Source organism: Ranitomeya variabilis, chromosome 6 (genome assembly GCF_051348905.1).
Source record: "Ranitomeya variabilis isolate aRanVar5 chromosome 6, aRanVar5.hap1, whole genome shotgun sequence".
Classification (NCBI taxonomy): Eukaryota; Metazoa; Chordata; class Amphibia; order Anura; family Dendrobatidae; genus Ranitomeya; species Ranitomeya variabilis.
The window spans coordinates 468,595,356-468,661,059 of NC_135237.1; the positions used below are offsets into that span (position 1 = coordinate 468,595,356).

At 43.2% G+C, this 65,704-nt stretch overlaps 1 protein-coding gene across 3 annotated transcripts; it reads right to left on the reverse strand.

The window, feature by feature from the left end:
* Nucleotides 1-11,463: 11,463 nt before the first annotated feature.
* Nucleotides 11,464-59,709, reverse strand: ARMC1 (armadillo repeat containing 1). Of its 3 annotated transcripts, none has more exons than XM_077270583.1 (8): nt 59,570-59,664; nt 58,787-58,923; nt 53,858-54,056; nt 45,453-45,544; nt 27,452-27,641; nt 19,550-19,666; nt 18,575-18,649; nt 11,464-14,386 (listed from the first exon to the last, which is right to left on the reverse strand). In XM_077270583.1, exons 3-8 carry the CDS (start codon nt 54,017-54,019, stop codon nt 14,195-14,197), a joined length of 828 nt encoding a protein of 275 aa, XP_077126698.1. In that variant the 5' UTR covers nt 54,020-54,056; nt 58,787-58,923; nt 59,570-59,664; the 3' UTR covers nt 11,464-14,194. The 3 variants fall into 3 exon arrangements, with proteins under 3 accessions (XP_077126698.1, XP_077126699.1, XP_077126697.1); XM_077270584.1 differs by lacking the exon at nt 59,570-59,664 and adding an exon at nt 59,292-59,563; XM_077270582.1 differs by lacking the exon at nt 58,787-58,923 and having other exon boundaries at nt 59,570-59,709.
* Nucleotides 59,710-65,704: the final 5,995 nt, after the last annotated feature.

Consider the following 65,704-nt stretch of genomic DNA (forward strand, 5'->3'; position numbering starts at 1 on the left):
AAGATGTATTGAAAAAATGAGTTGTTTTACTGCCATATAGAAAATACTTTTAAAAAGAAGGTACTTAGTGCATAAATTGTCCAATTCAAGCAGCCATGTGTGTGAACTTGTTTGTATATTATTTAGTCATAGCAGCTGCACCTCCTCATTCTGTTTGAAGGTGCTGGTCAGTTTTTCATAGTACATTGTTAGAGGTGGTGACTGCCTCCATATCTGGCTGAGGTCCTGCCATCAGCCTAGGACTGTTTTTAATTAGTGGTAGATCTTACATGTTCTTTACATTTTTAAGCTTATTAGGTTAGGGTCCCATCATAGCAAGGTACGCCTTGTCGCGGTAGGTGGGCTCACTTGAGTTGACCAATTTTTTGAGTATATTCTATCTTGCAGTAATGCCATCCTAACGTTTGCACCTTATTGTAATCAGGTGACATTTGGGATCCAAAAGAGCAGTTACGGTACTTTTTAGTGAGCTGAGCCAAATAATCCTCTACACCAAAAGAGCCGGACTGCCCATCACTAGTGTCATGTATGGGACCAGCGAGAACAATATAAGCGCCACAATCCGATGTGCAGGGAGACTTCTGGGGAAAAGTATTGAGTCTTTTATTTTCTTTAAGGGAGTCTGGAGCATTTCAGCAATACTTTATCTCTTTTATGAATACTGTTAAGTTATGCATTAAATTTGCTGACTGTTGCAAACTATAAAAGGCCTTGACAAAATTGTTTTCTATAAATCGTTTTAATTAGTTGAATATATAAATGATGCTGACAATTCTTAATTAATTAATTATTTATTGCTAATAGTAAAAAAAATATAAGAAGTCACATTGACTTTTCCCTTCTTTCACCCCATAATCAGTGTCAGAACACCAGCAGTTTAGTAATGTCAGTCAATCTTACTTCTATGCTGCCATCTAGTGGACAATTACATAACAGTCTCATTTCAGAGGAATGTTTTATTTCTTAGGCCGTTGTTTGCACAAATAAGTTTTAAGAAATCATAAGGTATAAGACATTAGGAACAAATAATTTACATATTATTAATGTTATATTTTACTTTCTTGAAACATAGTGACAAACATATCTTATATTCCACACGGTTCGTCAGTGAAAAGAAGCTAGGAGAGCGCATTCATACAGTTTAATTTTTAGTCAAGGTTTCAGGCTAGGGCTACACATGGACAACATATCTACAACCTAAGATATCTGTGCAACTTGTCAAAGATTTGCTGCGACTCTTAATAATTAGTTTCAAACAATTAAGGCTAACTCATAAACGTCTAGTGGACACAACGACCATACGAATTTACTTCCATGGATTGCATCTCAGAGCTATGAAAGTAGACGTAAGGTTTAGAGGACCCCCGTGGCAGATTCTGTTATTTCACCATGGAACATTGCGAATTCATCCCGTGTGACACATGTTGCAGTGTAACCCTAGCCTTACTCACATATTTTTATATAGAATATGAACAATGTAATTGAATATTATAAAAGTAGAAATTTTATTTAGCAATACCAATAGAAAAAAACATAGACAAGAACAAAACCATAATAACAGATGAATGCATATAACTGGAACAGTGGAGCATCATGTGATTCCTGGGGCTCAAATAAAATATATTAAAAAATGGAGCATAATATGGTTGGTACAAAGTAAATACATGTTTATGGTAAGTCCACAGTAAGACTTGGAGATCAAAATGTATAAAAGATGAATGGTAGGAGACATAATACGCAGATAATATCCATCAGAATCATTACGGAATCATCCTTTGTAGGGATAGCAAGCCCGGGGTAAGTAGATATTACAGATAAAGTACCATATGTAATAACAAGGTGTCCCGACGCGCGTTTCGCACAACATGCATCTTCAGGGGAGCTACTCGTATATGTTTGCCAGATGTATCACATTAGAAAAAAATAGCTAAAAGTTTCAATTTGCTTCCTGCAAATGACTGCATTGCGGCAACAGACATCCTCTTTGCGTTTCTGATTTCATATAGAGACTAGTGATGAGCGAATATACTTGTTACTCGAGATTTCCAGAGTCCTCCGAGTATTTTTTAGTGCTCGGAGATTTAGTTTTTCTTGCCGCAGCAGAATGATTTACATCTGATAGCCAGCATAAGTACATGTGGGGGTTGCCTTGTTGCTAGGGAATCCCACACGTACTTATGCTGGCTAACAGATGTAAATCATTCAGCTGCGGCGATGAAAACGAAATCTCCGAGCACTAAAAAGTACTCGGAGGTCACCCAAGCGTGCTCGGGAAATCTCGAGTAACGAGTGTATTCGCTCATCACTAATAGAGACAAACACAAGATAGGAAATTCAGCAGAAAAAATATGTGTCAGGTTAATCGGATTCCACAGTATGCAGGTATTCTCTCCACAATATAGCACTATAGTGATCATCGCCACATAACTTTGTCATACACATAAAGAAATAGGAATTCTTCTACTTCTTTGAAATAGGATTGCATTTTCTTTTACAGTTATATGTATCTCTCATGTGAATGTATCCACTTTTAGAAAGGACCTGAAAAACAGCTTCTAAAAGTAGTCATCATTTTCATTTGATATGTAATATGAATACTGTTTATTTACTTTAAAATTGGATGTCTCATGCTGATAACAATTCATATATCCTATGGGGGTAAATAGAAGTGAGAAGAGGTAGGGCTATCCTGCTTGTGGCCACTTACACAAATTGAATCGCAAGCCACTTTGTAAGAGAATCTTTGACTCAGGAAAACCTAAACTGTTCATACATTACATGGTCAGCCATTTATTTGAATGGCGAGGAAGAGTAACAGATTGCCAGACTGTTTTAAAAAAAATTTAATAAATTGATGTACAAGTGAAAATAAAAAACAACAACTATGTAAAATATCTTTCAGAATTCTGCTACTTTCTCCTGGATAGTGATAGGCGAACCCATGGATGTTCTGGTCCGGCCAATTATTTTAAAAAAGTAAGGTTTGTGTACAAGAACAGTACCCAAACCCAGACCCCATTCATCTGAATGGGGACTCGAACATCCATTGTTTGCCACAGTGTCATCTGTGTGACAGAGCAGTAAACACTGGCTTTGATCATGACAGCATGTGAGCCAGCCGCTGTAACTGGCGGTAAAAGCTTGTCACCAGTTGTGGGCATCAGCTGATGAGAATACTGAAAGTCTCTGAAAGCAGAGAGCAAGTGAGGCTGATTAGAGGATTCATCAGCCAGTGCCTGTGCAATAAATAAAATGACGTGGGGTCTTTTCTATTTTTGGTAACCAGTGCAGGCAAAACCGCCAACTGCGGGCTGCAACTCCCAGCTGTCTGTTTTGTCATGGCTAGTTATCAAGAATAGAGGAGTCCCACACTTTTCTAAATTAATAATTTTTGACAACCAGCCAAACTAAAGCAGGCAGCTGGAGGATGGTATTCTCAGACTGGGGTGGGGCTTATTTCCAATAAAGGACTTTATTCTGGCTGATTTTTTTTCCAATATAACTATGGGGTTAGTAGTGGGAGTGTGCTATTGACGCCTCTCCATTACTAATCCCCGGTCTTGATATCAGCATGAATAAAAAAGCTGATATCAACCCCAAAGCTATTACCCCACTTGCCACCGCACCAGGGTAAGTGGGAAGAGCCAGGTAAAGTGCTAGAATTGGCACATCCAATAGATGCACCTTTTTTGGGGCAACTGTTTTTAGGCTGGGGATGGCCAATATCCATGACTCCTTCCCAGTCTGAGAATACCAGCCCCCTGCTGTCTGCTTTAGCTTAGATAGTTGTCAAAATGTGGGGGACCCTGTTTTTTTTAATTATTAATTTTAAAAAATGGTGTGAAACCCCTCTAATCTTGATAGCCAGCCATGATAAAGCTGACAGCTGGGGGTTGCAGCCCACAACTGTCGGTTTTGCTTGCGCTGGTTATAAAAAAAAGAATCACTACATCATTTTATTTATTCATTGCAGAGGCGCCGGCTGATGAATGCTCTAAGGAGCCTTGCCCACCCTCACTGCTTTCAGCAACGGGTGTGCGCTGATGAGAGTAGAACTGTCATCAGCTGACACCGGTGACCGATGGTAAGCTTTTTGCCACTGGTCACAGCTGTTGGCTCACATGCTGTCATCTGGCAGCGTGGGAACTGCAGCTCTCTGACCCCAGTGGTAACAATCTTTCCACGGATCAGAGCCACCGCTGTTTCTCACGCTGTCACAGAGATGACAGCATGGGAAACAGCCGATGTTCGGGGTGCCGAACCTAATCAGTAACATGGACTTTCTGGAGAAGTCCGTGTTCAGGGTCTGTGCATGGACAATAGGTGTTTGGTATGGACCCCGAACTTTACTGTTCAGGTTCGCCCATCGCTACTCCTGGACTGATCATGTAGTTTCAAAATCTGCCTTCATTGAATACAGCATTTACAGATAATTGTGATATGAGATAATTGCTGCTCATAAAAGTCTATGGAAAAGGGAGGAGCTAGAGTCTGAAGGAGAAACAGGCAAAATTGGTTGAAATGACAGTTACCCTTTAAACTAGGTTAAATTGTTGACAAAGCTTTTTATTATGGTTACAAAAAATTATGGACCCGATTTATCACGTTCATGTCGGTCTAAGTGTGAGGACATGATAGAGTCAGGTAATCCTGATTCATGAAGAAGTGTAAGGACTCTTCAAGAATCTGGAGCGTCTGATGAATGGCGTGTGCTACCATGTGATACCACAGAAATTATACTCCAGTCAGAGACTGGAGTGAGATTTCTGGAGCACAGAACATCACAGCTTGTCATGAATTAGATGAGCTGTGGCCTCACGCCCCCCTCTATGCTCCATTACACCCCAGCTCTGCATGTTTTGGCAGAGCTGGGAGAAACTGGTGGGAAAACACCAAAAATCACAACATTTTACCCAACTTTGAGTTGCACCTAAATTTTGTAACTTTTAACAGCTTTTATGCCACAATTTGAAGCTTTGATGAATCGCGCCCTCTACTAGGAGGATCGAATGTGATTGATGAATAAATAATAACAGTATGCCACTTCATTCTGACAGCTTTCTACCTATATTTATACCTATACCTTAAACAGACACATTCATTTCAACAAACTGCATAAATCAATAAAACTTGATAAATAGAAATGTTTTTTATCCACTTATGAGCCACCTCTCCCCCATGCCTCCTGAACTCATCATTCTCTCTTTCAGCTAATATAACCATAATCAAGATAATAGACTGTTGGGTCACTGAGGCACTACAATACAGCTAGTTATAAAATCGACCAAAAACAAAAACTGCCCGAGTAAGTCCTAGTGTTCCATCATCACAAGATTCTGTGAAAGATTATCCCAATATTTCACATCTGGCATTGAAAAAAACATTAAAAAAAATTACATCCATGGCATTATGAAAACCTGGTCAAAATTTGAGATCACAACAATGTTGCAGAATCTTCTCAGAACCAGGCCAGAAGTCACTCATCCAGGAATGTCCTTGTTACACACTTGTTCCGGGTATCCTGACCTGTGCTTCCTTCCTCTGGGTCCGCTGCCCTCAGTTGTGCTGCATGTTGAGTTTTGCAAGTTGCCCGGCGTAGATCAATAACATCAACTCCCTAGAAACGTCTAAGGCCCATTGACACACACCAGTGTCTTGGGATTGGGACTCTAGATTTCTTTGTTGTGCTCTGCCTTCTGTGGTTCAACTTGCTCCCATCCCTGCTGGGTTCCATCTCATCCGTCCTGCTGCGAGTCCCGAGTGTGCCAAGTCTGCGCTTCCCATGTGCCTTCCTGCTTGGTGCATCAACGTCCGGTGTCTGTGTGCCCACCTGGACTTAAGGCTTAAGCCACATTTCCACCGCCAGTATTTGGTCAGTATTTTACATCAGTATTTGTAAGCCAAAACCAGGAGTGGGTAATAAATACAGAAGTGGTGCATATGTTTCTATTACACTTTTCCTGATTGTTCCACTCCTGGTTTAGCTTACAAATACTGATGTAAAATACTGCCCAAATAGATCTCTTGGTCAATAAATTTTACATAATTTCGACTCTGATTTCTGTTCCTTTGCCCCCTTTCAATCACTGTATATTGTTTGTTATTCATTCTTATATGATGTTAAAATATATGTTCATACGATTAAATAAACTGAATATGTGAACGTGGCCTTAGAGGATCCACCACACCAGGTAAATCTGACAGTCATGACCAGGGACGGACTGGCCATCTGGCAAATGCCAGAAGGGCCTGTCTGGTCGTTGGCCACCTTGTCTGCTACGTTAACAGAATCGGTGTTCTTAAGACAGCCATAGTGTTAGGAGTTGTGACAGAGGTATCAATAGATATATTGGTCTTGTAGTAATCTTCCTTTCCTCCATCAAGGGTAATATTAGTAACTAGATGGTGGCCCGATTCTAACGCATTGGGTATTCTAGAATATGCATGTCCACGTAGTATATTGCCCAGTGACGTAGTATACTGCCCAGTTACATAGTATATTCCACAGCCACGTAGTATATTGCCCAGCGACGTAGTATATTGCCCAGTTATGTAGTATATTGCACAGCCACGTAGTATATTGCCCAGTGACGTAGTATATAGCACAGCCCATGTAGTATATTGCACAGCCACGTAGTATATTGCCCAGTGACGTAGTATATTGCCCAGTTACGTAGTATACAGCACAGAGCCATGTAGTATATTGGCCAGTTACGTAGTATACAGCACAGAGCCACGTAGTATATTGCACAGCGATGTAGTATACAGCACAGAGCAGCGTAGTATATTGCCCAGTTACGTAGTATATTGCCCAGTGAGGAAGTATATTGCCCAGTGACGTAGTATATTGCCCAGCCCACGTAGTATATTGCCCAGTGACGTAGTATACAGCACAGAGCCACGTAGTATATTGCCCAGCCACGTATGTCACAGGTTAAAAAATAAACATATACTCACCTTCCGAGGGGCCCCTTGTAGTTCTGTCGCCTGTGTTCGGTTCAGGCGGCAGCTTCCGGTCCGAGGGTGTGATGACGTCGTGGTCACATGACCGTGACATCACGGCAGTTCCTTCTCGCGCAGGGCCTGCGATGACGTCACGGTCACATGACTGTGACGCCACAGGAGGTCCTTCTCGCGCAGGCCCTGTGATGACGTCGTGGTCACATGACTGTGACGTCATGGCAGGTCCTTCTCGCGCTGGCGCGCAGGGCCTGTGAGTACGTCGCGGTCACATGACCGTGACGTCATGGCAGGTCCTCGTCGCACACCAACCTTAGCACCGGAACCTGCAGCTTGCATGGACCGGTCACCGAAGCATCAGCAAGGCGGTATAAAAGGTGAGTATATAATGATTTGTTTGTATTTTTTTTTTTTTTTAACATTAGATGTTTTTACTATAGGCTGCATAGGCAGCCTCAATAGTGAAAACGTGGTCACACAGGGTTAATACCGGCGGTAACGGAGTGAGTTACCCGCGGCATAACGTGGTCCGTTACCGCTGGCATTAACCCTGTGTGAGCCGTGACTGCAGGGAGTATGAAGCGGGCGCCGGGCAGTGACTGCAGGGGAGTAGGGAGGGACTAATTGGACTGTGGCAGTCGCTGATTGGTCGCGGCAGCCATGACAGGCAGCTGGGGAGACCAATCAGCGAATGAATATCCGTGATGGAAGTTGCCGACAGAAAGATGGAAGTACCCCTTAGACAATTAATAATAATAATTTTTATTTATATAGCGCCAACATATTCCCGCAGCGCTTTACAACTTATAGAGGGGACTTATACAGACAATAGACATTACAGCATAACAGAAATCACAGTTCAAAATAGATACCAGGAGGAATGAGGGCCCTGCTCGCAAGCTTACAAACTTGAGGAAAAAGGGGAGACACGAGAGGTGGACAATTATATATATATATATATATATATATATATATATATATCCCATCTGGTGCTTGGGGACGGGGACAACATGGGCCTGTGTGGTTTCAAATGCCAGGGCTGAATTTCAGCCCCAGTCTGTACCTGGTCATGACTTGCTTGTTCTGGCAATCACAACTGTTCTTTGCATTGTGGGTTCTTCCCAATCCACTGAAATAGTCATCAGGCCTCTTTGAAGAGACTATGTTTTATCAGCAGGATTATCATCAGAGGACTAATAAACCTGCTGCCAGGTAGTCCTCCACATTCATGACCTCTATGACCGCCCCCACCACTGATTGGCAGCTTTCTGACTTTGCACTATGTCCACAGAAAGCTGCCAATCAGCGACGCGGGCGGGTTATACAGTGCTCAGCATTGAGAGAACTGCTAGATAAAGCAGTGATGTTATAAAAACTGCAGCAAGCAGCCCTGGAAGTGACACACTGCTGGAATCCAGATTCCTGCACCTAAATCATGCTGTTCTCAGATGGGATAGCAAAATATTAGTGACAGGTTCCCTTTAAAGATCCCCACCATGTATCCAGATGCTAAGAGCTCTTAAAGGGCCATCACTCCCGGGAATGCGTTGCATGGATCAATCGGGGAGATATGTACAGACACTTTCATGCTGATTAATCCCATACCTTGACGAAACTGGATCTCTTATGGAAAACCCAAAGAAAGAGAAGACACGTATAACTTTATTATTTTATTTTACACAACATATTTCAAAATGTAATTTACAGGCTGCTTCCATCATTATGTTCAGAGCAGCGATAGCAAACAATGCATTTTTGGTGACTGGAAAAGAAATCTGATTACAACGGTTATTACCACTATTTAGAAGATGCCCAAATTATAGCTGGAATATTAGAAGGCTGATGTGCTCCGCTGCGTGTATCCAGACAGCTTCACAAGACGCACTCCGGTCTGCTTGGTGAGGCGACACGCTTTAGAGAGATTTGCTGTAATTGATGTGGAAAGCTTTAGCCTTTAGTCTGTGCACATATATTTGCCTCTACAGCGTACAAACGTTCCCAACATTATCGTTACACGAGTCTGCAGCACTTTCTAAAGAAGCATCCTCAATAGATTACTCTACAGCGGTGAGAATGAGAAACATCAGCAATGTACCATAGCGTTCGGGTCAGTAAATCGCTGTACTCCCCCTCACTGATCGGCCATTGTCCCTGCAATCTATGTTATTATATAACGCAGACATCAAAACATGGCCCAGATGTCCCCTACATTTTGCTTTAAAAATTGGTCCTTTTACTTGAAAAATGTGATTAATAAAAAATACTGGATTGGGCGAACGTCAGTTTAGACCGAGTAGTCACTTAAAGAGAACCGGTCACCAGTTTTGTCATAACAATTAAAACTATCACTTTATCCAGCCCCAGTGCTGTATTCCATAAATGCTTATATAACCCCAACTACCCCTGTATAACCCCCAAAAATCCTTTTGAAGTTCTCTCGCATTGTATGGAAATCGGGTTGGTCCAGTCTGATGGGCATGACCTCTCCATCCCTTCCCCCGGCTGCTGCTCACCATCCTCCTGCTCTAATTGACCTGGAGGATGCCTTGTGTCATTGGTGAAATCTTATGTCTGCGCACTATGCTTTGCCATACTGTCGGTGCATGCTCACCTGTTTTTCCGCTATGCCCGCAGTAAGGCTAAGCAGCATGCACAGGCGCGAGCCGCCATTTCTGTGCACAGGCGCCCGGCAATGTAGATGATGGGAAGCCTCAACGTCAAGTGATGGAGGACAACGAGCAGCTGCTGGGGGGAGGGATGGAGAGGCCCAAAACCATGCCCACCGGACCGGACAAACTGGATGTCCATACAGCGCGAGAACTACAAAAGGTTTTTTTTTTTTTTGGGGGTGGGGGGTTATACAATGGAAGTCAGGGGGTTATATAAGCATTTATGGACTGCAGCACTGGGGCTAAATAAGGCAGTAGTTTCAGTTATGTAACACAACTGGCGACAGGTTCCCTTTAACAAACACTGCCCAACAGATATAGTCTTTATAAGAGTTTAACTTAGCAACAAGTCTGTCACCACTCTAACGGCAAAACTTGGCTATAAAGAGGAAATAAATCCAACACTCGCTACAAAAACCCTGTCCGCTAATTGTTATACCACATGACACCTACATCCAATCAGCAGTCGCCATTGAATTGCTCACTTCCTTCATAGAGAACCTTGGATGTACGGGGAGGTGCTACACTGCAGCCCATTAGCAGTGGCCGATTGGCTGCAGCGCTCACGTGGTATAACATCAGATGAGCATCAGATCTGGGACCAACATCGCTGGTACAGGAGGTCAGTATGGGATATTTTTATTTTACAAAGGAAACAGAATATAAAAAGGGGTTGTTGGAGTAGTGGACAATCCCTTTAAATAGTGAATGAAATAACACAGCAGTTCATATTAAAGCTTGATCAGGCTGACAACCAGGGAGGGTGAAATATTAGCAACCATCATTTCAGTGGCATTATTAATCAGAATTTTTGAGAAAAGTGGTTTTGGTTACAAGTGTTGGGGAGTCAAAAGTCTTTGAAGGATAAAAAAAAACAAAACTTAGCAGCAGTCATTTTAGGCTGATGTTAGGCTACTTTCACACTTGCGTCGGCACGGGTCCGTCGCAAAGCGTTGGCGCGGCGTACCGACGGACGTTGTGCCAATTCGGCACAACGTGGGCAGCGGATGCAGTTTTTCAGCACATCCGCTGCCCATTCTAAGTCCCGACGAGGAGGGGGCGAAGTTCCGGCCGCACAGAAGCGGTAGGAAAGAGTGGATCCGATGTACGAAAAAACGTTACATTGAACGTTTTTTTCGTGACGACGGTCCGCCCAAACATCACGCATCCAGCGCACGACGGACACGACGTATGGCCATACGTCACGATCTGTCGGCAATACAAGTCTATGGGAAAAAAGCGCATCCTGCAGGCACATTTGTAGGATGCCTTTTTTTCCCCAAAACGACGCATTGCGACAGATCTAAAATGATGCAAGTGTGAAAGTAGCCTTAGTTGGCATTAGTACTCAGATTTTTCTACACATACATTTTAGTGACTATTGTCTTAGCCAAAATTTGTAACGGAAATAACATAATTAATAGTAAAATTATTGGAAAAACAGCTGCCTGCCTTTCACGAAAGGTGATCCGACCTTCCTGCATCCTTCTCAACTTTACACATACACACATCTGGAGATCAAAGAACCTAAAATAATCAGTAAATGTAGAGAAAAACAGTATGGAGTGTTCTAGGCTGTAATAACTTGAATGTGGACATGCACTGCTACAAAGTCATTCAGCCAAAGGCATTGTGCATTGTATGTAGCATTCCCAGCACCTGCGGCGTGGGAAGTGCTCAGCCCAACAACTAGTATTTTTATTCAATTTGTATCTCAAAAGGTAAAAAAGCCATAAACTAATACTGAAATACAATCACAGCCTCCAAACGGGAAGAAGTTACACAGCAAGCAGACATATTGTCATTCTACACATAAAACACACTGAAACCCGGAGTCAGTTATGTGCTTTATTTCAGACTGCTGAAGACCTTTGTACTGTTCTGTGCAGACTGCTGTCGAAAAGAGATTCTGTGATTTTTATGAGAATATATACACTCCAAATATAATGCATATATTTACCAGACTACACAATATAAAATGCATACATTATTAACAGCTCTTAGACCTGATGGGCTCTCGTGTACTTTGAAATTATGCATGAAAATGGCTGTAATCATCTTTTTTTTTTTTTTTTTACAATAGGCATTTTAGGAGGCCAGCTTAAGAGTGAGAATTTATTAGTCGAAATGTATTCAGTCTCCGCACACCTGGCCTAACAGCTGCAACTTGTACTGAGCAAGGTGAGATCTCAGCAGCAAGAGGGAGGAGGGACACTGAGGATCTGTCAATCAGGCTTGATGAAGAGCGAGATTGCATTTTCTTAAAGTTAATACAGTCATTCTAACATGGCCGAGAGATCGACATGAAGAAGAACATTTTTGTTTAAATGTGTACATGCATGTAATGTAGTGAACGGCGGTAGTGGAGTATGTTAATATATATATATTTTATATTAATACACTCACTCTACATTACATTCACAGACACAATTAATGAAGAAAATTGTGAGTGGGAGTACATATTTAATGTATGCAGCTTGTACTGTGAAACCTAATGACGGGTCCTCTTTTAGTGGCTCTACCATTCTCCTTGTAGGTCTTTTTAGCAGTTAGTATTAGCCACGGAATGACCATTCTCAAGCTTCCTCTTAGAACTTTGTGTCGTTCCTCCGTTATATACATCTGCCTTTTTTGGATGGGGGTTATCCATAAACGCTGACATTCTCATCACTGATTGCAATGGTGGCATCCAATCGCTGTTCCTGATTTATTCCTACTGGGAATATGACAAATGAACACAGTGCAAAGTTTAAGAAAAGATGCTCCAATATTGTCATTTTATTGGGAATACATTTACTTATCTTACTGGGTAATTACCAAAACAGTCATGCTAGGAAAGCGTAACAGTGCCTCTTTCGAGAAAACCCAGGCAATATCATCATCTCCCAGAGACAGAAGATCACATTGGTGATGCAAAGGGTCATTAAGTTGGATTTTTAAAAATCAATGAGTAGTGCTCTACATCAAGCCTCTTCATTCTAGAAATCAATGGTGGTCTACTATCAAAGATTACACCGCACCAGGTCTCCATCACAGAATATTTTGCTTGGCCTTCTCTTTTCAGGTAGGTGCACACGCCAGCTTATAGACACTGGCGTACATGCATCATTTTTGAAGCATAGCCCCTTTTAGGAAGACGCCGGCGTCTGACGTCTGTGGTGTTCTCTGCCACCACCTTTTCTTAGAAAACATTTCATACAGAAAATAGCGCCAGCTGCTAAACAGAAGCCGTCTGAAGAATGGTCAGGTCTCTTCTTTTAGTCACTTTAGGGCGAAGGAAGCCTCAAGCTTTTAAAAGAAGTGTAACAAGATGGCGCAATGTTCATTCTTCTTAGCATTTCTATCACTTCTTCAGGAGGATTTCACCTGACAAAGCCGCCATTTGTAAAAAAAAAAAACAAAACTCTTGCTTTTCCCAAAACTCTTTTCTATAGTAATAACATTACGTCACAAAAGCATTAACGTTCTGATGATAGAATAACCGTATGACAAAACTTTCATAATCAAATTGTGCGACTCAACTCCTGGTCCATCGGAACAAGAAAAAAAAAAGAAGTGCATGATACAATCACATCGTTTCATCTGGACATCTTAAGCATACGTTTCACCCCTCCTTCTCAATACAAACATTTGCACATATAAAAACACCTCCATCAAAGACAGGGGCCAAAAATGGGGGTACTTCTTATTCAGGGTCTCTAAAAATGGCACCTTGGTGTATAGCAGGCAGCAGACCTTGAACTCAGGTGTTGTTTTTTTTTTTTCAATAGTGGTTGTTACTCCTAACATTAGACCTTAGGTTAATTCTCGGAGTTTGCACTAGATCATTGTGGATAAAACATTGCATATTCACGGCTCCTGTTGTATTCATTTGCTCTCAGTAGGACTGGATTATACTCCGAGAATATGTGAATTTTATTACATCTATAAGCTCGTTGCGGCCAATATCCCTAGCACGGTTGCCCGCTAATAGTTTGGGCCTGCGCAGAACTCAAAACTCTCATATACAAGGCATAAAGACTTTGAGATCTAGGAAGTTTTTGGTAGAAAAAAAAAAAAAACACAATGAGGTTGCGTCGCTGTGGACAGTAGCAGATGTCACAGAAACAAATCCTTCCATAAAATAAGGCAAGAGAAAGAAAACTTTTCTTAAAAAGGCGCTCACGCACTAATATCGAACCAGAATAAGAACGGACGGTCCTGAGTATCGAGGTGAAGAGACGCTTCCTGTGTATTACAACACACCGGTGACCTTAAGGCTGAAGATCAGAGTGCTCACTATCACAATTATTTGGCTTAGAACATGACAGTGTAATAGCAAAGGGTGGACCCATTTACAAAGTGAGGCAACACGCAATAAATGAAGCAACACGTCTTGGTGACCTTTGTCCGCCATGCTGCGTTACGAGCTCGGCTATCGTACAATGTAAAACACAGCGGAAGTTGCGAGAGCTATAACTTGGTTTTTTGTGTGTGTGTAGTATTTTATTGCAAATTGCACTTCACTGGGATGATTGAAAATATTTCTTTGAACTGTCTCGCAGTCTTTAGTCCCTAAGCCCATGTCACCAGTAAAAGGATCGTGATAAAAAGTTTGCTGCGGTGCTGAGCCAACTGCTCCCGCCATCTTGGTGTGCCCCAACACGAGACACCGCTTTATCCTGCTCCTTCATGGGGCTTTCATCTTCAGGAAGGTAATCGGGTAAATCGATGTTCTGCTCCACATCCACAGGAGTGTCTTGAAATGGCACCAGCAACTGTAAGGAACTTGGCAGCATTAATAATCTCATAACAATATTAAAAATCATCAAAGAAAAGCAGACACCTACTCATTAAGCCAATTAATGAACATATTACGCTACGTTCACATTTGCGTTGTGCGCCGCAGCGTCGGCGACAACGCAGGAACAACGCATGCACAACCCATGCACAACGCTGTGTTTTGCGACGCATGCGTTCTATTTTTGAACGCAAAAAAATGCATCATGCTGCGTCCTCTGCGCCATGCCGCTTGCGCCAAAAAGGAAGCATGCATCCCAAAACGCAACGCATGTCCATGCGCTCCCATGTTAAATATAGGGGCGCATGACGCATGCGGCGACGCTGCGGCGCACAACGCAAATGTGAACGTAGCTTTAAAGAGGATCCCCACCTAAAGACATGAATCAATAGCATGAGATGGGGCCGAGCTGCTTTTTTTCCTTTTCTAATGCCATTTCAGATTTCATCCTGGCAGTGTAGCTGCTCGGGGTACCTATCCCTACCAGTATAGATCAGATGACTTAGGTCTGCCACCCAAAGTATAATCGCGTATTAAATGAAAGAAGAAGTTAGGCAGAAACTAAAGGGTTATCCCCATTAGACATTTAAAGGTATATCCTGTGTATATGCTGTAAATGTCTGACAGATGCAGGTCCCACCTTCAGGGACCCACAGCCATGTGCAGAACAGAAATCACACAACCCGTCGGTGATGCTGCCGTTGTAAATGAGAGGTGGCCATGAATACTAGTCTCTCTCCATTTATTTCTCTGGGTGTTCCAAAAACAATAAGAAACATCATTTTTTTAGCTCTCACTGCAGTATTAGCCATAAATGGTTAGAAAAAAAAAAAATATTTTCAAAATACATTTCCAAGTTCTGATTAACAACCATGCATCTTTAATGTACGGCACATCAGTTACGGAAATGATATTTCATGTTTCAGGCTGTGCAGTTGGACTGGGAGACAGTTTTGGATGAATGCGAAATCATTAGAAATGCACCCACCACCTTTGACTCAAAATCTGTCCTTTCCTTTACCACCAAATGAACTATAGTGTTAGGACTTGCCCTCATATCTACCCAGCCTTGATTATTGCAGTATCCTCCGCTCCCGACCAACGCCCTCTCCAGACCATCCATCCTTAAAGGGAGTCCATCAACCCCAAAACACATTTTAAATAGGCTGATGGTGTGTTCTAGAGTTTGGTGTACCATCACTCCCCCTCACTGGCATATTGGGGCCCTTCCTCTGATTGACAGCACTCACATCCGGGAACCAGCATTGTCTGAATGCTGCCAGGCGTGTTCTCCGCCCTGTCTCCTTTCTTCTGACCCCGCTTGCTGCACCTCCAGGTGTATTAGTGTAGCGAGTGGCCCGCAATAGCCCCTCTGCCATCTATCTACAATTGCCCTACTGTCTCCTTCCCATTACACTGCAGACTAAGCTCGTAAAGGCAGAGCCCTCTCCTTTCTGTACCAGTCCAACACTGTTCGTTAATTCACTGTAATTTATATGTGTATTTTGTACGTAAACCCTCTTCACATGTACAGCATCATGGCGCTAATGAGTTGTTTTTTTTTTGTTTGTTTTTTTAAAGTCAATAATAAATACGTACTGACTAAGGCATAAAAAAAATTATACATTATATTCTGTAACCAACTAATTTTCATTTCAATCGTATATTTTATATTCTTCAATCCAATTGAATATTTACTTAAAAAATAAAAGAAAGAAGGAAGAACATGATAACCAGGGTGCTCTATGTTACCCACCTTTTTGCTGCTCCAATGCCCTTTATGGTTAAAATGTCTGACTCTGCTGCACATGCTCAGTAGTGGAGTCCTCCGCTAAAGACCACAGGCGGACGGTCACTACTGGCCATGCCTACAGTCAAATCAGCCTGAAAAAGCCTGATTGTATTTTACTACCATTTATGAAAGATGGAAAAATTAAGGCATTGGAAACTTCACTTACTGACCCAACAGCCCTGATTATCAAAACTTTTATTTTTTGTAACACACACACCGGGAAAAAAAAAAGCAGGTGCTGTGTCATGTCCGTTTTTTCCTTGTGCCATCAATAGTGAGGAATTATACGGAGCGTGGAAGAACGGATGCAAGTCTATTGGCTAATGCTTAGACCCACCACTATATCAACCCCTTACTTTTAAATGCACAGTGTTTAGCGCCACACTGAATTTTGTGTTTATGAAGCCTTTTTACGAACATGTGAGCCTTTGCTGGAAAAAAGGCGGAAGGGCTCCAGAGTCACTATTCTGACACGAAGGGCTCATGTACACATTAGTGTTTCGGGTAGGAGCACCATCTGTGTTGTTCACGTATAGCACTCGTACCCAATAGTCTATGGGGCTGTTCACGTCAGCGATTTTCTGTAGACTGAGTGGTCCGTTCATAATCGTAGAGACATGTCCGATATTAACCCAAGTGTGGGATGAAACTAAGCAATGCAAGTTTATGGGTCCGACAAAAAAACAAAAAAAACAAACTGCACTCGCATGCCATCCAAGCATTTTTCACAAACTGTTAAGGTACCTTCACACTGAACGATATCGCTAGCGATCTGTGACGTTGCAGCGTCCTGGCTAGCGATATCGTTGAGTTTGACACGCAGCAGCGATCAGGATCCTGCTGTGCCATCGTTGGTCGGAACAGAAAGTCCAGAACTTTATTTCATCGCTGGATCTCCCGCAGAAATCGCTGAGTCAGCGTGTGTGACGCCGATTCAGCGATGTCTTCACTGGTAACCAGGGTAAACATCGGGTTACTAAGCGCAGGGCCGCACTTAGTAACCCGATGTTTACCCTGGTTACCAGTGTAAATGTAAAAAAAACCAAACAGTACATACTCACATTCCGGTGTCTGTCCCCCGGCGCTGTGCTTTCCTGCACTGTCAGCGCCGGCCAGCCGTAAAGCAGATTACAGCGGTGACATCACCGCTGTGCTTTCCGGCCGGCGCTCACAGTCAGTGCAGGAAAGCACAGCGACGGGGGACAGACACCGGAATGTAAGTATGTAGTGTTTTTTTTTTTTACATTAGCACTGGTAACCAGGGTAAACATCGGGTTACTAAGTGCGGCCCTGCGCTTAGTAACCTAATGTTTACCCTGGTTACCCGGGGACCGGCATCGTTGGCCGCTGGAGAGCTGTCTGTGTGACAGCTCTCCAGCGACCACACAGCGACGCTGCAGCGTCGCTAAATGTGACAGTACTTTTAGATAAGCCAAGGTGGAGCAAATTTTTGTTACAAAAAAAAAAAAACTGGCAAAAATCAGACTCAACTCTGATTAAACTTGGATGACACATTCACGAAAAGCTGATAAAACTTTCCAGAAACTCACCCAGATTTTCTCATATGTGAAAAATAACCATGAATAAGGCCTAATGCATAGACCCACCACTATATTAACTTAACCCCTTTTAGACACGGCCTTTTTTCCTTCTTTTGCATTTTGTTTCTTCCAAGGACTATAACTTTTCACTTTTCCATCAACAGACATATGAAGGGCTTGTTTTTTGTGCAAAGAGGTGCAGTTTTGAATGGCACCATTCATTTTACTATTTAATAAACTGAAAAAGGGAAAAAAAAATTCCAGGTGGGGTGAAATTGTGATAAAACAACAACAAAAAAAACAATGCAATTCCGCAACTGATTTTTCAGGTTTGTATTCACGGTATTCATTGTATGGTGAATATGACTTACTAAAACTAAAGTTGATTAAATATTTATGTAAGTGGTGAAAAAAATGCAGAAATTCATACAAAAAAAAAAAAAATAATGTTTTGCTTGTGTTGTCATTTTGGAGCTGTGAGAGAACTTGATTTTTGCATCGCCGACATTTTTTTATTACCAATTTGGGGTTGATATGATCGTTTAATCGATTTTTCTATTTATTTTTTTTGCATATTCTAGAGTTTCAATTCTTAGTCTTATTTTTTTTTCTCACATAGCACAGCTGGACAAGATGAAGCTCCTAAGTCTTCATCAAAAACACAGACCCGAGATATGATGTTGTTGTAGAGTATGTTATATGTCAGGAATGGGTTAAAACTACATGTTGTGACAATAAAGTCATCTACAATTTTACCACCTGGTAAAAGCAAGAGTGAAAACTTGTTAAAACCTGAACCAGGCATAGAAGGCTCAGTGAGAATGTGACCAACCTCTTCTCCAGCTTCTCCCTTTACGACTTGTTGCGCTTTCATCACTTTGGTAGATGCTATTGCTGTCGCTAAAGCCTAAAATGAAAAAAATATATATTATTTAGTCACTACCAGTGGATAACACAGGCGCCATACATCTGTTCCCTTAGATCTCCAGTCTGTATACATGTGCACAGGGACATGAATGGATATCTATCAGTGAGCTGATAGGTAATATAATACATTTGCTCATTTGTAAGACAAGTTGCAGAATGACCGATCCCATTACATAATGTTCCATCAATTTCAAACATACAGGACATTTGTGGTGAAAGCTCGAGCACTTCTGACGGGCCTTCATGTTAGAGGCAAAGTGATTCCTTTTAGATCAAAGCATCTGAATAAAATGTCATCAAAGCTGGACCAGCGCTCAATACACATGGCAAAAGTGCCAATATGGCGCATCCTGAAACGGGTATTTCAAAGACAACTTGCCCTCTCTGAAGCCATGAGGGCATTACAGGTCATATTCGATTAGTAGCCAAGACCCCTTGCAGAAAGGACGTGTCCTGGGTCTATGGCGTGAGCCCCGATTGCTGGCTACAAGAATCAGGGATCCGGTGGAGCTATCCAACATGTATCGAGGTCCCCCCAACTGTTCTCTAAAGACAGATCAACGCAAAAAGCTTTTGACAGGTTCCGTTCATGATAGTGAATTTTATAGATGCTCCAGTCCATAAGGAAAGTGTTGTAGAAAGCGCCACCCATGCACACATGTGCGAAGCAACATTGATAGGGAGCGTAGCCATTGTCATCATCGGGGAAGAATAATTAGGATGTGCATATATCTAATCTGTAATTAAGAAAAGTGGACTTGATTCTATTGTGGGTCATCTTACGGCATTTGTTAAGGAATAGAGAAAACAGGTTTCTAAATGCCGTTGAGAAAAGTAGTCCAGTAGCCCAAGTCTGCCTCCATCCGGAATAACAGCTTACCTCTGCTTTCAAGTCAGACCGAATGCGGACAACGCATCTTTGTACCGCCATTTGAAATGTAAAGCTAATGACGCCTTTGATTTTCAGGAGGGCATCTTCACAAAGACTCCTACGAGACTGAGGAGAGAGAGAACATTTTTTTTAACCAACTGATATAAGGTACAAAAAAAAAATAAAAAATTAAATATATATTCATTTACACACACAAATATAGAGAAAATGAGTGGAGTAAAAGTGAACACAAAGAACTAAAAATGCACAAAGAAAGCATAATCTACGCCACAGGACCACATGATGCCATTTTGTCCAGCTACCACCATTTTCGGCATCTTACCTGTCACTGGATTTTTGACTCACAATGTAAGAGCAGCATAAAATATAGGCAGAGACCCGGATTTCAGCCAATTGTCACTTACTGGGCTTTTTGCTACGGTCTAGATAAAAATCACTGCTTGATCAGCTGCAGCTGATAGTCTAGTCTACTAGTCTTCTCAATCATGAGCTTGTTGTAACGCCCAATCACAGACTGGCAGATTTCTGTCTGCACTATGCATACACAGAAAGCTGCCAATCAGTGGAAGAGGAAGGATAACTAAAGCTCAAAAGTATGGAGGACTACACAGCAGACGCTCATCAGTGTGAGGACTAGCTGCAACTGATAAAACAGTTAATTAAAACTACAGTAAGCAGCCCAGTAAGTAATATATCGCTGGAATCAGGGTCTCTGATAAAACAGTATGCTGCTCTCAGATAAGGACATCAAAAACCAGTTGATAGCTCCTCTTAAAGGGAATCTGTCACCTCATTTTGCCGCTATAAACTGTGGCCACCGCCATGAGGGGCTTATCTACAGCATCATCTAGCTGCGACAGAAGCAAGGAAGAGGACGTCATTGTATGAAGATGGGAGGCGTCGGACCCGGATCGCCCCTGGGTGAGTATAATCTAACTTGTTTTTCTTATCTTTCAGGATACATCGGGGGTGGGGGGGGGGGCTTGGGGTTATCTACAGCATTACAGAATGCTGGAGATAAGCCCCTAAAGGTACCGTCACATTAAGCGACGCTGCAGCGATAGCGACAACGATGCTGTCACACAGACCGCTCTCCAGAGACCAACGATGCCGAGGTCCCCGGGTAACCAGGGTAAACATCGGGTTGCTAAGCGCAGGGCTGCGCTTAGTAACCCGATGTTTACCCTGGTTACCATCGTAAAAGTAAAAATAACAAACAGTACATGCTCACCTGCGCGTCCCCCGGCGTCCGCTTCCTGTACTGTGTGAGCGCCGGCCCTAACAGCAGAGCGGTGACGTCACCGCTGTGCTTTTACTTTCACTTTAGGGCCGGCGCTCAGTCAGAGCAGGAAGCGGACGGCAGGGGACGCGCAGGTGAGTATGTACTGTTTGGTTTTTTTTACTTTTACGCTGGTAACCAGGGTAAACATCGGGTTACTAAGCGCGGCCCTGCGCTTAGTAACCCGATGTTTACCCTAGTTACCAGTGTAAAACATCACTGGTATCGTTGCTTTTGGTGTCAAACCTGACGATAAACGCCGGTCTGACGACCAAATAAAGTTCTGAACTTTATTCAACGACCAGCGATATCACAGCAGGATCCTGATCGCTGCTGCGTGTCAAACTAAACGATATCGCTAGCCAGGACGCTGCAACGTCACAGATCGCTAGCGATATCGTTTAGTGTGACGGTACCTTAATGGCGGTGGTCGCAGTTTATAGGGTCAAAATGAGGTGACAGATTCCCTTTAAAGTTGGGACTCCTTCCCGCTTTGTATGTTTGGGATAATTTAATGAACTACAATAAAGATGGCAGCACTTATGCATGACCACCTCCACTCTTGTTCTCTGGCGTGCTAATGCGGAGCTTGGGACCCCCATTGTCCACACAACACACAACTTTTAGGTATATATGGCAAATACGCCATTAAGTGTCTTAAGAATACCTACATTGGTTTTATTGTGGCCCTTGAGAGAGGTACAACTTAAAAATGTGGCACTTAAATTGAAAAAGTTTATGCACCCCTGATCTAGATGGGCTCCTCTTGTAATAAATAAATGAATATTATTATAAATATACAACAAAGAAAATTCACACAAAGTGAATAATGTCCACTAAATAATATTAGCCAACCTATTTCAGAGTGAACAAAAACTAAAGCATTCTAGTATTTTAAAAGCAATTTATTATAAATTAGAATATAAAACGGAGAAAAACTGACAAAACTGTACAATATCATATATAAAAAAAATGAGCGTAGAATACAGATTCGATAATAATGTAAAAGATACCAGACACAATATACCCAAGAAGGGGAACAATCCCTCAAGTGAAACTATGCAGTCTACCTAGACTCAATAAAGTGCTTGTGCAAATCCGGTGAATAGTCTTTCAAGACGACTAAGTACATTAGGGGCTTTGTAAAATACCAGTACCGGTGTAGAGTACTGAGCTAGAGCTGAGCTAGAGCTAAAGATCTGTAGCGCACAGGGACTCCGACTCCAACGTACGTTTCGCCACCGTGGCTTATTCAAGGAGACTCCTTGAAAACGCCACGGTGGCGAAATGTACGTTGGAGTCGGAGTCCCTGTGAGCTACAGATCATCTCTACACCGGTACTGGTATTTTACTAAGCCCCTAATGTACTTAGTCGTCTAGAAAGACTATTCACCGGATTTGCACAAGCACTTTATTGAGTCTAGGTAGACTGCATAGTTTCACTTGAGGGATTGTTCCCCTTGGGTATATTGTGTCTGGTATCTTTTACATTATTATCGGATCTGTATTCTACGCTCATTTTTTTTTATATATGATATTGTACAGTTTTGTTGTCAGTTTTTCTCCGTTTTATATTCTAATTTATAATAAATTGCTTTTAAAATACTAGAATGCTTTAGTTTTTGTTCACTCTGAAATAGGTTGTCTAATATAATAAATATATTTTATTACATCAGGGAGATTCATTTGTTGTTATTCCTACACATGCTTACAGTAGATTGAGAAAGTATTCACCTACTTTGACTTTTTACCTATTTTGTTACATTACATTTTTTTTTTTTTTACATAAATATGGGTTCAAATAACTAAGAATTGGCATGTACATTTATGTGTTCACCCCTTTTGCTATGAAGCCCCTAAAAATTTCTGGTGCAAACAATTCCCTTCATGAGTCACAGACTTAGTGGCAGGAAGTCCCCTGTGTATAATCTGTGTCACTCGGTCTGTCAGTATATACACTTTACCTCCTCTGAAAGGCCACAGAGGCTGCAACACCTTTAACCAAGAGGCACCACTAACGAAACACCATGAAGACCACGGAGATCTCCAAACAAGTCAGGGACAAGATTGTTGAGAAGTACAAGTCAGGGTTGGGTTATAAAAAAAAAAAATAAAAAAAATAAAAAATATCCCAATCTCTGACGATCCCCCAGAGAACCATCAAATCCATCATCACCAAATGGAAAGAACATGGTACCACAACATACCTGCCAAGAGAGGGCCGCCCACCAAAACGCTCAGCCCCGGCAAGGAGGGCATTAATCAGAGAGCCAGCACAAAGACCAAAGGTAACCCTAAAGCAGCTGCAGAGTTTCCAAGCAGAGACTGGAGTATCTGTCCAAGTGACCACAATAAGCCATACACTCTATAGAGGTGGCATCTATGGAACAGTGGGTAGAAAAAAGCCTTTACTTTCACACCTAAAAATTGTATTACTCGTTTTGAGTTTGCCAAAAGACATGTGAGAGACTCCTCAAATGTAAGGGTACTGTCACACAGTGCCATTTTGATCGCTACGACCGTACGATCCGTGACGTTCTAGCGATATACATACGATATCACAGTGTCTGACACGCAGCAGCGATCAGGGATCCTGCTGAGAATCGTACGTCGTAGCAGATCGTATGGAACTTTCTTTCGTCGCTTGATCACCCGCTGACATCGCTGGATCGTTGTGTGTGACAGCGATCCAGTGATGTGTTCGCTTGTAACCAGGGTAAACATCGGGTAACTAAGCGCAGGGCCGCGCTTAGTAACCCGATGTTTACCGTGGTTACCAGCGTAAACATAAAAAAAACAAACAGTACATACTCACATTCCGGTGTCTGTCCTCCGGCGTCTCAGCTTCTCTGCACTGTGAGCGCCGGCAAGCCGGAAAGCGAGCACAGCGGTGACGTCACCGCTGTGCTTTCCGGCTATGGCGCTTACACAGTGGAGAGAAGCAGAACGCCGGGGGACAGACACCGGAATGTGAGTATGTACTGTTTGGTTTTTTTTACGTTTACGCTGGTAACCAGGGTAAACATCGGGTTACTAAGCGCGGCCCTGCGCTTAGTAACCCGATGTTTACCCTGGTTACCCGGGGACTTCGGCATCGCTCCAGCGCCGTGATTGCAACGTGTGATCGCAGTCTACGACGCTGGAGCGATAATCATACGATGCTACGACGTCACGAATCGTGCCGTCGTAGCGATGTAAATGGTACTGTGTGACGGTACCCTAAGGAGGAAGGTGCTGTGGTCAGATGAGACCAAAATTTAACTTTTTAGTCTCATTTACCAAGGTAAATGCTATGTCTGGATCCAAACCATCACAGCTCATCACCCCAAGAACACCATCCCCACAGTGAGATATGGTGGTGGTAGCATCATGCTGTGGGGACGGTTTTTGACAGCAAAGACAGGGAAAATGGTCCGAGTTGAGGGGAAATGGATGGTGCAAAATACAGGGATATTCTTGAGCAAAACAGGTTTCAGTCTGTCAGTGATTTGAGATTGGCATGGAGGTTCACCTTCCAACAAGACAAAGCATACTGCTACAGCAACACTCGAAGTGGTTTAAGGGGAAAAGCATAAAATGTTTTGGAGTGGCCTAGTCAAAGCCCAGTACTTAATCCAACTGAGAATCTTTGGTCAGACTTGAAGATTACTGTTCACCAGAGGAAACCACCTAACTCGAAAGAGCTGGAGCAGTTTTGCCTTGAGGACTGGGCAAAAGTTCCAGTGGCAAGATGTGGAAAGCTCAAAGAGACGTATCCAAAGTGACTTCCAACTGTAATTGCAGCAAAAGGAGGCTCTACAAAGTACTGACTTTAGGGGGTGAATAGTTATGCACATTAGAGTTTTCAGTTATCTCGTTCTATTTGTTGTTTGCTTCACAATAAAAAGAAAACCAAATGCTCACAGTTGTAGGCATGTCCTTTACATGAAGAAACTGTAAAAAAAAAAAAAAAAAGTCAAATTCCAGGTTGAGGAGTAGAAAAACACAAAATGCCAATGGGGTGGGGTCGGCAATACTTTCGTGAGCCACTGTATTTGAAGATTTCCACTCTAAACTAAAAACTGAGCACAAGGCCCGCCCAACATTTCTCACAGAACAGGGCTGTCATTTTCACAGGTTTTTAAACTACCGTATTTGACCCCACCGAGAAACAGACTCCTTAAAACTTTAGTGAGGTCTAGATTTAAAAAAAAAATAAAAAAAAATCGTGCTATTTAAATACAATACTCCAAGTCCCCTTCCTGATCTTTGGTATTGCAAAGAAGCGGAATACTTCACAACGTCCGATTTATAAAGCATAGTGCAGTATATAAAACTGGGCAGGATGAGGCTTGATTGAAATCACACAACTGGTCCTCTGGCCTGGCAGCCAAGCTGTTAAATCACATCAAGGATGCTTGGTTGGGCACAGAACAACCTTGACATGTGTTCTCCACTCGTGACTAAAAGGTACAATGCTTACATGTTAAAAAAAATAAGAAAATCGAAGTAGATAAAGTAAACTGTAAATCATAAGACATGGCTGGAAAGCCAAGAGTTGTTTGCTCCATATGATAAGGAAAGCATTTCCCCTTGGTTAGGCTGTGATTGACTGCAGTGCTCATTGCTAAGCAGTTAGTGTTTAGTTCCCTGTTTATCAGACACCTTGCATGCATGCTGACGGAACGCATCAAAGCAGATGTTGCAACCCTTCAGCAAATCGTAGATCACAAGCGCTATGCTCTGCACTCACTCCGGAGGAGCCAGACAGTCTTTTCAAACAAGCGGACGGACCTCATACTTGATGGATGGATACTACTTCTGGCAGACACGTGCCTAATGATTTCTTATAAAACAACAGCAGGAGGTCATTTGCATTCATGTTTTGTGCAAGCTTTTGTGATGTGCCTTCAATGTGGAACTAAGTGGGGCAAACAGGAAAGTGTAGAAGTAAGCCATTGTACCATCACAGATGTGGAAAATACAGATGAAATTACTTACCTGGGCCCCCTGCCTGTGATCATAAGACCACAATTGCATCAATACTTAACCTTTAGTTATGTCCATACGAAGTGGGTAAGACTACAACCATGCAATTCACATTGGCCGTGCCCACTGTACGACTGGGCACGGCTTCAGACACAGCAGCAATATAAGCCTTCAGGAGGCCCATAGCCAGCCTTCAGCACCGCATGATTGCACTACCGGTAAGGAGGATGAAGAGAACTGGGCGCCTGGAACAGAGAGTCACTTAAAGGCCACTGTCAATCTTAAACAACAGTGATTAGAGCTAGCTCCAGCTGCTGCCTTTACAGGGAGATGCTGGCTGTGTAACACAGCAGGCCCCAGGCCAGTATGGTACGAGCTAAGCTGCTGAGCATGTGCCATACCTGCACATAACAGACAAACATTTGGCACTCCAGATAGGGAAAGGGTGAGGTTTATTATGAAAAGCAATCGAGAATGGTAAATGTTTCGATCAGCAATAGACCTTCATCAGTACCCAGATTGCAATGTTGAAACTGATAGGACAGTATTGTGGAAAAATACGAAGTCACCACCATAATAATTATTTACCCAGCTAGGGTATACTCATATATATCCAAACTGGGACCAAAGAAATAGGACCATAGTGGACCAACTGCAGTACAATAGACCAAACCAGCAGAGAAAGAAAGCAGCAAATAGTCCAATTTGTATAAATGTGCAAAAAATCTTTATTAATAATAAAACCAGACAAAAACATGACAGAGGGGAACAATCCCCATGCAACCATCAGCGTGTACCTAAAAGGACAGGGGGCAGGTGCCTACAGAGTGTAAAAAACCACTTACTAACCACCGTAGATGTCTCAGAAAGAAGTAGGGAAATGCGACAGACTACCTGATGTAACTACACATAGTGGACATAAAGTCCAAGAAGGTAATTAGAAAGCCTGACACACAAGTAGTATATTATATACATACCGGTTAGTGTGAAGATATGCCCAATGTGGACTGGCACCTCACCCCTGTCCACCCCGACGCGCGTTTCGGCAGATGCCTTTGTCGCGTTATTTGTGCGGTTCCGAAGCGTTTTTTGTGCATTTTGTACCCCTGCGGTTTTTATTTATAATGGAATGCTGACGAATTTATAATGGAATGCTTATTTATAATGAAACGCTGCAGATTCACAAAAATGAAGTGACATGCTACTTCTTTTAAACCGCAGATTTTTTTTGTGCACAGCGTTTTTTTTTTTTCCTCATTGATTTACACTGTACTGTAAATCAATTGCGGATCTGCAGCGTTTCTGCACCTCAAAAAACGCTGCGGATCCGCAGAGAATCTGCAACGTGTGCACATACCCTAAGTCTTCCACCAGGTGAGTGCTTCAAGTTATGCACCCATCAAAGACTATTATATATTGTGTTTACGCACTTATGGTGCCGAGTTTTGTCTGTTCTTCTCTCCCAAACAGGGTTTTTTTGTTTATTCGTATAATGTTCTAGATAGGACATTCCAAAGATGGCTCATTGTTTAGCTTAATCGAAACCCCCGGCGCTTTAATTGAAAAGTTTCCATAAATGTGTCAATCATAACAGTTTCAGGGAGAAATCCTCAGCTAAATAAAGTCATCAAATGTGCACTTACCGTGTCGTCAAGGCCGTCAATATGCAGGACCACGGTTTTGGCACGTTTATTTGTTGCTCCGAGGAAGAACTGGGCCTTCCGCCGTCTGGAGTTCATCTCATTTGTACAGTCTCCATCCGCTGTGCCGGATGACTGTAGAAGATCATAGACTTCTCTAGCAAGTAGTTGTGTGTCCCCTGGTGTGGTGGTCCTGCATAAAGACAAAACTTTTCATATTACATAGTACATATATAGCTCATTGACTTTAAAGGGATTGGCCAGAAAATGAACCATTTAATAGCAGACTATATGCTGAAGGGCTCATGCTCATCTGCAAGGAAAATGTACGAGTGCCATCAAATGAAAAAAAAAAATAAAAAAAATGGATTGCACTCTGATCAATGTTAAGCTATGAGTCACAGCTCATCTGCGATTTTTTTTTTCTCAGCTGAAATTGGACTAAGAGAAAAAAAAAAAAAAAAAAATCGCAGCATACGGCAATTGTCCTCGTATCTCGGACGAGACTCGCCATTGCAAGTCAATGGGTGTGAGCAAAAAATAAATAAAGAAAACGGCACTCGGGCTATGCAAGTGCCGTCCAATATTTACACACCTATGTCCTTTGAAAAAAGCTGGCAATTCATCAGCCGAGTACAGTAAAATCACAGCCTGCCCCAACAAAATTGAGTAGATAGAATAAATAAATGACTCGAGCATAAGCCGGCTATCCATTGTCCCCTCATCCCAATCCTGGTCCCCCCCCCCCTCAACTCAGCATATGCACATGTATACACGGTAACCAGAAAAGAGAAGCTGGCGACTGGAGGCAGATGTTTATAGCCTGGGAAGGGGGTAATAACCATGGATCTTCCAAGGTTATTAATATCAGCTCACAGCTGCATACTTAGGCTTTCCTGGCTATTAAAACAGATGCCCCCCCCCACACACACACACACAAAAATGTAGTATCCTCCTATATTTAATTGCCAACAAAGGCTATGCAGACAGCTGGGAGCTGATATTACTAGCCTAGGAAGGGGCCATAGATATTAGCCCCCTCCAGACTAGAGACATCAGATTTCAGCTGCCCCAGAAATAGTGTATCCATTAGATGCGTTAAATTTGGCACTTAGCCTCGCTAATCCCTCTTGCCCTGGAGTAAGGGAGGTGATAGTTGGGGAGGAGGGTTGTTGTCACCTTTTGTATTGTCAGGTGTTGGTTAGGAAATCACTGTACGTGTTGCGGCTGTCGAACAGCCACAAGACATGCAGCCACAATGACTCAAACATAGGATTCGAGCACGCTGAAGATACTCTATTAGCACACGAGCGTGCTCGGATAACACCTTATCTGAGCATGCTCGCTTATCACTAGTTCGGAGGTAAGAAAAAGCCGCTCACACTACTTTCCACCCTGTCCATCTGATCTAATACTGGAGATACCATAGGTGCTGAGGTAAGAGACTGCTCACACTACTGTCCACCCTGTGTGATCCTTTAGTGGAGATAACAGAGGTGTCGAGGCAAGAAGAGGCTGCTTACACTACTGTCCATCTTGCCTTTCTGATCTAATACTGAAGATAGCACAAGTGTCGAAGTAAGAAAAGGCTGCTCACACTGCTGTCTACCCTGTCTATCTGATCTAATACGGGTGATACCAGAGGTGCTGAGGTAGGAAGAGGCTGCTCACACTTCTGTACATCTGGTCTATCTGATCTAATACTGGAGATACCAGAGGTGCTGAGGTAAGAAGAGTCTGCTCGCATTTCTGTACATCCTGTCTATCTGATCTACTACTGGAGATACCACAGGTGCTGAAGTAAGAAGATGCTGCTCACACTGCTGTCCACCCTGTCTATGTGATCTAATACTGGAGATACCAGAAGTGCTGAGGTAAGAAAAAGCTGCTCAAGCTGCTGTCCACCCTTTCTGTCTGATCTAATACTGGAGATACCAGAAGTGCTGAGGTAAGAAGAGGCTGTTCACACTGCTGTCCACCCTGGCTATCTGATCGAATACTGGAGATACCAGAGGTGCTGAGGTAGGATCAGATAGACAGGGTGGACAGCAGCATGAGCAGCCTCTTCCTACCTCAGCACCTCTGGTATCTTTACTATTAGAAGAGGCTGCTCACGCTGCTGTCCACCATGTCTGTCTGATCTGATACTGAAGATACCAGATGTGCTCAGGTAAAAGGCCTCTCACTTCTGTATTCACCGTCTTCCTGAATAACAGTACAAGCATCTCCAGATCACAGCACAAGAGCTTCCGGCTGAACATGGTCACAGGCCTCGGTTCTAACATTCTAGGACAAGTTTCTGACAGTGTAACAAGGCAGCGGCCACTTTAACTCTATAGTCGTTACCTCGCTAGACAAAAACTATTGTGATTTGCTAATTAAATGTATTCACCCTACAATCAAAGTAATATCAGTGAAAAGATGAGCAACATTTTTAGAAAAATAAGAAAATAGAAACTCCATGAAAAACCAAAATTGACTTCTGATAATTACAAAGGAATATAAAATAATAAAAAGTAGGAAAAAATGACATCAAGTAGATCAGCGTATTTGATTATCAGTTACAAAATAAATATATATATAAAAAAAAAAAAAATAGTGTAAGCCAAATTCAGTACAAAAAAAACAACAACTTTAAGTGAATGTCATCAGAGACGCTAGAGAATACTACTTGTGTGATGCTGAAGACATTTGCACCTTTAAGGGACAGCTGATAATTAAACTTGTACTGCACTAATGTTCTTAATTACTCTAAGTGAACGCTAATTTGGAAGAACAGATTACAGCGGTGGATTTTCTTCAGCTTGTTACAAAAAAAGATGATATGGCCGAGGCTTAGACTATTTTTTTTCCCCACAGATCGTTATTTAACACGTCGATTATCTAAAGCTATATAAGGGAGGAAAAAAAAGTTAATTAAAAAACTTTAGCCTTTGGAATCTAAAACAAATCTGTTACCGGAGGGAACGTCCTCCTTTACAGACCATAAAATTCAATTATTAAATCGGAGTTGAGGCTGCTAGCTTTAATGTAGTTCATATGGACACATTAAAATGTGTGAAGCATGCAGAAATACCAGCATTGACAAACTCCTCTGCTCTTTATTATGCTCAGCATCGCATGTGCTCAGTGTTATTTCTGCATGGAACTGTGGAAGGTGTCACTTCTGCTCTCCCGAAAAGTCAAGTAAATATGTCTTTAAGCTTGACTTGAAGTCAGACTTGACATTCTAGGTTTCTGCTGACAAAGAGTTCCCAAGTTGACATAACATAAATGTCTTGAAAGTTTAGTTTCCTTGTGGAAACCAGATTAGCCCTCCAGTGCCGGGGGCCTGCAAAAAAAGGAAAACATTTCTCCATACAAGAGGAGTGCAGTCAAGCAGACGATCAGGGCGGAAGGGGTTAATGGACGGAAAGGTCTCGCTGCAGGAAAGGCATTGTTCAGATACACTCGCCTAAATAGAAATGAGTTGTGGCAGAAATTTATTAAAACTAGGGGTAATTGGAAAGTAAATCATAGGTAGAGGAGGCATATTTAACCTAAGAAAAGCAATCGTTAATCTACTCCTTAACCTTTACGCCGTCTCTATGATCCGCGCGCGGCTCGTGACATTTTTTGAATGTCACCAGAATTTCATGTACTGTCGCGTCACTCGCCCTAAAATAGAATGGACGCGTGCTTATCCGGACAGATCAATCAATTATATGTTCTCCTAGATATTATTATCAGCTTCAAAGTCTACCATGATTTTTTTTTTATTGAAATCGTAAAGTACGGGGCTCATTACACCCTATGAGAGGCAGAAAAGGTTCTGCAGTAGGAAATGACGCTAAGATTAGTCAAACATTCACCCACACTGATATGAGAAATCAGAATAACCCTACACATGTGATCACCTGAACCAAATCTTATTTAACGAAGGAAATTATAAAAAACACTGCTGTGGTGTTCACAATCCTCTTGCAATAGGACAAACTGGATGGCAAAACAAGTGCTAGTAATATCCCAAAAGTAATAGGAATGAAAAAATAACTTTTAACCATGCCAAAGGAGTTGAAAAAAGAAAGTCATGAGTGAGGAAAAAAAAAAGGGCTCAATTCTGGCTTTACTAGCAGAAGGACACAGTGAGCGTCATGTTGCCTAAGACGGCAGTCCATTACAACAAGGTCAAGCAGCAGACATTGGGGACAACAAGGCTAAAGACTGGCAGAGGGTGAAAATGACTCTCCACTGACCGGGATGACCGTCATCTTATTCGAATGTCACTCAGCAACCGCAGGATGACATCAAGTGACATACAAAAGGAATGGCAAATGGCAGCTGGGGTGAAGTGCACGGCAAGAACAGTTCGTAACAGGCTCCCAGAGGCAGGACTCAAGTCATGTAAAGCTAGAAAAAAAGTGTTTCATCAATGAGAAGCAAAGGAGAGCCAGGCTGAAGTTTGCCAAAGACCATAAGGATTGGACCATAGAGGACTGGAGTAAGGTAATCTTCTCTGATGAGTCTAATTTCTGCTTTGACCAACACCTAATGGTTAGACGGAGACCTGGAGAGGTGTACAAGCCACAGTGTCTTGCACCCACTGTGAAATTTGGTGGATTATCAGTGATGATCTGGGGATGCTTCAGCAAGGCTGGAATTGGGCAGGTTAATCTTTGTGAAGGACGTATGAATCAAGCCGCATACAAGGTTATCCTGCAAAAACAACTGATTCCTTCTGCTCAGGCAATGTTCCCCAACTCTGAGCACTGGTTTTTCCAGCAGAACAATGCACCATGCCACATAGCTAGGTCAAACAAGGTGTGGATGAAGGACCACCACATCAAATACCTGTCATGGGCAGCCCAATCTCCAGACCTGAACCCCATTGAAAACCTCTGGAATGCAATCAAGAGGAAGATGGATAGACACAAGCCATCAAACAAAGAAGAACTGCTTACATTTTTGTACCAGGGGTGGCAGAGGGTCACCCAAAAGCAGTGTGAAAGACTGGTGGAAAGCATGACAAGACGCATGAAAGCTGTGATTAAACATCATGGTTATTCCACAAAATATTGATTTCTGAACTCTTCCTGAGTTAAAACATTAGGATTGTTGTTTGTAAATGATTATGAACTTGTTTTCTTTGCATTATTTGAGGTCTGCAAGCAATGCATTTCTTTGCTACTTTGACCATTTCTCATTTTCAAAAAATAAATACTAGATTTATTGCTTGGAACTTCGGAGACATGTTGTCAGTAGTTTATAGAATACAAGAACAATTTAATACCAAAAGAAAGTGTGATACAGCGCTTAGGGGTTAAATACTAGGTGGTGCTGGAAGGTGTATAACCGGCAACTGAACACCGCAAGTATAAAAGCAATGATAGGAAGTAGATAATGATAATAGTAATGAGTTCCCCTTAATAAAGTGACTAAAATGTACGCATAACACTGCACTGCAGGTCGGTGCTTACCCCGTTGGTGGTGCACGTGTAGTCTTGTTACGATGCCTTTGGGAGGTGTGACCGGTTGGCGTGGATATGCGGAGGGGGAAAGAAAAGATCCGGAGTCCGCTGCTTGCTGCTGCGGAGTATGCAGGAGAGAGAAGGCGGGGAGGCGTATGGCAGCTGCCGCGACACCTAGGGAGCCCCGGCCGAAGGCGTCCCTGGTTACCGCTGGGAGGAGATGGCTGCCGGCGCTTGCTCGCGCGTGCCTGAACTGTGACGTCACAAAAGGTACGGAGCGGAGTTGGAGCCAAGAAGGAATGACCTAACCAACGCGTTTCGAAAGCAGACGGCCTTCTTCATCAGGGTTAATGCTTGTCATACCATCTCCTCCCTTTATATGTTTTGACAATGCCACTGGCCCGCCCATATCCCGCCCCTGTACCTGTATGGTTCAGGTATGCCACCAGGACTCTACCTTACCGCGGCTATCCTTACACTACGGACTCAGCCCTTGTATTTATCTTATCAAGAACGGCACTAGATTACACATATCCTATTAACCCTCTGCTGTCCCATAGTGTATATGAATGTGTTTGTATTTATAATTAAAAATTCTTTATTAGAAAACATATATTAAAACCCGTGTATTTGTCACTATATACCCCTACTGGCAGGTAGCTCCCCTATACTCAGTGGATAATACAGGTTCCACCAATCATAGCAGGTGATGTCACAGCTGACCCTGCTCCCCTCCTCACGATGACCTTTGCACACGCTCTTTAGATGCATTAGTACAAAAGATAGGGTTCAGAGTCCGAGTCTGTTCATAGTGGCTAATGTATTTTGTTTCCTGAAATAAGAAGTTAGGCCCAGATTCATTAGGATTGGAGTTTCACACCCAGTGAATGAGGGGTATGCAGGAGTAAGATGCACACATCACTTAATGATTTCAGCCCATTATGTCATTGATGTGTGCCTTTGGAATAATGATGTAAGACTCATCCCATTTTGTACTGTGCCTGGAGATCACTCACTTCTAACTACTTAACTGACCCTGCAGTAAATTGTTTCTTTTTCCAAAATTTTGAAAAAGTTGCAACAATTAAAAAAATCTTAATACATGACTGCAATTGGTGATTACTAGTGATGAGCGAGTGTACTCGTTGCTCGGGTTTTCCCCAGCACGCTCGGGTGATCTCCGAGTATTTGTTAGTGCTCGGAGATATACAACCCCTGGCAAAAATTCTGGAATCACCGGCCTTGGAGGATGTTCATTCAGTTGTTTAATTTTGTAGAAAAAAAGCAGATCACAGACATGGCACGAAACTAAAGTCATTTCAAATGGCAAATTTTTGGCTTTAACAAACACTAAAAGAAATCAAGAACAAAAAAATGTGGTAGTCAGTAATGGTTACTTTTTTTAACCAAGCATAGGAGAAAAAATCATGGAATCACTCAATTCCGAGGAAAAAATTATGGAATTATGAAAAAACAAACAAACAAAAAACACTCCAACACATCACTAGTATTTTGTTGCACCACCTCTGGCTTTTATAACAGATTGCAGTCTCTGAGGCATGGACTTAATGAGTGTCAAACAGTACTCTTCATCAATCTGGCTCCAACTTTCTCTGATTGCTGTTGCCAGATCAGCTTTGCAGGTTGGAGCCTTGTCATGGACCATTTTCTTCAGCTTCCACCAAAGATTTTCAATTGGATTGAGATCCGGACTATTTGCAGGCCATGACATTGACCTTATGTGTCTTTTTTCAAGGAATGTTTTCACAGTTTTTGCTCTATAGCAGGATGCAGTATCATCTTGAAAAATGATTTCATCATCCCCAAACATCCTTTCAATTGATGGGATAAGAAGAGTGTCCAAAATATCAACATAAACTTGTGCATTTATTGAAGGTGTAATGACAAGCCATCTCCCCTCTCATTGGAACGGCACCAAACAAAAGTTCCAGCATCATCACCTTGCCCAATGCAGATTCGCGATTCATCACTGAAGATGACTTTCATCCAGTCATCCACAGTCCACGATTGCTTTCCCTTAGCCCATTGTAACCTTGTTTTTTTCTGTTTAGGTGTTAATGATGGCTTTCGTTTAGCTTTTCTGTATATAAATCCCATTTCCTTTAGGCGGTTTCTTACAGTTCGGTCACAGACGTTGAGTCCAGTTTCCTCCCTTTCGTTCCTCATTTGTTTTGTTGTGCATTTCCTGTTTTGGAGACATATTGCTTTAAGTTTCCGGTCTTGACGCTTTGAGGTCTTCCTTGGTCTACCAGTATATTTGCCTTTAACAACCTTCCCATGTTGTTTGTATTTGGTCCAGATTTTAGACACAGCTGACTGTGAACAACCAACATCTTTTGCAACATTGCGTGATGATTTACCCTCTTTTAAAAGTTTAATAATCCTCTCCTTGGTTTCAATTGACTTCTATCGTGTTGGAGCCATGATTCATGTCAGTCCCCTTGGTGTAACAGCTCTGCAAGGTGTGATCACTCCTTTTTAGATGAAGACTAATGAGCAGATCTAATTTGATGCAGGTGTTCGTTTTGGGTATGAAAATTTACAGGGTGATTCCATAATTTTTTCCTCAGAATTGAGTGATTCCATAATTTTTCCCCTATGCTTGGTTAAAAAAAGTAACCATTACTGACTACCACATTTTTTGCTCTTGATTTCTTTTACTGTTTATTAAAGCCAGAAAGTTCACCCGTTAAGGATTAAGGAGAAATGGGTGGCGGATGTGGGCCCCTTGTTGGAGTCCCAGTGGGATTCCATACTTCAATATATCCCCAGGGCTTCCCTGAGTGAGGCTAAAAGGGTGTCACAGTTATACCTGGTGTATAGGGTGTACAGGACCCCGGCATGGATGAGGAAGGCAGGACTGAGAGGTGACTCAAAGTGGCCCAGGTGTGGGGAGGAAAGCGCTGATCTGCTACATATGATGTGGTCGTGTGCTTGCTTCCAACCCTTTTGGGTGAAGGTGCTTAACTTGATCCAGGAGGTGACATGAGTAGATGTGGTGCGTAACCCGCTGACTTGCCTTTTGGGCTGTATGGATGATATTGCTACAGATGAATGTGGAAGGCTGACTATCGCAAGATTGTTGTATGCTGCGAGAAAGCTTATCGCAATGCACTGGTTGGATGAAAAACCGCCAGGGAAGAAGGAATTTATCAACAAGATAAATTTTATTGTACTTATGGAAAGAAACATATATAGTAAGAGAGGTCAGAATACAAAATTTGAAAAGGTGTGGGGCGGATGGATGGATTACCCAGGTGTGGCGTCTGCTGAGTTACTGCAAAGTAGAATGGGTGTCGTGTAGTTGATTCTGGGGGGACTCCTACATGTACAGGCGTGTTTTTGTAAAGCTGGTTATCTTTTCTCAAGAGGTGATGTTGTCAGATGGTTGTACTGGATAATGGGCAAGAGATTGGCGGGAGGGAGAGGGGGGTTGGTTAGGGGGTAAGGGTGTTCTTAAGTAAAATGAAAATGTATTATCAGGTCATGTATCTAATGTACGGTATTTGTCTGGAAATTGTATCGGACTGTGTTATTGGCGTGTCATATGCTGTAATTAAAAAAAATATATGATTAACCCCTTAAGCCCCGAGGGTGGTTTGCACGTTAATGACCAGGCCAATTTTTACAATTCTGACCACTGTCCCTTTATGAGGTTATAACTCTGGAACGCTTCAACGGATCTTGGCGATTCTGACATTGTTTTCTCGTGACATATTGTACTTCATGTTAGTGGTAAAATTTCTTCGATATAACTTGCGTTTATTTGTGAAAAAAACGAATATTTGGCGAAAATTTTGAAAATTTCGCAATTTTCCAACTTTGAATTTTTATGCCCTTAAATCACTGACATATGTCACACAAAATACTTAATAAATAACATTTCCCACATGTCTACTTTACATCAGCACAATTTTGGAACCAAAATTTTTTTTTGTGACGGAGTTATAAGGGTTAAAAGTTGACCAGCAATTTCTCATTTTTACAACACCATTTTTTTTTAGGGACCACATCTCATTTGAAGTCATTTTGACGGGTCTATATGATAGAAAATACCCAAGTGTGACACCATTCTAAAAACTGCACCCCTCAAGGTACTCAAAACCACTTTCAAGAAGTTTATTAACCCTTCAGGTGTTTCACAGGAATTTTTGGAATGTTTAAATAAAAATGAACATTTAACTTTTTTTCACACAAAATTTATTTCAGCTCCAATTTGTTTTATTTTACCAAGGGTAACAGGAGAAAATAGACCCCAAAAGTTGTTGTACAATTTGTCCTGAGTACGCTGATACCCCATATGTGGGGGTAAACCACAGTTTGGGCGCATGGCAGAGCTTGGAAGCAAAGGAGCGCCATTTGACTTTTCAATGCAAAATTGACTGGAATTGAGATGGGACGCCATGTTGCATTTGGAGAGCCCCTGATATGACTAAACATTGAAACCCCTAACAAGTGACACCATTTTGGAAAGTAGACCCCCTAAGGAACTTATCTAGATGTGTGGTGAGCACTTTGACCCAACAAGTGCTTTACAGAAGATTATAATGCAGAGCCGTAAAAATAAAAAATCATATTTTTTCACAAAAATGATCTTTTCACCCCCAATTTTTTATTTTCCCAAGGGTGAGAGAAGAAATTGGACCCCAAAAATTGTTGTGCAATTTGTCCTGAGTACGCTGATACCCCATATGTGGGTGTAAACCATTGTTTGGGCGCAGGGCAGAGCTCGGAAGGGAAGGAGCGCCATTTGACTTTTCAATGCAAAATTGACTGGAATTGAGATGGGACGCCATGTTGCATTTAGAGAGCCCTTGATGTGCCTAAACATTGAAACCCCTAACAAGTGACACCATTTTGGAAAGTAGACCCCCTAAGGAACTTATCTAGATGTGTGGTGAGCACTTTGACCCAACAAGTGCTTCACAGAAGTTTATAATGCAGAGCCGTAAAAATAAAAAATCATATTTTTTCACAAAAATGATCTTTTCACCCCCATTTTTTTATTTCCCCAAGGGTAAGAGAAGAAATTAGACCACAAAAGTTGTTGTGCAATTTGTCCTGAGTACGACGATACCCCATATGTGGGTGTAAACCATTGTTTGGGCGCATAGCAGAGCTCAGAAGGGAAGAAGCGCTATTTTACTTTTCAATGCAAAATTGACTGGAATTAAGATGGGATGCCATGTTGCGTTTGGAGAGCCCCTGATGTGCCTAAACATTAAACCCCCCCACAAGTGACACCATTTTGGAAAGTAGACCCCCTAAGGAACTTATCTAGATGTGTTTTGAGAGCTTTGAACCCCCAAGTGTTTCACTACAGTTTATAACGCAGAGCCGTGAAAATAATTTTTTTTTTTTTTTTCCACAAAAATGAAATTTAGCCCCCAGTTTTGTATTTTCACAAGGGTATCAGGATAAATTGGACCCTAAAAGTTGTTGTCCAATTTGTCCTGAGTACGCTGATACCCCCTATGTGGGGGGGAACCACTGTTTGGGCGCATGACAGAGCTCGGAAGGGAAGGAGCGCCATTTGGAATGCAGACTTAAATGGATTGGTCTGCAGGCGTCACGTTGCATTTGCAGAGCCCCTGATGTACCCAAACAGTACAAACCCCCCACAAGTGACCCCATATTGGAAACTAGACCCCCCAAGGAACTTATCTAGATGTGTTGTGAGAACTTTGAACCCCCAAGTGTTTCACTACAGTTTATAACGCAGAGCCGTGAAAATAAAAATTATTTTTTTTTTCACAAAAATGATTTTTTAGCCCCCAGTTTTGTATTTTCACAAGGGTATCAGGATAAATTGGACCCTAAAAGTTGTTGTCCAATTTGTCCTGAGTACGCTGATACCCCCTATGTGGGGGGAACCACTGTTTGGGCGCATGACAGAGCTCGGAAGGGAAGGAGCGCCATTTGGAATGCAGACTTAAATGGATTGGTCTGCAGGCGTCACGTTGCATTTGCAGAGCCCCTGATGTACCCAAACAGTACAAACCCCCCACAAGTGACCCCATATTGGAAACTAGACCCCCCAAGGAACTTATCTAGATGTGTTGTGAGAACTTTGAACCCCCAAGTGTTTCACTACAGTTTATAACGCAGAGCCGTGAAAATAAAAATGATTTTTTTTTTTTCACAAAAATGATTTTTTAGCCCCCAGTTTTGTATTTTCACAAGGGTATCAGGATAAATTGGACCCTAAAAGTTGTTGTCCAATTTGTCCTGAGTACGCTGATACCCCCTATGTGGGGGGGGAACCACTGTTTGGGCGCATGACAGAGCTCGGAAGGGAAGGAGCGCCATTTGGAATGCAGACTTAAATGGATTGGTCTGCAGGCGTCACGTTGCATTTGCAGAGCCCCTGATGTACCCAAATAGTACAAACCCCCCACAAGTGACCCCATATTGGAAACTAGACCTCCCAAGGAACTTATCTAGATGTGTTGTGAGAACTTTGAACCCCCAAGTGTTTCACTACAGTTTACAACGCAGAGCCGTGAAAATAAAACATATTTTTTTTCCCACAAAAATGATTTTTAGCCCCCCAAATTTTTATTTTCCCAAGGATAACAAGAGAACTTGGACCCCAGAAGTTGTTGTTCAATTTGTCCCTAGTACGCTGATACCCCATATGTTGGGGTAAACCCCTTTTTGGACGCACGGGAGAGCTCGGAAGGGAAGGAGCACTGTTTTACTTTTTCAACGCAGAATTGGCTGGAATTGAGATTGGACGCCATGTCGCGTTTGGAGAGCCCCTGATGTGCCTGAACAGTGGAAACTCCCCAATTCTACCTGAAACCCTACCCCTAACCTCACCCCTAACCGTTTACTGAACATTTTCTGACAGTCATAAGTGCCACGTATGTAAGTGCCACGTATGTAAGTGCCACGTATGTAAGTGCCACGTATGTAAGTGCCACGTATGTAAGTGCCACGTATGTAAGTGCCACGTATGTAAGTGCCACGTATTTAAGTGCCACGTATTTAAGTGCCACGTATTTAAGTGCCACGTATTTAAGTGCCACGTATTTCAGTGCCACGTATTTCAGTGCCACGTATTTCAGTGCCACGTATTTCAGTGCCACGTATTTCAGTGCCACGTATTTCAGTGCCACGTATTTCAGTGCCACGTATTTCAGGCACTGAAAAATACGTGGCACGTAAATACGTGGCACGTAAATACGTGGCACTTACATACGTGGCACTTACATACGTGGCACTTACATACGTGGCACTTACATACGTGGCACTTACATACGTGGCACTTACATACGTGGCACTTACATACGTGGCACTTACATACGTGGCACTTACATACGTGGCACTTACATACGTGGCACTTACATACGTGGCACTTACATACGTGGCACTTACATACGTGGCACTTACATACGTGGCACTTACATACGTGGCACTTACATACGTGGCACTTACATACGTGGCACTTACATACGTGGCACTTACATACGTGGCACTTACATACGTGGCACTTACATACGTGGCACTTACATACGTGGCACTTACATACGTGGCACTTACATACGTGGCACTTACATACGTGGCACTTACATACGTGGCACTTACATACGTGGCACTTACATACGTGGCACTTACATACGTGGCACTTACATACGTGGCACTTACATACGTGGCACTTACATACGTGGCACTTACATACGTGGCACTTACATACGTGGCACTTACATACGTGGCACTTACATACGTGGCACTTACATACGTGGCACTTACATACGTGGCACTTACATACGTGGCACTTACATACGTGGCACTTACATACGTGGCACTTACATACGTGGCACTTACATACGTGGCACTTACATACGTGGCACTTACATACGTGGCACTTACATACGTGGCACTTACATACGTGGCACTTACATACGTGGCACTTACATACGTGGCACTTACATACGTGGCACTTACATACGTGGCACTTACATACGTGGCACTTACATACGTGGCACTTACATACGTGGCACTTACATACGTGGCACTTACATACGTGGCACTTACATACGTGGCACTTACATACGTGGCACTTACATACGTGGCACTTACATACGTGGCACTTACATACGTGGCACTTACATACGTGGCACTTACATACGTGGCACTTACATACGTGGCACTTACATACGTGGCACTTACATACGTGGCACTTACATACGTGGCACTTACATACGTGGCACTTACATACGTGGCACTTACATACGTGGCACTTACATACGTGGCACTTACATACGTGGCACTTACATACGTGGCACTTACATACGTGGCACTTACATACGTGGCACTTACATACGTGGCACTTACATACGTGGCACTTACATACGTGGCACTTACATACGTGGCACTTACATACGTGGCACTTACATACGTGGCACTTACATACGTGGCACTTACATACGTGGCACTTACATACGTGGCACTTACATACGTGGCACTTACATACGTGGCACTTACATACGTGGCACTTACATACGTGGCACTTACATACGTGGCACTTACATACGTGGCACTTACATACGTGGCACTTACATACGTGGCACTTACATACGTGGCACTTACATACGTGGCACTTACATACGTGGCACTTACATACGTGGCACTTACATACGTGGCACTTACATACGTGGCACTTACATACGTGGCACTTACATACGTGGCACTTACATACGTGGCACTTACATACGTGGCACTTACATACGTGGCACTTACATACGTGGCACTTACATACGTGGCACTTACATACGTGGCACTTACATACGTGGCACTTACATACGTGGCACTTACATACGTGGCACTTACATACGTGGCACTTACATACGTGGCACTTACATACGTGGCACTTACATACGTGGCACTTACATACGTGGCACTTACATACGTGGCACTTACATACGTGGCACTTACATACGTGGCACTTACATACGTGGCACTTACATACGTGGCACTTACATACGTGGCACTTACATACGTGGCACTTACATACGTGGCACTTACATACGTGGCACTTACATACGTGGCACTTACATACGTGGCACTTACATACGTGGCACTTACATACGTGGCACTTACATACGTGGCACTTACATACGTGGCACTTACATACGTGGCACTTACATACGTGGCACTTACATACGTGGCACTTACATACGTGGCACTTACATACGTGGCACTTACATACGTGGCACTTACATACGTGGCACTTACATACGTGGCACTTACATACGTGGCACTTACATACGTGGCACTTACATACGTGGCACTTACATACGTGGCACTTACATACGTGGCACTTACATACGTGGCACTTACATACGTGGCACTTAAATACGTGGCACTTAAATACGTGGCACTTAAATACGTGGCACTTAAATACGTGGCACTTAAATACGTGGCACTTAAATACGTGGCACTTAAATACGTGGCACTTAAATACGTGGCACTTAAATACGTGGCACTTAAATACGTGGCACTTAAATACGTGGCACTTAAATACGTGGCACTTAAATACGTGGCACTTAAATACGTGGCACTTAAATACGTGGCACTTAAATACGTGGCACTTAAATACGTGGCACTTAAATACGTGGCACTTAAATACGTGGCACTTAAATACGTGGCACTTAAATACGTGGCACTTAAATACGTGGCACTTAAATACGTGGCACTTAAATACGTGGCACTTAAATACGTGGCACTTAAATACGTGGCACTTAAATACGTGGCCACTGAAATATCGTGGCACTTATATACGTATATAAACGTATATTTCAGTGCCACGTATTTCAGTGCCACGTATTTCAGGTTAGGGGTAGGGTTATTTGTTTTTTTCTTGTTTTCTTGTGTTTTTCTATAAAAACGCATGCGTTTTACCGCGTTTACATGCATTTTTTCACACATGCGGTTTTTTTAAAAAACGCATGCAGATAAAAACGCAAGTGTGAAACCAGACTAAAAGACGCTTTTTATAGCAAAAAAGTTTTTGCGTCTCCACATTTTGAGACCTATAATTTTTCCACATTTTGGTCCACAGAGTCATGTGAGGTCTTGTTTTTTGCGGGACGAGTTGACGTTTTTATTGGTAACATTTTCGGACACGTGACCATTTTTTATCACTTTTTATTCCGATTTTTGTGAGGCAGAATAACCAAAAACCAGCTATTCATGAATTTCTTTTGGGAGAGGCGTTTATACCGTTCTGCGCTTGGTAAAATTGATAAAGCAGTTTTATTCTTCGGGTCAGAACGATTACAGCGATACCTCATTTATATCATTTTTTTATGTTTTGACGCTTTTATACGATAAAAACTATTTTATAGAAAAACTAATTATTTTGGCATCGCTTTATTCTGAGGACTATAACTTTTTTATTTTTTTGCTGATGATGATGTATGGCGGCTCGTTTTTTGCGGGACAAGATGACGTTTTCAGCGGTAACATGGTTATTTATATCCGTCTTTTTGATCGCGTGTTATTCCACTTTTTGTTCGGCGGTATGGTAATAAAGCGTTGTTTTTTGCCTCGTTTTTTTTTTTTTTTTTTTCTTACGGTGTTTACTGAAGGGGTTAACTAGTGGGCCAGTTTTATAGGTGGGGTCGTTACGGACGCGGCGATACTAAATATGTGTACTTTTATTGTTTTTGTTTGTTTTTTTTAGATAAAGAAATGTATTTATGGGAATAATATTTTTTTTTATTATTATTATTTATTTAGGAATTTTTTTTTTTTTTTATACACATGTGGAAATTTTTTTTTTTACTTTTTTACTTTGTCCCAGGGGGGGACATTACAGATCGCTGATCTCACAGTGTGCACAGCACTCTGTGAGATCTCCGATCTCACTTACAGCCGTGCAGGCTGCAGCTTTCATCTGCAGCCTGCTCCGACCCGGAAGTGCTCCCTGCAGGACCCGGATACAGCCCCTCGGCCATTTTGGATCCGGGGCCTGCAGGGAGAAGACGTTCGGTACGAGGTGAGTACATCACCTTGTACCGATCGTCTCAGGGAAGCCCGCAGGGAGCCCCCTCCCTGCGCGATGCTTCCCTGTACCGCCGGTACACCGCGATCATGTTTGATCGCGGTGTGCCGGGGGTTAATGTGCCGGGGGCGGTCCGTGACCGCTCCTGGCACATAGTGCCGGATGTCAGCTGCGATATGCAGCCGACACCCGGCCGCGATCGGCCGCGCTCCCCCCGTGAGCGCGGCCGATCGCGTATGACGTACTATACCGTCACCGGGAATTAAGGCCCACCCCACCTCGACGGTATAGTACGTCATACGGGATTAAGGGGTTAAAAAAAAAATATAAAGCCAGAAAGTTGTAATTTGAAATGACTGTAGTTTTGTGCAATGTCTGTGATCTGCTTTTTTTCTACAAAATTAAACAACTGAATGAACATCCTCCAAGGCCGGTGATTCCATAATTTTTGCCAGGGGTTGTAGTTTTCATCCCCTCAGCAGCATGACTTACAGCTTCCAGATATACTCAATACATGTGGGAATTCCCTAACAATCAGGCATTCCTCACATGTATTCAGCGTATCTGGCAGCCATAAATCATTCAACTGAGGCGATGAAAACTATATCTCCGAGAGATAACAAATACTGGAGATCACTCGAGCGTGCTGGGGAAAACCTGAGCACCGCGTATACTCGCTTATCATAGTGATTACAGCCTTAGAAGGTATGGTTAGCCAGGTTTTCCCAGGAGTCCTCAAAGCCTGGATGACTTACTGAAGAGTAGGTGAATAACATTTAAAGGGGTCATCTTATGATAGACCTCCACCTATCTCCAGATGGGTGCTTTTCCTAATGTCACTGGTGCTGGACCTCGGAATACAGGAAATTTGGACATGCATGAGCCGCATCTCTCCATTACCTGCCATGGGAGTGCGGAACACAGCTGAGCCAGGCCCAGAGGTGGCACCCGCATCCATGAAACATCTATGGAATACCATGTGGATCTACTGTAAATACATGTCGTAAGATGGCCCCTTTTAGGTGGCATTACACCTTTGGCAGCTGTTGGCCAATAGATTGCTTGTCTGGCAGGTATTTGTACTGATCCCCCATATGCAATTGTTTCTTTCTTGCAATTTTCCCATACAGGCCAGTAATATAATGGCTGAAATGCTGCTCCCGCAGGGACACTACGCTCTGTGGTAAAGACTGGATTCTCGGTGGCATGCTTCACAGGTTTTTACCTTGATTTGACATAGGTTTGAGGAGGAGTGTGAGGGTCAGTGCAGCATGCAGCAGTGTGCATTGTGTCACAGACCCCAATAGCGTGTTGGGATATTATCCTTCTTATGTCTATGAGCCGTAATAGAGATCTAGCGGTGTCGCCCACTGATGTGTGCTTGTTGCACCAAAGCCTCCTCAATCTATTTGGTTGCTAAATTTCAATTACCTATAGAGGCGAAGATATTACCATAACCATTATGAAGCCCTGCACTATGTGCACCTCACAACACATCACATGATATTCGCGAGATGTCACTTACTTCTGAATGATGTTTTGCAAGCTCAACATCATTCCCAATTCGCTGCTCATCTTTTCTCGGTTGGCACGGCATTCTGCTAAATATCGCAAAGCCTGAAATTGAAAGGGAAAAGTTAAATTACTAAAGAAAAACAAACAAGAGGAGAGCAACAATCCAAAACGGGTAGCAACTCAGTGCAACATAGTAATGGATAATATACTAGATTATGTACTGTATACAAAACACTAGAAGTCACATCCCGCTACACTATTAGGTCGCTTCCATTATGCTCTATAACTTATTATAATCTTTATAATACAGCTCAACCACTGAAATGTGAAGCGTGGGGCGGACATTCCTGCCCACCATTTACTGACCAGAAACAGGTCTTCTACTTTTACAGTTCTGCAGCCCCTCAGAGGTGTATTGTGCCGTTGTTGAAGAATCTTTACCTTCTAGGACATCTTCCAACGTGGCACTTCCATTGTATAGAGCTGACGCAGCTAAATCCATTGCGGATATCAATCTAAGGCTAGGTCACACGACCGTTTCTCTCTCAATGAGAAAATCAATCCGATAATGCTAATCACACTCTAATCAGATTATTTTTCAAAAGTGGAAAAAAAAAAAAAAATAGAAAAGAAAAATAAAAAAAAAATCGACACCTCATCAATTCATGCTGCAGAATCTTATCTAAACAGTGGCTACTGTACAACACAGCAATCCAAAGATCAAAACAGAAGATAAGACAAAAAAATCTGCTGTGTACTCGCCCCATAAGAAAAAATAAAGAAATAGTTTGCACACTTGGGACAACCACAGTATACGGAGCAGGGTACCTCCTCACCATTTACCCTCAATGCCCCATTTCCCCACTGCACGTGAGTGGGCACCTGTGTAACGCGGGTATATGGAGCCTCTACACTGCTGCATTATATGGGCCACACAATAAGGACAGCCTGTGACCGGCATGGCTCCCTCCAATAACGCACTGTACACACACACACTTCAGAACTGTAAACTCTTTAGAGCTGCTGATTTACTCCTTTAAAAGAAAAAAACCCATGATGATGATAAAGGGGTTTTCACGTCTCAAAGGATAAGAATATTGTTAGGACATGGCACAACATTTTCATCTTTGGGGTTCGATTTCTTGGACTCTCGCCAACCCAAGGTCTAGTCCACTACTAGGACAATCCCTTCTTAAACTAAATGTTCGACCCCAATGAAATAATAAGGCCTATACTCACCTCCGATGCCGGAACTCGCTCTCCCTGGACTGTGCTGCGGTGTTGTGACACATGACGCCCGGCGTCCAATCAGCTCTGGCATCACTGCCTCCGCCTTTATAAGAACAGAACATGAAGAGGAAGACAGGGCTGCAGCTAATCCCAGACTTCCTCCTCATGTTCAGCTTGTCCGAAGGCGGAGACAGTGACGCCAGCAGTGATTGGACGTCGGGCATCACGTGTCACAACACCGCATCCCGGGGAGAGCGAGTGCTGACACCGCTGGAACAGAGCCGGCACGGGAGGAGTAGTAGTGGACAAGCCCTTTAAATATAAAGTACACACATTGCCAGGATAGAGTTTAAACGCGTCCACTATTTCTTCCCCTGCAGCAACCCTCTGTGACCCAATAGCTCAGCAAACAACAATCTTCAAATAAATGGGGCAGGCTGCAGCCGGTGCACTGCTGTGAATGGATGACATTAGTGCTGCGGCTGATCGAGTTCAGGATCACTGGGGTCCCAGCCGTCAGACCCCACTGATCATACAGTTATGGCATTTACCCACACCCCCCTGAACACACAATCACTGGCTAGTAGACCAGGACTAGATTTCAAGGACAGCCCTGAAGGATTATAGTGACCCAAGTATAGTTTCTACATACATCTTATGAATGGCCTGCCATGATCCCCTGCCCTCCCTACAATTACTACGCTGTGCCAACCAGCACCCACTGTGCCATTTTATGTCCTAGTCTGGGAACAACACTCTGCACCCCGTACTCAATGTGATTTACTTGCAGGTCAGCGCACATTAGTACTGAGCAGGTGATAAGAGTCAGAGGGGATGTGCTTTTTAAAATGTAATTCTGCAAAAGGCTTGTATAGCTCTATAATAATACACTGAGCCGCTCCTTACCCTCTTCAGGGCTATCCCTGCCTCGCTGTCCCTGTGTTTGCTGCAGCAGTGACTTTACAGTGCCCATAAACGCTGCAGCCAATCACTGGGATCAGCGACTGAAGCCTTTTACATCACCAGTGATTGGCTGCAGCGGTTGTGACCGATGTAGATGTAACATGTGCTCCATTTCACTACACTAAAAGTGGCCATAAGCATTTGATGGCCGACACTAGCTTTTTTCTAAAGACAGGAATGTTCAGCTGAGTTGACATTCAAACAACATTGACCCCTACAGAGGGCTATTGTTTCACTTAAATGCATGTAAATTTGGGTTAAAAATGTGTTAACTAAAATCCATCAGTAAGCAGTAGTAGCATGTACACCGCCTATCCATGTTATTCAATTAATGGTGCTACATAAGTATGGTAAGTATAATAATAATCTATGCTTTACTAACCCTCCCAATGTAGATAGCACACGCCGCTGAACTCAGCGATTGTCTGCAGTGCCGGCGACATGGAGAGAAACTACAAACTGGAGCAGTGGTGGCGATTTGTGCTTTACTCACTCTGCCGGGGTCTGGTGCCAGATTGGCCATTATTTTGTAACAAACTGCACCGGAGGATACAACATTTCTGAAAATAATAGCATATGATCTAAAAATTGTATGCTGCTAAACCTGGACTACAAAACGGTGGTGTGAACACAGTCCTTCACGATTTAACCCCTTCACCCCCAAGGGTGGTTTGCACGTTAATGACCGGGCCAATTTTTACAATTCTGACCACTGTCCCTTTATGAGGCTATAACTCTGGAACGCTTTGACGGATCTTGGCGATTCTGACATTGTTTTCTCGTGACATATTGTACTTCATGTTAAAGGTAAAATTTATTCGATATAACTTGCGTTTATTTGTGAAAAAAATGGAAATTTGGCGAAAATTTTGAAAATTTGCAATTTTCCAACTTTGAATTTTTGTGCCCTTAAATCACAGACATATGTCACGCAAAATACTTAATAAGTAACATTTCCCACATGTCTACTTTACATCAGTACAATTTTGGAACCAAAATTTTTTTTTGTGACGGAGTTATAAGGGTTAAAAGTTGACCAGCAATTTCTCATTTTTACAACACCATTTTTTTTTAGGGACCACATCTCATTTGAAGTAATTTTGAGGGGTCTATATGATAGAAAATACTCAAGTGTGACACCATTCTAAAAACTGCACCCCTCAAGGTGCTCAAAACCACATTCAAGAAGTTTATTAACCCTTCAGGTGTTTCACAGGAATTTTTGGAATGTTTAAATAAAAATGAACATTTAACTTTTTTTCACACAAAATTTATTTCAGCTCCAATTTGTTTTATTTTACCAAGGGTAACAAGAGAAAATGGACCCCCAAAGTTGTTGTACAATTTGTCCTGAGTACGATGATACCCCATATGTGGGTGTAAACCATTGTTTAGGCGCATGGCAGAGCTTGGAAGGGAAGGAGCGCCATTTGACTTTTCAATGCAAAATTGACTGGAATTGAGATGGGACGCCATGTTGCGTTTGGAGAGCCCCTGATGTGCCTAAACATTGAAACTCCCTACAAGTGACACCATTTTGGAAAGTAGACCCCCTAAGGAACTTATCTAGATGTGTGGTGAGCACTTTGACCCACCAAGTGCTTCACAGAAGTTTATAATGCAGAGCCGTAAAAATAAAAAATCATATTTTTTCACAAAAATGATCTTTTCGCCCCCAATTTTTTATTTTCCCAAGGGTAAGAGAAGAAATTGGACCCCAAAAAATGTTGTGCAATTTGTCCTGAGTACGCTGATACCCCATATGTGGGTGTAAACCATTGTTTGGGCGCATGGCAGAGCTTGGAAGGGAAGGAGCGCCATTTGACTTTTCAATGCAAAATTGACTGGAATTGAGATGGGACGCCATGTTGCGTTTGGAGAGCCCCTGATGTGCCTAAACATTGAAACTCCCTACAAGTGACACCATTTTGGAAAGTAGACCCCCTAAGGAACTTATCTAGATGTGTTTTGAGAGCTTTGAACCCCCAAGTGTTTCACTACAGATTATAACGCAGAGCCGTGAAAATAATTTTTTTTTTTTTTCTCAAAAATGATTTTTTAGCCCCCAGCTTTGTATTTTTACAAGGGTAACAGAATAAATTGGACCCCAAAATTTGTTTTCCAATTTGTCCTGAGTACGCTGATACCCCATATGTGGGGGGGAACCACTGTTTGGGCGCATGACAGAGCTCGGAAGGGAAGGAGCGCCATTTGGAATGCAGACTTAAATGGATTGGTCAGCAGCCGTCACGTTGCATTTGCAGAGCCCCTGATGTACCCAAACAGTACAAACCCCCCACAAGTGACCCCATATTGGAAACTAGACCTCCCAAGGAACTTATCTAGATGTGTTGTGAGAACTTTGAACCCCCAAGTGTTTCACTACAGTTTATAATGCAGAGCCGTGAAAATAAAACATCTTTTTTTTCCCACAAAAATGATTTTTAGCCCCCCAAATTTTTATTTTCCTAAGGATAACAAGAGAACTTGGACCCCAGAAGTTGTTGTTCAATTTGTCCCGAGTACGCTGATAACACATATGTTGGGGTAAACCCCTTTTTGGGCGCACGGGAGAGCTCGGAAGGGAAGGAGCACTGTTTTACTTTTTCAACGCAGAATTGGCTGGAATTGAGATTGGACGCCATGTCGCGCTTGGAGAGCCCCTGATGTGCCTGGACAGTGGAAACCCCCCAATTCTACCTGAAACCCTAACCCAAACACACCCCTAACCCTAATCCCAACGGTAACCCTAACCACACCCCTAGCCCTGACACACCCATAATTCTAATCCCAACCCTAATCCAAACGTAAATGTAATCCAAACCCTAACCCTAACTTTAGCCCCAACCCTAACTTTAGCCCCAACCCTAACTTTACCTCCAACCCTAGCCCTAACCCTAACCCTACCCCTAACCCTAAACGTGACTGAAATACGTGGCACTGAAATACGTGGCACTGAAATACGTGGCACTGAAATACGTGGCACTGAAATACGTGGCACTGAAATACGTGGCACTGAAATACGTGGCACTGAAATACGTGATACGTGGCACTTAAATACGTGGCACTGAAACACGTGGCACTGAAATACGTGGCACTGAAATACGTGGCACTGAAATACGTGGCACTGAAATACGTGGCACTGAAATACGTGGCACTGAAATACGTGGCACTGAAATACGTGGCACTGAAATAAGTGGCACTGAAATAAGTGGCACTGAAATACGTGGCACTGAAATACGTGGCACTGAAATACGTGGCACTATGACTGTCAGAAAATGTTCATTAAACGGTTAGGGGTGAGGTTAGGGGTAGAGTTAGGGTTAGGGTTTGGATCCCTTTATCACCTTGATGGTGGTGGGTGGCTTTTCAGTGTGTTTTCTGTTTTTTTCGATAAAAATGCATGCGTTTTTAACGCAAACAAACGCATGTGCTTAAACGCAAGAAAATACTGCAGGTTGTATTTCTGAAAATGAACGCATGCAGAAAAAAACCGCATGCGTTTGAAAACGCGACCAAACGCGTACAAAAAAACCGCATGCGTTTTCAATGTTAAATATAGGGAAAAAACGCATGCGTTTTTTTGTGCAAAAAACGCTGCAGACAAAAACGGAAGTGTGAAACCAGCGACGCTTTTTATAGCAAAAAAGTTTTTGCGTCTCCACATTTTGAGACCTATAATTTTTCCACATTTGCTCCACAGAGTCATGTGAGGTCTTGTTTTTTGCGGGACGAGTTGACGTTTTTATTGGTAACATTTTCGGACATGTGACCGTTTTTGATCGCTTTTTATTCCGATTTTTGTGAGGCAGAATGACCAAAAACCTGCTATTCATGAATTTCTTTTGGGAGAGGCGTTTATACCGTTCCGGGTTTGGTAAAATTGATAAAGCAGTTTTATTCGTCGGGTCAGTATGATTACAGCGATATCTCATTTATATCATTTTTTTTATGTTTTGGCGCTTTTATACGATAAAAACTATTTTATAGAAAAAATAATTATTTTGGTATCGCTTTATTCTCAGGACTATAACTTTTTTATTTTTTTGCTGATGATGCTGTATGGCGGCTTGTTTTTTGCGGGACAAGATGACGTTTTCAGCGGTACCATGGATATTTATATCAGTCTTTTTGATCGCGTGTTATTCCACTTTTTGTTCGGCGGTATGGTAATAAAGCGTTGTTTTTTGCCTCGTTTTTTTTTTTTTTTTCTTACGGTGTTTACTGAAGGGGTTAACTAGTGTGGCAGTTTTATAGGTTGGGTCGTTACGGACGTGGCGATACTAAATATGTGTACTTTTATTGTTTTTTTTTTTTAATTTAGATAAAGAAATGTATTTATGGGAATAATATATATATTTTTTTTTCATTATTTTGGAATATTTTTTTTTATTTTTTTTTACACATTTGGAAATTTTTTTTTTTACTTTTTTACTTTGCCCCAGGGGGGGACAATACAGATCGGTGATCTGCCAGTTTGCATAGCACTCTGACAGATCACCGATCTGATTGAAGTGCAGGCTGCTTCACAGTGCCTGCTCTGAGCAGGCTTCTGTGAAGCCACCTCCCTCCCTGCAGGACCCGGATCCGCGGCCATCTTGGATCCGGGTCTGGAGCAGGCAGGGAGGGAGGTAAGACCCTCGCAGCAACGCGATCACATCGCGTTGCTGCGGGGGGCTCAGGGAAGCCCGCAGGGAGCCCTCTCCCTGCGCGATGCTTCCCTGCATCGCCGGCACATCGCGATCATGTTTGATCGCGGTGTGCCGGGGGTTAATGTGCCGGGGGCGGTCCGTGACCGCTCCTGGCACATAGTGCCGGATGTCAGCTGCGATATGCAGCCGACACCCGGCCGCGATCGGCCGCGCTCCCCCCGTGAGCGCGGCCGATCGGCTATGACGTACTATCCCGTCGGCGGTCATACGGGCCCACCCCACCTCGACGGGAGAGTACGTCAAATGTCGGGAAGGGGTTAAAATACTGCATTACGGTATGCAAACGTGAACTAGTACTTGTCACAACTGGGAGTTTGTTAAAATTGTATCCAGTCCAGGCAATCCTGTGTGAGCTACACAAATTGGACTCGAGACAATGTAGCAGACTATCGGTGCAGAAAAGAGATCCTGCTGAACGTGTGCACCACATAGACCGCAGCATGCATAGATTATTAATATACTTTACTTATGTTAGGTAACTTCACCATTCTACATGCAAAGCCTAAAAATACATTTTAGAGGCGACAGCCCTGCGCCAACAAGTTTCCAGTCTAAGGGCTTGTTCACACTTTCCTTTTTTTGCTGCGGATTTTTCAGCTGCGGATTTGGAAAAACCGCAGTGCAAAACCGCGGTGGTTTTCACTGCGGTTTTTTGTGCGGTTTCTACTGCGGATTCCACTGCGGGTTTCCAACTGCACTTTCCTATTGGTGCAGGTGGAAAACCGCTGCGGAATCCGCAGAAAGAATTGACATGCTACTTCTTTTTTTCCGCAGAAAATCCGCGCGGATTTTCAAGCGGAAAAACGCAAAGTGGGCACAGCGGTTTTTGTTTTCCATAGCGTAACATTGTACTGTACCCTGCATGGAAAACGGCTGCGGAGCCGCAGCTGCAAATCCGCTGCGGATCCGCAGCAAAAACCGCAAAGTGTGAACATAGCCTAAGGGTGCTTCACACTGTGTTTTGGCACCTGTTCGTTGGTCTCGTCTAGACCCACACAAGACGGGATACGGCCATATGCGCTGATGGGGGTCATAGACTATAATGGTGGCGACAGAGTGAACGTGTGCTCTGTTGGGCATCATATTCGGGTTATACACCTTCTGGAAATGGAAACGAAAAATGTGATCTACTACATGTGAGCGTCCCCCTACAGGAGGCGTGTACGCCCGAAAAGGAGGCACAAAAGAGCGCTCGTTCACTGTCAGCACCATTATAGTCTATGGCCCCATCGGTGCATATGCTGGAATCCAGTTTTGCAGGGGTAATTTGGACTGGACCAATGAATGCAGTGTGAAAGCACCTGAAATGACACTCGGTATCATTGTAAAGGAACTGGTATTATCAGTGTAGAAACCATATACATAGGCCCTCAACAATCAGTTTTCTGCAAAAATCTGTAGCGTAAAAGTGTTTGAAATGTCACAAAATTTCAGGCTGGAGAACATTTCCTGCGATGGCGCACACAAAAGGCCGTTCTTGATGAATCAGGGCCACAGTTTTTGCACTCACCAGAAGAGCGGAGTAAACAACTGGAGGACTGGGATGGTCGAGGAATAGGATGAGGCCCGGCAGGCAGCCTTGGTCTTGTACAATGGCTCGGCGGTTTAAAGGATCCGAAGCCAAGTCTCGCAGTTGATTGACAACCGCTAATGCATCAGGCTCCCCGCTCATATTCAGATGATGTCTTTATGCCATATGCACAGAATACCTAAAGAGATTAAAAAAAAAGTCAAAATACAATTCTCAGGTATTTCACCCTCGATGATGTAAAAGCTATCTATATGTCGTGCAATTGGTAAAAAACAGGATGCAGGTAAAAAAAAGTTAAATAAAAGGCAGACTCTAAATTTCTTGCATAACCCTCTTGAAATGGCAGCCCCACATTTTATATTGCTGGTCATTCACTGAGGATTAGGGATAGATCTCCTGGGACCCAAGTCATCTAGACCAATCCGCAGGGCTTCCACCCCCATATAAAAGTGCATGGATCCGAGGGCCCGTGTTCATAAGGAAGCCAGTAATGATGGCAGTCAGGGGCCAAAGCTTCGTGTATGGACAGCTCATACATAGCCATTACGCTGTCCTGTGGTTTCTAATTTAATAGATGAATGGATGTAGTGGTAAAAGTCTCTCCTGCCACAAAAAGGCTCATTCACACATCAGTGATTTTTTTGTACACAAAAAAAAAAAATTCTGACTTTCATCTGTGTTTTTGATCAGTTTCCTCACAGTTTGATCAGTCAGTGTCAGCTTTGCCAGAGTGTCATTAGTTTTTCATGGATAAAAAAAAAAAAAAAAAATGAAAGAGGATTCTCAAACAGACTGTGAAAACCAGACAGCGCATGGATGGCATCCGAGTCCTGTCTGATTTTTCCATGGACCCATAGACTTGCATTGGTGAATATCGGACAAGTCTTAAAGTGAATACACCCTCAGATTCTCATAAAGTGTTCCTTCTACAACGCAGAATTACATGTTACAAACAGCCCCAATAACTTGTCACAAAAAAAAGTTTTAGATTGTTAGCAATTAATAAGACAAGCACATAAAATTGGTTGTAAGTTGGGCAATTTGTAAATCATGGTGCTGTTGTCAGATGTAGGGGCAAACGCAAGATATCTACAAATGTTGTATGTGTCAGTACGGATGAGCAACAAGATTCCAACTACCCAGGTCCAGAGTCCCATTCAGGCCTCCAGAGCAGCGTTCACTTTGGGGCAGGCCATCATCTGCGCCTCTATCTTCTACTATGGAGGTCATGCAGCAAGACTGCCCCCTGGTCCAGCTGCCACAGAAGACCACACGGGCCCCCGATATTAGGCTTGTCGGACTCATGTTGCTCATCTCTGTCTGATAGACATGGGTTTCCCACGGACGATTAGTGAATATTCCAATTTTTCAGGCCCACCAAGCACAGGTTACAGGAGTACGGCAGAAGCAGATCACATGCCAAAAATTTCTGGGTGGCAGCAACAAGAGCCTGAAAGTATGTGCACACGTTCAGGAATTTTCACGTTTTTTTTCGCATTTTTTCGTGATAAAAACGCATACATATGCATCCAATCATTTAGAATGCATTCTGCAATTTTCCGTGAAAAAAGAAATGCATCGCGGTAAAAAAAGCAGCATGTTCATTAATTTTGCGGATTTTTCGCGTTTTTCCCACTATTTAATGCATTGGGGAAAAAACGCTCAAAAAACACATGCAGATTTCTGGCAGAAAATGTCCGGCTTTTGTCAGGAAATTTCTGCAAGAAATCCTGAACGTGTGCACATACCCTTAAAGTGTCCATTCAGATATGAGCTAAGTTGGTGAAATCTGCCCCTTTTAGAGGAATCGGCCAACTCTGTGTGTATGATGTTCGGACGTGCCCCTCCTAAAGGCAGATGCAAAACGCTGGATTTTAACATACCTGATCACTAGCTGACATGGGCTCCAGCTACATCTCTCTGGCTTATTTCTGTACCAAAAATGACGATATATGCACGCTCGACTGAGCCAAGCGTGCATGTGTATGGGGAAGTCAGAGAAAATAACTGCTCCTACAACTTGTTTATGGCTACCTTATATCAGACTCGTAAGTCGCTGACATGGCCGCTTCTGTATCTCAGCGAAAACGGTAATTAATTACAGTTTTATGGCACAAGTAAAACTTTATCGGCTTTATATTTAGAAACAGAGTTAAGATGAAGGGGTTTGCCGGGGATCGGCCAAGAATATCAGGTGAGTGCAGTTTTCTGGTGAGTGTCGCCTTCCTTTCCGGTCACAATGCAGTCCCAGCCAAATGCCTGGTTACCAATGAGGGGAAAGTTGCTGTGACCACTTCAGATGCAGACCACCACAAATCTAATTTTGATGATTTTCCTAAGAACAGGCCATCAAAAACATTGTAGAAAACACATGGAAATAATTTATTTTGGGGCAAAGCTTCATGCAAGAAAAAAAATATAATTGAATGAGATTTCATAAACTGTACGTGGCCAAAGGGATAAATTACAAAAAAAAAAAAAAAAGACCGCAATCCACAGAAATCCATCCCTAGTAGGGATGAGCAAATGTGCTGGAATAAGGTGTTATCTGAGCATGCTCATGTCCTAACCGAGTGACTTTGACATGCTCGAAAAATGTCGAGCTCCCGCAGCTGTTCAACAGACGCAAGATACGCAGGAAATCCCTATCAAACAGGCAAGCCACGGCTTCCAGCCTTCCTTGCTTAGCTCCAGTCCTCATCTTCAAGGGCTGTATGGTCACATGGAAATGAAACTATTGTAAAAATCCCGAGACTCTCCGGCACAGAAACCCACTGAAGCTTTGCCACAAGTGACTGGACTAAGAGTCTTCTAAGTTACAAAGTCCAATAGGAATTAAAGTCCCACAGGTGCAAAAACAATGCTCGATCAGCAACAACGTACTCAATAGCAATCTGCTCTGGCTGTGGTGGCCTTGCAGCAATATTTTTTTATTTTTTAAGATGTTTTTGGTGTAAAACACCAGTTTCAACTTAAGTACAGAAACGCTGGGATTCTGCATTTTTTACATGCATTGTATTCAGGCTCCCTAAAGAAGCCTACGGAGATATAAAACTAAAATAGAAAAAGTTACCTAAAAATGCAGTTAAACCTTACACATGGCAACACGGCCTGTCATGGAAAATGTATCAATGATTTATGCTGGAGGCCTCATTCACACTTTTATTCTCATATGTGCGCTGTCTGTTTTTCATGGAACAAAAAATGAACTGAAGAAAAATGAATAATATTCAAACGTCATCCGTGTGTCATTTTCACCAAGCAGGCGAACGTAAAAGTTTTGAAAAACCTTGGGGATTTTTTGATGAGAAAACCATGGCACGTGGATTATAAAAACTGAAATATCAAAAATGGATCCAGCACATTGAATTAAAAAAAAAAATGGCCGTCTGAATGATACTAGTTTCACACGAGGGCAATAGAGAGAACCTGTCTACAATCTTTAATAAAAAAGAGAGCAGCCTCTGACTGGTGATTTTACAAAATATAAAATAGTGTCAAAAGTCGCTCTTCAGTGTTCCTAATGTCCCCGAAAGGGCTCGACCTTGGTAGAAATCCAGGTGGTGGGATCCTGGCAGGCAGAGTCAAAATTACAAAAAAATTTAAGAAAACGGTTCTGATTTTCTAGCGTACAGATGACGAAGACTGCTGCTTGTTAATAAGTCAGGCTGAGCGCTGACCCTGAGCGCTCTCACTCTGTAGCCAGAATCGTATAATGTTCCTTTCAATATCAGGAACATAACACCATTCGAACATGGATTTTCTAAGCAAGTACACCAGGCTCATCAGGTCAAAAAGATCTATGTAAAATGTGGAGACAGACTCACTTTAATTCCACTTTTGTGTTTAAACTCCTCACCGACTGCAGGATTCGTGCTTGTGTCAATGAACATAAGCATACTTGTTCTTATCAATGCGCTTGTCATTGAGGGGTCTGCTGAATTTGTATCCTAGAGAAACCTTCGTCATGTCAACATACAGCACCAGAACCCTCTCCTGCGGCTATACCTGGCTGATCCGCAGGTTTACTGCCATACTTACCCATTCTAGTGAACAGGACAGATGAATGCGTGGCTTAGTACTGTCAGTGGCACCAGTCACCTCGGATGTGGTAGTCGTCATATAACCCCATTAAGGCACTGTAAGAACAGTAACTGCCTTTGAGACCACCACTGAGCCTCATGCTGTAAAGGACTAATTGAAGAAAACATCTGATTTCATAGTACTTAACCCCTTAATGCATCAGTCAGTAGCAACCACTGCATCTAAGCATAGTGGGCTCCGTCACCCCACCACCCCCCTGTAACACAATTACAGTGATCTCATGGCTTGTTATGGCATAAGTCTAACTACGGCCCCGGATTTTCACCAAGAGGAAGAGAAGCCATGCAATATATGGTGCAAACTCTTTACTATAAGTTATGGAAGCCTAATTTGCATGAGACCAAAACATCTATTTTAAACTGGACTCCTACATAGAGAAGTGATTTAATCCATAATCTAGTGTGTAGGCAGGCGATCTGCCATTGATGCCAGCCACTAATGGGGCTGTCTAATCCTCTTTCTTCAGGACACCGCTCCCCGGCCTCCTGATGATTGGGGGCATTGTGGTCGTCCATCAGCATGGTTGCACAGTTGGTACTTTCTGATAAAAGCGCAGGAATCCAGCCTGATGTAGACAGTGACTAGGAAACATGTTACCTTTTAGGCTGCAGGGTGTCTGGTAACTTACGCAACGAGCAGTAAAAGTTATTAAATATCCTCTTGCTCTCAATAAAAATAAGAACAGAGAGGATATTTAATGAGTAAATTGCAGACTTGCTTCTTTTTACAAGGATGTTGCAATTTTACCCATTTACGATATTAACCCTCTGGTTGGCCCCATGTTGTCTTTCCAGGAGAGCTAACCTTGCAGATTGCTGAGCAGCGGCTGAGACTGCCGGCCGGGATTGTGTGATGACAGCGCGCTCTGACAGGCCTCAGTGCAGCGCTTACAAGCTCTGTAGGAAAGAGCTTTCAGGCACAGTGCATGTCTGGTCGGTAACCTAGACAATGGGCAGTAAACAAAAATATAAATCTGTTTGCATTCACAAGCACTTTCCAACAATACCCATCAATTAAAATGGGGATAACTCTTTAAGGTATAGATAAGTGGTGGCGGTGGGAACCCCCAGCTGGATGAGGATTACAGGTCTGCCCAATTCTTCACACTCCCTGGAGATCAGATCTGACCGTGCACGGTTATGGGGGGGAACCAGAATATCCCTGTAGGCTGTGGCGCCAGCACTGGGTGACAGGATCCCGCTGGTGAGGGTCCCTGGGCCGTACAGACCAGGTGCACAGGGGTACGGAGCCTATGTCCTGTATGGCGCTATTCACACAGCCTGCCATATACCGCACCACAAGCCAGTACCTGCTCCAGGGGTATGATGGGAGCGGATGAGTAATGGCGGCAGCCTGCACGGCCGCTCACTGACTGACTGACACCTGCATGAACAGACGCCATTCACAAGGCGCCAGTGACCCGGCAGTGACCGTCCCCGGGGCCATCCCTGCAAGTCCTGGAATGTGACGTCAGCAGTCACCCAGCCGCAGGCAGCCCGGGAACGGGACGAACGGGACCCTGAGCACCCCACACGCCATGGTTAGAACCGTCCCACATGGATGAACACCGGACACCGCATCACTCACCGACTACAGGTCCGGGCCTCTCCAGCCGCGGCCCGGGCTCACCTTCCGCAACGTGACTCTGTCATTGGCTATTAGCAAAGCCCCGTCCAACGCTCCAATCATCAGCCTCGTTCTAAACGCACGCTGTGATTGGCCAGCACACAGACAGCGCTGTCACCAGCCGCCATGTTTAGTGTGGGCGGCTCAGTAGTGCTGGCAGGAGATCAGTGACGGTCAGAGATTAGGTCAGACGGGGCGGCGAGCAGCGGGACCCAGGGAAGATCCAGGGAAACGACCTTCAGTGGAACAGAAACATTACATAGCGCCTTCTGTAAGCGTTATACTGAGGTTATTGGTTACATTAGTCACACTGGATATTACATTGCTGCTGTTTCTGGCTATGATGTGATGCGCATAAATCCCAACAAAAAGCCGCATTTCTATAAAGTTTAGTGTGATTGATACCGACCTAAATAGCGGAGACCCCGAGTCAGAATCTGTCGGTACGTGTGAGATGGACCCGCGACTCTGCCGGTCACTATCAGTCCTCTGGATGCTGTCATTATAAGGAACCCACTATAAGAATCTTTTGAAGGAGAATTCAGATTTTTTTCCCTTGGACCCTTTACTAGTGTCCTAATTTAAAGGGGTTGTGCCTTTTTTTAAACTTTCTCATAGGCTCAGTTACCTTTAAATGGTTTGTTCGCTTCTTAGACTTCCACTTTTTAAATATTGTAGATCCCATGTAAAATAAATAAGTAAACAAGTTATGGTGGCGTCCCGCATCAGTACTGTTCCAGAGATGTCGGTGATGAGTGTCCCAGCAATCTCATGAGCGCTGCAGCCAATCAGTGGTCACTAATGGACACTTTCACTTCCCTTAGATGAAACTCAGACATAGGGGAAGGAATACTGATTGGCTGCAGTGTTCACATGGCATAATAATGTCACGTAAGCGCCTCCCGGATCCAGCGCTGTTCCTCCACCATTCATCCCGGTCTCTGATGTTTAGCTGCAGCGGTGACATCACGTCCACAGCCCTACTGAGCTCAGCGTCTCTGCAGTGTAGATAGAAGAGCCACAGAGCCCAGTGATTGGCTGCAGCACTGTTGATGTGAGGTCACTACTGCAGCCTGACAGTGTCCGGAGCAGAAATGGAGACAGCACTGGATCCGGAGAGGGTCAGAAAACTTCAGCTTCTTTTTTCAAAGGTAACTGAGTCTACAGGGAAATGTTTTTTTTGAAAGGGGACAACCACTTAAAAGTGATAATTGTGTCTTAAAAATTGCCTGGACCCCATACTTGGTGCTCAGATATCCATTAATCCCACACAGCGTCCTAGCAGAGTCTTGTACTGATTAGCTGGAGTGTGTATTCAGCACACTGGATGCTGTACAGCCATGGGGCATGACTTTCCCAGTCTCCAAACACATCTGACTGCCCGTAATGGGATCACAGCACGTAAAATATAATTAAAGGGCTTTCCGGGATCACAGTTTTGATGGCCATTTCCTAGGATAGATCAGTATCAGATTGATAGGGGTCCAGCTCTGATCAGCCAATAGAATGGGCACAGCCCTCAGCGGAGCATTGCGGCCTCCTCCTTGTATACATTACTCTATACACTCACACGGCGTACGCAGCGGCTCTGCTGGGTATTATCTGGTCTTCAGCTGATATTAAGATGAGGCCATCGATATTGTGATTCTGGAATTTCTTTGCCCAAATTCTGCATATATTCAAAGGCCTGTGTTATTGGGGGCTTTGGTCTAAGGCTTGTCTTTGTTTGGGGGCTTTGGGGTCATTATATGGTCAGAGGTCTGGTCTAGGGTCAGTATTCAGAGCTTATTTAACTTAGGTTGCAACAATGCTCCAAAAGAATGGACAGGGCCTAATTATTCAACATTTCCTTTGCAAGATGCCCAATCACCTCCTAGATTCTCTGTTCCTTCTGTAAAGTTAGCGTGTGATACAGTATGTGGCTTATCCTCCTGCGAGGCTACTAAAGGAAATATATATACAGTGCCACGTAAGAGATGTACAAGGCAAAATTAGTAACATCTGAGTAGTTTCTAGTAAACTTGAGTCCTTGAAGGATCAGACAGCAATAAATGATACATAGACAGTCCAAAGGGTGCAAATAAATAGAGGTCACAATTTACCCTTCTTAGGGCTCATTCTAGTGTCCAATTTTTTTCCATACCCCAAAAATCAGACCAATCTTCATCAGTGGGGAGGATTTAATTTTCATCTGTTGTTAGACCATATGCCTATTTTGATAATATGCTCAAAAACATAAATCCCAATCGTCTCTTACCCACTAAATGGTAAAAACAGACACCACTTGGATGACACACAGATCTCATAGATACATCTGAGTGTTATCCATTTTTATATGGATCCAATGAATGGGCATGTTTGATTTTTTTTACCAATTGTCAGCATGTTTATAGACTATAATGGGCATGTATTCAATCTATGAAATACATACGTAAATTGCGTACAGCAAAAACAGACATCTAATTGAGGATTTAAACTCATACCTCAGCTCTAGACTTTCTACTCAGCATTCAAACTGCATGGACTAATCAATACACGAAAAGATCACTGGGCTCAAAGTGAAATGTTTTAGATGCTAATAATGTTTTACTCTTGCCAAGATGAACACCATGACCATGTCTATATAAAGCTTATAGACACTCAAGTGACCTTGGAATGAACAGAGGCGGAATAGCAATGCTGATGTAGGAGCCTGAGGAGAGTGGCATGGCAGATCCCCCTGTCACCTTGTACTGCTCCAAATTATATGCTGAGACATTACAGGTAGTTGTTCAGCTGTAAGGCGACCAGGGTGGTAGTCGTGGCAACGAGCTGTAGTGTTTCCACACCCTGGCACCCCACAGATGAAATACAAAGTCCTTTCTGTTGTGTGTGTGATGTGTTTAGCAGAGTACTCACTTCAGTTGCTGGAGTCCCCTCGGTCTCTGTCACTCCAGCTTCAGGATTCCAGGTTCCATTAAACACTGCAGAGCCACAGCTTTTTTCAAACAGTTCAACTGATAACATGGACACTCATCACTCTGGCAGCACATTTCACACAGAGCCTCATATCCTGCACTTTCCCTACCTTCCGGGCAGACTCTATTTCCTCTGCAACCTCTCCTTCTTCTGGCAATCCCTGCCATCTCTGTGAACAATCCGTGTCCCATCCACACTTCCTGTGTCACCAGCTCCCTGTCAGTCCCTCATCCGGTTCCATCTGGTAAAGGTGCCGGGAGTTCCATCTTAATGACTCCTGCCCCGGTCGTAGACCCCAGATCCATCCTGAGGATAATCCTGTTGAGCTGGTGCCCGACTGCACTATTCTCCAGCCTGAGGCCCCTTACTGCCATCCGCAGCTTTATCCCCACGGCCTGTAGCTGTCTCATACACTGCATGCACACTGCCCTTATCAAGGCTGCCCAGGCATGTGTCCCTAATCAGGAAGTATCCTGATTATCCTTCTCTGCTCTGTGCTGTACCTCTCCTTTAGTTAACCCCTGTGCTGCCTATCTCCTTACACTATCCTATGCTATTATCTATCACTAATGTGCCCCCTCTATTCCAGCCGCACTGCGGTTCTATACTATCCTATAAACAGTACACATTAAATATATTTGCACTACAGTATATAAACATTACATCACATCAATAACAATAAGGTGCTGCATGTGTCCATGCGAACAGTGCCCAGGAGAGAGAAAGCTCATGAGGGTCCCCGCCACCTCCTTGCACAGCGATAGAAAAAAATGTTGATGAAATGTTAACTACGGTAACTAAGAAAGAAAATCCAGCATTCCAGTTGTGGTAAATTAAACTTGAGTTCCACTTATGCAATCCCAAATATTAACATTTTGATCTTAGACTTCTGACCTTCATCAGACTGCAAATCATATTTGGTTGGAAAGTGAACTCTTCTACTCTTCTAGCAAGATGAGATCTACAGCTCTCTAGAGATGATGCCCGGAATCTCCAGAGATGATGCCCGGAGTCTCCAGAGATGATGCCCGGAGTCTCCAGAGATGATGCTCCAAGTCTCCAGAGATGATGCCCGGAGTCTCCAGAGATGATGCCTGGAGTCTCCAGAGATGATGCCTGGAGTCTCCAGAGATGATGCCCAGAGTCTCCAGAGATGATGCCCAGAGTCTCCAGAGATGATGCCCAGAGTATCCAGAGATGATGCCCGGAGTCTCCAGAGATGATGCCCGGAGTCTCCAGAGATGAAGCTCCAAGTCTCCAGAGATGATGCTCCAAGTCTCCAGAGATGATGCCCGGAGTCTCCAGAGATGATGCCCGGAGTCTCCAGAGATGATGCTCCAAGTCTCTAGAGATGATGCCTGGAGTCTCCAGAGATGATGCCCGGAGTCTCCAGAGATGATGCTCCAAGTCTCCAGAGATGATACCTGGAGTCTCCAGAGATGATGCCCGGAGTCTCCAGAGATGATGCTCCAAGTCTCCAGAGATGATGCCCGGAGTCTTCAGAGATGATGCTCGGAGTCTCCAGAGATGATGCTCCAAGTCTCCAGAGATGATGCCCGGAGTCTCCAGAGATGATGCTCCAAGTCTCCAGAGATGATGCCCGGAGTCTCCAGAGATGATGCTCCAAGTCTCCAGAGATGATGCTCCAAGTCTCCAGAGATGATGCCCTCCCCCAGACCCATCTCAGGAGAGCTGTAGATCTCATCTTCCTAGAAGAATAGAGTGGTATCGTATCCGAGCACCCACCTACACGGAGTGATGTATATCCTGCTCTGAAATGATAACTAACTTTGGGCCCTTGTCACATCACGTTTAAGCCACACATCACACATTTATAATTGTATTGGGGGTTCTATCTGAGCCCCTGAAAAATGTTATTCATCGTGCCCCCGATGGAGGCATTTACTATAATGAGGTAAATTAAGTGACTATATACTCTGTTTGGCCTCAATTCTGGTGGTGTCCTGTCTTTGGCAGGCACATAAGTGTAGCAAACCCCGTTTTTGTGTCCGCCTAAAAAGACAAGACACAACCAGGACAAAGGCCAAATGAAGTATTAAGCACCTCTATATTGCGATGGTCTCCACCAGTGGAATGTCCGTTGTGTTTTTCTGTAGACTGGCATAATTATCGTGTTGTGTTTGACGTATACTTCATGTTTAAAGCGGCACTCCAGCATTTTTTTTGTATGTTGCAGTCGAGTCAATTATTAAAGTACAAAATCTAGAGACTCTTGTACATGCCTTGTTTATACCTGTTATAGCCAATGGGCAATTTCTGGTTTTCTGGTATCCTGATCCTTCTAGTCATCTCTTATTTACTGGGAGGAGAAGCCTGCTGTCACGGCACTGTTGCAGAATATCCCGGGGCTAGGGGCTCCTTCCCTATACCTAAAGGTAGGCACGCTAGCTATCTCTGTTCCCTTGATTACTTCTGATGGTGAAGATGCCAGGGCCACATGCCTTAATGAGCTCCTAAATCAGCCTATATCTGTCCCCTCCTCACCCAGGAAAGTGGGAACTTGTGAATGAAAATGAATTGAGCGAGGCCAGGCACGTTTAGTCGGAATGTGGCCAGAAGTGTCCAAAACACATACTTGTACAAGGGAGAATCCTAAAAGTGTGCAGTGCATGCATTGTGAGAATTCAGAAGCTTGCAGCCACTTATAGTGACTGCAGATTTTCATCTCAAACCTGGACGCACCCTTTAATTATAAAATGAAGCCCTGCAGCCAATCCTAACAGCGTGTAATATCCACACTGTCAGGATTCAGCTCTGCTTGCTGGTTTGAGCAGTCGTCACATGGACACTTCACGCATATGCGCTTTTCATACTTATGCTGTTACATGACAACAAGCTTCTCTTCCTGGTTCTCTCAGTTTTTCGCTGAACAATGAATTAGGGAGAGCAGCTCGTCGGCACGTGACTAAGTGTGCAAATCACATATGTGCTTACAGGGGAGTGGGGGTGGGTGCCAAACTGAATTCTTGCCCTGGGTGCCAGAAAACCTAGGTACGCCTCTTGCCTGTATGGACGTATTTGCCCATGTATCTCTATCTTTCATATGGCCCCAGCAACATTGATTTACCTTCACAATTAAAGTGAACTAAGATAAAAAGGAAATATAACTATAGGAAA

Coding starts and splice junctions, on each gene's coding strand:
- ARMC1 (XM_077270582.1), bottom strand. CDS start 54,019: ATGAGCGGGGAGCCTGATGCATTAGCGGTTGTCAATCAACTGCGAGAC. Junction 45,545..53,857: donor TTGTTTACTCCGCTCTTCTG/GTGAGTGCAAAA, acceptor TTTCAATTTCAG/GCTTTGCGATATTTAGCAGA. Junction 19,667..27,451: donor TTGACGGCCTTGACGACACG/GTAAGTGCACAT, acceptor CTCTCTCCTCAG/TCTCGTAGGAGTCTTTGTGA.